Source organism: Gadus chalcogrammus, chromosome 18, assembly GCF_026213295.1.
Source record: "Gadus chalcogrammus isolate NIFS_2021 chromosome 18, NIFS_Gcha_1.0, whole genome shotgun sequence".
Taxonomy (NCBI): Eukaryota; Metazoa; Chordata; class Actinopteri; order Gadiformes; family Gadidae; genus Gadus; species Gadus chalcogrammus.
The window spans coordinates 22266540-22337481 of NC_079429.1; the positions used below are offsets into that span (position 1 = coordinate 22266540).

Below are 70942 nucleotides of genomic sequence, written 5' to 3' on the forward strand. Positions count from 1 at the left end.
TTCTCCAGAGTGTGATGTTGTCCAGGGAATGGCCGCAGCAGGTGGGTCATGAGTGGGAACGCCTCATCCCCCACAAACACGTGAGGAAGTGGCCCCCGCTGCTCTGCGCCGGAGATGACACGGGCGGGAGGGAGGTCAAGGGTGCCATCGCGAAGAGCTTCCCCAAACGCGGAGATACGGAGGGAGCCGCTGTCAGTCGTCCTGCCGTAGCCTCCAACATCCACAACCCGGAACAGGTAGTCGGCGTCCACTATGGCGAGGAGGACCAGGGAGAAGGTGCCCTTGTAATTGTGATACAAGGAGCCAGAGTTAACTGGAGCTTGTATCACAACATGCTTCCCATCAATCGCTCCGATGCAGTTGGGGAAGTTCCAGCGCCACTCAAACTGCTCGGCCATGGTGCTCCAGTCCGCCCTCGTGGGAACAGACATCTCCTCCTCCACCAAAGCAGTCCAGATGGCACTGGCTACCTCCCGCACTATCCTACACACTGACGAAGTGCCCACACGATAGCTGAAGCCAATCGTGTGAAAGGAATCGCCAGTGGCAAGATACCTAACAAAGAAAGCATTAAAGAAAATACTTCACATATACTTTAAAATATACAGGGCATGAGTCATGACAGCTTAGTTATATTTATTATTCATACATGGTTGCTTGCATACCATGTTCATAGAAAGGCTTTATGATGGAACACATTTATCTGAAACACTCTTCATTGATACATAAATAATCCCATGTGACATCCACAACTAATATGACTAGATTGTTTACAGATAGCTCTACCACATAACCTGAGATTTACCAGGAACACTCTGCACACTACTATGGCTATAGATGGGATGTCTTCCCTAATTAGGACATTTTATGCAAACAACACCGTGGATGGAAATGGGCACCTTTTCTATAGCCTAGCAGTATGTGCACACCAATGAGCTGTATGGAAACGCTAGTTATGTGATCATTAAAAAAAAAGTATCCTTACCGTAGGCAAATGGCGAGTCGCTCGGCAGGGCCAGTTGCAGAACGAAACCGTGTGTCTGCCACGGTAATGAGAGGACCGACCTTGCCAAGCAACTCGTCGAAGTGGTCCGGAGGCATACGAAAATATTGATGGAATAGGAGAGCATCCAGACGCAACACCTGCACAAGTGCGTGATACTCCCCTCTATGGTTGCGTGTCCGGAGAAAGGGGTGAACCCACCAACGCCGATGCACTTGCTTTCCACGTCGGTGGACCAAAGCACCAGCAACCTGAACTAACACCATCCTTGCTACAACGGGATCCATCTTGCAATGACAACACAGCAAGCAGGAAGAAGCGGGAAAAACCCGGCTTTGTTGTTGTTGTCAGCGGGAAGCGATTTGATTGGCTGACGGATGCCTCTGCAAAGACTACTCCCCCATCAGTCAGCCACGCCTTCCCACGTAATAATTAGTTAGAATAGAATAGAAAAATAGAAATAGAATAGAAAGCCTTTTATTGTCATTGCACGAGTCAAGTACAACAACATTTTTAGTAAGCTTTCCCAATTGGTGCATTCGAGAAAATAAATAAATATAAATAGAACAAGTACAACAGTATACCAAATAGAAATGTAAATAATGTATAAATAAATGCAGTGGGAGGTTGTGCACCCCACACCGTCCACAGAAACCACATGCGCATTCAGTGCAATTGAAATAGAACTATGCTTGCGGTCGGGGGTCAGTCAGTCGGGGGTCAGTGCATGTGTGTGTTCAGGGTGGACACAGCTTCTGGGAAGAAGCTGTCTCTGAACCGTGAAGACCTGGTTCTGATGGACCTATAGCGCCTGCCAGAGGGCATCAGGTCGAACAGGTGAAAGCCAGGGTGTGAGCTGTCCTTTTTGATTCTCTCCGCTCTGCTGAGGCAGCGGGATATGTATATGTCCTTCAGGGAGGGGAGGGGGCAGCCGGTGATCCTCTGTGCGGTGTTTATCACTCCCTGGAGTTTCTTCCGCTCTGCCTCAGTGCACTGTGAAAACCACACTGAGATACAGAACGTCAGAACACTCTCGATGGTGGAGTGGTAGAAGGTCACCAGTAGCTTCTCTCCCACGTTGTTCCTCCTGAGCTTCCTGCTGAGCCTTCTTGACGACCGCCGCCGTATTGGCAGTCCAGGAGGGGCCAGATTACCAGTTACTGAAAAAAATAAAATAAAAAATATTATTTTAAACTGCGTTATTCCAAACACATGACAGGGAGGGGAAAAGTGCAATTACTAAAAAGATAACGTAATAAAATGATAACCTGAATGTCTTCGAGGATTGAGTAGGCCTTTGGTGAATGCTTAAAATGACCAACAAGTTTCCACGCATTGGCGACAGCATCGATGATGCTTTGCTGGGCGAGAAGGCCTTTTGATGAACACTAGTTGCAATGTGTGTGCGAGGCAGCCCAGGCTTTGCACCCCCATGTCTGCAAATGTCTACAGTCAGAGATTGGGAGAGAGGATGATGAGAGAATATAATTTAAACTGGATATTAATGTTTTGTTTTAAATTGTTTGCTGTCTCAATAACAGCTTGCTGCTAGTGGCTACGCTGACGTGAGTTAGCTGATAAAGCTAGGCTAACTTCTAGCCTGTTAACATGGTATTCCGACAAACAGACACGTTATCTATACATAATTTCAAATAAATCCTGGGTACACGTAATTATATTTGGGAATAGGTAACATTTAATATACATCCAGTAGATCATGTCAAAATCATCAAATGGAAGTTTACCTCATGACAATTCATTAAAAGATGCTGCAAAAAATGATATTTTTTACATTGTTTCTCGTTATGTTCTCTGACTTTCTGCAACCAGCAAGAACTTTACTGACTGAATGTTTGACTGAGTTAAACATCAAAGTGGTCAATAACAAGATAGGCTTACCTTCTTCGTGTTGGCAGCGTTGTCCCTCATAACAACATGCACTTGGTCCTTGTTGATATCCCACTTGGCGAGCATCTCTTCTGTTGCTTTCTGGATACGCTCTGCAGTATGAGAGCCGCGCAACTCGCTTGCATGCAGCACCACGTTGCGCAAAGTAAAGCTGGAGTCTATCCAGTAGGCTGTTAGACTGAGGAGCGACATTGGTGCCACAGCTGAACTCCCCGGACGCCCATGGAAGATACGGAGGCTTCAAACCACCCTCCCTTGATGAAATCTGGAGACGTAGCTGGCGATGACCTCCTCCTTGTCTGGATGCTCATATTCTGAAGACGGTTCCCGCGGGATGTTTATCTTCAGAATCACTGCTCTGTAGGATGCTGGGTCGACAAAGACCTTCTCCATGAAGATGTCCATCAAATCATTCACATATTCTGTGCAATACACACAAAAGGGAATCACTAGTTACTAGATTATTCATTGATTAACTGTTCATGCATTGAAATTTTGCACTTTGAATATTTGGTATATTTTGAGGTATTTATGTGTATTTATTTGTTCATTTATTGTGTTGGAAGTACCCGAGTTGCAGTACTTTGTCTCATGTTCAATATAAATGTTCATTTTCTGAGTAAAAAATAAAGTTGACACTTACGGAATGTCGCCTCAGTCTTCACTGGTTTGGCTCTGCATACTCCCTTCCTGGCCTTAGAAAGGTCAGTCTGAACATTAGATCCCCTGATGACGTAGTGGCTTGTCCTCTATCAGAATTATCATTGTAATGCAGTGCAGCCAGGTAGAGTCTGACATTAAAAAGAAAAATCAAACATGAAAATAATTGCAAGAAATGGGCAAATGTTCACAACAAGTAATCGCAGCTTAATTTACCTGCACAACATTCCTAGAAATGGATAGACCACATTTTTAGGAGCGAACCGCAGGATCACGGCGTGGAATGCCTCCAAAGAGGACGTCTGGTGGTGGGGACTGAGCTTTGCTATATCCCTCAGGACTGTCTTCTTGGTCAGCGCCTTCTCCAGCTTGTAGAATGCAGGAGTTGCTGAAAGACAAAAATATCATGCATTATATCCTACTTATTGGTAATGACTGGACTTGCAGCTAATCAATATAGTCAAACCAATTGGATGTAGACATTTTGGGAAGAGGGGGTCATCATGAGTATGAATATCCTGAACATGGTTCAGGAGGGAGGTCCATTTTGCCACTCTCTCCGGCCCGGTTATTGACGATGCCGCCGTCCAATAGATGTGGTTTCTGATGGCTCGCATCCACGTCTTTACTTTCTGGCAGTCCTTGGTTTTGCTAATTTTATGTAGTTGCTTTGTAATTCCTACAAATCAGAATAAATATTTTTAGAATCGGAAGTGAACCCAATATGAATTACTACAAGATACTATCCTATCATTATGCACCGAAATATGTACTGAATACTTCTTGTATCTTGTTCTGAAGGCAAAAGGGGGTCCCTGCTATAAGTAGGTTTCTAATGTTTCGTTGGGTGAGTGTACCATTCTCCATGTGCCAGACGTCATAAAATTGAGTGTTGTCCCTCAGATATTTCTGGATTTGTGGATGATGGTCAGTGACGATGCTATCGATGGTTACACCACGTGCATCCAACAATGCCAGGCTCCTCTTCAGGCCTTCCTTCTCCATATGGGAGCTTCCTCTAACCTCATTGCTCTGTCAAAAAACAGAAGTACGGGTCCATATTTAAAATTTGTGACAATGCCAAAATTTAAAAACAAGAAACAGAACACTACACTTTATTCGTCACGCCTACCTGAACCAACTGGAGATTGACAATAGTTTTGGTGTTGATGTCCATCATGGTGTAGCTCCCAAATTGTGCACAGTGCCCTGTGAAAACATAGTCACAATATTTTATTTGTCTGGTATGCGTTTATGTATTCGTAGTCATTTACAATCAGACATATCCTACTCTTAGCATTTCCTCTTCCCACCTCCCTTGTCAAAGCATGTCTTCCGTCCATCTCCCCCATGATCACCAACATAATTAACTCCTCCCTCACTACTGGTACTGTACCCCCCACTCTCAAGCTGGCTGCCATCACTCCCATCCTGAAAAAACCTGGTGCTGACCCAACTGACCTTAACCATTACCGGCCCATCTCCAATCTCCCTTTCATCTCCAAAACACTTGAAAGGGTGGTTGCCGCACAACTACAGTCCCACCTCGACACTAACAATCTCCACGAACCGTTCCAATCTGGCTTCCGTCCAAAACACAGCACTGAAACAGCCCTAGTCAAAATCACCAACGACCTCCTCCTTGCAGCCGACTCTGGATTACTCACCATTCTCATCCTCCTCGATCTCAGCGCAGCATTCGACACCATCTCCCACCCTCTGCTCCTGGACCGCCTAGCTGGTATTGGGATCACTGGTGCTGCACTCTCCTGGTTTACATCCTACCTCACCGGCCGTCAACAATTTGTTCAACTAAGCAACCACAAGTCTGGGTGTTCAGGTGTCTCACTGGGTGTCCCCCAGGGGTCAGTCTTGGGTCCACTCCTCTTCACCACTTACCTCCTCCCGCTGGGCACACTCCTCCGTCACCATGGGGTCCATTTTCACTGCTACGCTGACGACACACAGGTCTACATCTCCACCAAACCCACCGCTGCCATCCCCCCCACTTCCCTCATCACGTGCCTGGAAGAGATCCGGAGCTGGTTGAGCAGGAACTTCCTGAAACTCAATGGAAACAAGACCGAGGCCCTGCTCATCGGATCCAAATCCACCCTCACTAAATCACAACACACCCCAGCTCCACTCATAATTATCGATGGATTCCCAGTACCCTTCTCCTCCAAAGTCAAGAGCCTCGGCGTCATCCTGGACAACACCCTCTCATTCGCACCCCATATTCACAACATCACCCGGACTGCATTCTTCCACCTCCGCAACATCGCCAGACTCCGCCCATCACTGACCCAATCCAGCACTGAAATCCTAGTTCACTCATTTGTCACATCACGCATAGACTACTGCAACGCCCTCCTCACCGGACTCCCCACCAAACTCATCAACAGACTGCAGATCATTCAGAACTCAGCCGCCCGGATCATCACCCGCACCAAATCATCTGACCACATCACCCCTGTCCTCATTCAACTTCACTGGCTCCCAGTACACTACCGCATCCAATACAAAACCCTACTCCTCACCTTCAAAGCTCTCCACAACCTAGCCCCCAGTTATCTCTGCGACCTCCTCCAAGAATACACTCCCTCCCGCTCCCTCCGCTCAACCTCTGCTGGACTACTATGTATCCCCACATCACAACTCACTTCAATGGGTGCCCGGTCATTCAGCTGTTCAGCACCCAGGCTCTGGAACTCCCTCCCCCCACACATAAAACAGTCAGACACCATTACAACCTTCAAGTCACAACTCAAAACTCACCTGTTCAAACTCGCACACAACGTCTAACTGATCACTGTTTTGATTGTTTTTTTTTTGTTTTGTTTTGTCTTGTTTTTGTTTTATTTATTTCTTATTGCTTATGTTTACTTATTTATTTATTTATTTATTTATTTTTTCCACAATGTCTTGTTTTTTTTTTTAAAAAATGTATGATGAATATATGCTCTGTAAGGTGACCTTGGGTGTTTTGAAAGGCGCCTCTAAATTAAATGTATTATTATTATTATTATTATTTAAAAATATATACCTGGAGAATCAGCCCTCATGTCGCCACCAAGTATTACTTTACTTTCTTCGCTGAGCTTCTGCAGCATCACATCTTGGGAATGGTTCCATTTATGGACAATAGCTGGCTCTATAAACATTCTGGCATGCCGACGAAAGGTATCATACAGAAAAATCTGCAGATGCATTGCCTTGAACACCTGATGAAAAAAAAAAAAAAAGACTTGATAATGTAAAACATATGCCATGTTCAACAATGGGGCAAATTATTATTTACTTATTCACTCATTTACCCTTTGAAGTTTGAAGAAAGAGGCTCCACTGATGTACACTGCTGCAAGTTCCCAGCTGGTGTGCTTTCCAGAAGAGGTTGGCGTTTTCCAAATTCGGGAATACTCGCAATACTCACACAGCGGTTTCACTGATATGAATGTCCCAAGCACTTTGTTTTTCACAGTGCAAACACGCTTGCACACAGGACACACCTCGAACAGCTCCATGAGACAGGTCTCGTATACTATGTACTTCCTTATATCGTGTTTGGATGTGGATTCAGCATCTCTGGGGGGGGGGGGGGGGGGGGGTGCAATACTTCATATAAAAAAATAACTATAAAACTGTGCATTACAAGGAACAAAACTAGAGTGCGTGTCAGTTCTAAAACTCTGTGTGGAAAGAAGAAGAAAGGAAGGCAATCAAACTCCTAACTAAACACGGACTCAGAGATGCCTGCTACACCTCTGAAATGCAAAACATTGTTCCTGTAGCTTCAAGTACTATCTAGATTCCTTTTTGGTCAAATACTTGTTTAACCCTGATACTCAAACCGAAAGTGCATCTCTAAAGAACTGAAACAACGTACTAACTGATACTGTGGACACAGAATCCTCCTCTACTACTTGCTCATTCATCTGACAAATAAGGCGTTGGGGAGGCTCCATGGAACTACGATCCCTGAGACCATAACAGCCAGGCTGTGTGCCAACCACCTGAGCCAAAGGGCCTGGAACTTCATTGTCTGGACAGTCAGTGTCTGGAATGGCTGTCTCAGGGGCGTTAGTGCCCGGGGAGTCAATGTCTGGAGGGTTACTGTCAGGAGAAGCAATGTCAGCAGCGTCAGTGTCCAAAGTGGTCTCGTCTGAACGAACAGCCTCCGGAGGAATCACGTCTGTGTCAGGGACTATGCCTTCAGAGCACTGTGGTGGGCCTTCCACACCATCGACAGCAGCATGGTGAACATCTTCTGCAGGTATTTGTTTACTGTCCTGACTGGAAGCGGCAACTGAGAAAGAGTCAGACTGGGCAACATCAGACTTCCGGTCAAGCGAGTCATCCTCCTCTTCTGAATGGACTTCCTCTTCTCCTGTCTGCATCAGCCAGCTGACTGTACGTACATCACTGTCTTCCATCACGTCAGGCACATCAGGACATGCATCACTACCGTGCGCAGCTGCGTCACATTCTGAGTGCTCTGACCCACGGTCCACGCCTCTCTCGCAGGGCAGGAAGCTGACAGGGAGTAGTAGATTCCGGTGAACGACTCTCTCTCTACCTGTCAGGCAATCCTTGACTCTGCAGACATTGATCTCCGGTCTGACTGAGATTACTTCATATGGGGTCGACTCCCACTTGTCTGCAACCTTGCGTTTTCCTGGCACACCTCTGTTGGCGATCTACACTCGGTCTCCAACGACGAGGGGTGATCCCTTGACCTTGCGGTTGTAAAGCTTGGCGTGGCGAGTTTGTTCTTTGAGACTGTTCCTCTGCACCATCTAAGCGGCTTCACCCAGATCCTTCTTCAGGTGGGACACAAAGTCTGAGTGGCTGACAACAGTCTCACTGGTGAGAGCATGCTGAAACATGACGTTGACAGGGAGACGAGGGATTCTCCCAAACACTAGGTAGAATGGTGCAAACCCTGTCGTCTCATGCGCCTTGCAGTTGTAGCAGAAGGTAAGTTGCTGAAGCATTTGTGGCCACTTTGCTTTGGACTGAAGGGGAAGACACCTAATCACATTTCCCAGGGTCCTGTTAAATCGCTCTGTGACAACATTTCCCATGGGGTGTTACGGAGTCGTATGGGACTTCTGCACCCCAGCCATCTCTAGAAGCTCCTTGATCAGTTTGCTCTAAAAATTGGCTCCCTGGTCCGAATGGATACGACGAGGAAAGCCATAAATGAAAAATAAGTCATTCCAGAGACGACGAGCGACCTGCTTGGCAGTCTGGTTCTTGCATGGGAAGGCGTGTGCCAACTTGGAGAAATGGTCAGTCACAACTAGAACATCCACAGATTTGTTCCCTCGCTCAGCAGTCCAAAAGTCTATGCAGACCAACGCCATAGGCTCAGAGGTGACAATGTTCTTGAGTGGAGCACGGCTGTGTGGCTCAGGTGTCTTCCCTACTATGCAGCGCTGGCAGGACTGAACATAGTTCACAACATCACGTTCCATGCCACTCCAGAAGAACCGTTGCCTCATCACAGACACGGTACGATGCTGGCCTTGGTGACCTGCTGAGTCATGGAGACCTTGGAGGACTTTCTGCTTCAACGAGTCAGGTACTATGAACTGGAAGATCTTCTTGTTCACCTGGGGATCTTTCCTTATCTTGTACAGTATGCCATTCTGTATGGTTAGTCTACTCCAATGCTTTAGCAGCTTTATAACGCTACGCGACTCAAGTAGGATGGGGAACTCTGACGCAACTCTCCTGGAGTTCAAGGCAATTCCTTTGGTGGAACTTGAAAGGGTGATAAAGGCATCAAAGCCAACAACTTGTATGTTGGATCCTCTCCCTTCCAGGGTTCTCAAGGAACTTCTTCCCACGGTGGGGCCTGCAATCCTCTCGCTTATGAATCTCTCGTTTTCAACAGGAATTGTTCCCTCCAATTTCAAGGCTGCGGTGTTAAAACCGCTACTCAAAAAGCCTGGCCTAGATCCTGAATTAGTCAGGAACTATCGGCCTATATCGAATCTGCCCTTCCTGTCCAAGGTACAGGAAAGGATTGTAGCAAAGCAAATCGTTGATTATCTGATGAGGAACAATCTCTTCGAACCTTTCCAGTCGGGGTTCAGGAATTTCCACTCAACTGAAACTGCTATTACAAGAGTTGTAAATGACATCCTTCTTGCTTTGGATAAAAATACAAGCTCAATGCTTGTGCGGTTGGACCTGAGCGCTGCGTTCGACACGATCGACCACAGCACTCTTCTTCACTGTCTTGAGCACTATGTTGGTTTCGGGGGTACGGCTCTTGGTTGGCTTGAATCTTACCTCACAGATAGAAAACAAATTTGTGCTTCATGAGGGTTCAGAATCAAAGCACTGTAAATTACGCTTTGGCGTACCACAAGGGTCGGTCCTTGGTCCATTACTTTTTGCAATATACATGCTTCCCCTGGGCGACGTTATCCGCAGCTTCGGAATTAGTTTCCATTGCTATGCGGATGACACCCAGTTCTACATTCCTGTAGATTCCGGGGACTCGGCCCAGATTCAAAGGGTTGAGTCCTGTCTGGCTGCTGTGAAGGGCTAGATGTCAAAAAACTTCCTACAGCTTAACACTGGGAAGACAGAGCTGATAATTATCGGCTCGAAGCGGGACCGGGAGAGTTTGAGGATGTCTCTCTGTGGTTGGATGGCCTCGCTATCCCACAGAGTGCGTCCGTCCAAAATCTTGGTGTCCTGTTTGACCCTCAACTATGCTTTGGCCAACATATAAGAAGTATAACTAGAATTGCCTTTTTCCATCTGACAAACATTGCAAGAATCAGAACAATGTTATCTGCAGCGGATGCAGAGACACTGATTCATGCATTTGTTTCGTGACTGGACTATTGCAATGCACTGTTCTCGGGATTACCGAACTCTACCACAAAAAGTCTACAACTTGTACACAATGCGACAGCTAGACTGCTGACCAGAACGAGAAGGTTTGATCATATCACACCTATTCTAGCCTCTCTGCACTGGCTACCAATAACTTTCAGATCAGACTTTAAGGTGCTACTGCTAACCTATAAAGCCTTGCATGGATTATCTCCATCCTACCTGAAGGACCTGATCATTCCTTATAGTCCTTCTCGGTCCCTCCGGGAGATGGCCTTCTTTCATTGCCGAAGGTTAAAAAGAAATCGGCTGGACAGAGCGTTTGCCTATCGAGCCCCCTTTCTATGGAATAGGCTGCCATCAGCGATCAGGGAAGCTGACTCTGTAGAGCTATTCAAAGGAAAGCTCAAAACGCACCTCTACAATCTTGCATTTGGAACATAGGAGTGTGAAAACGACAGATGCGAAGTGAAGACCACTGTTCGATTGTGCTTTTCTTATTACAATATACATTCCCACTATGTACTTTTCCGTTCTAATTCACTATTCTGTCTGTTCTAGCGTGTTGCGGGTACTGGACTGGATGCCTGGACTCTCCTCATGGATAACCGGCCAGAAGCCCATGTCACATACAATGTATTTAACTAAACTATAAATGTACACAGCCTACACTGAATAGGGCTGGCGTGACCTCAGCCCGTACAGCAGGTGCCAAAGCACAGGTCCCGCTAGTAGAAAGGATCCAAAGCAAACACGTTTTCTAAAGTGAATAATAATATTTATTGACTGGAAAGGGATAAGGGAAAGGGAGAACAAAACAGGAACAACAGTAAGACAAACAAGCACTAAACAATAACCCACTCAGCTTGATAATACAAACTAGTACCACACAAGCAAATGACTATCGCCAGGGAAAACTAACTTGCCGGGCAAGACCAGCAAGACAACATAATGAAGGCTAAAGAGCCTACAAACAATGGCATGAGAGCCTACAAACAATGGCATGAAAGCCTACAAATGTGACAGGTAGCCTACAAATGATGTCCACATCAATGGCGTAGCGCCCAAACACAATACAACCAGTATCAACCGTGGCTTAGAGCCAAGTGGTGTGGGAGAGCACAGGCTTTATCCACCCGCCCCTTTTGATTGTAATTGCCCTCAGCTGTTGTCACCACTGGGCCTGCAGGATACTCTACAGGGAGGGGCGGGGGTACCTGAGCAGAGGGGGGGAAAAGAAAAGGGATTAAATTCCTCATACAAAATAACTACCTATACCAACCTGATGTCAACATTGAACGGAACACGATAACAATGATGAGCCAACCCACCTACGTAACAGCCCATCACCATTTTAATATGATGTGCATGGATTTACCTGTGTGTCAATTGTGGCACCCATTGCACTCCTGACCATCCCTGGAAGAAGGGATCCCCTACTATGCGTTTCTTCTCAAGATTTTTTCCTTGCTGATTTCAAGGGAGTTTTTTCTTGCCCGTGTGGGGGCATGGGTAAAGGGGGGTGTCATAACTATGTTAAGCCCTTTGAGACTGTAATGGTGATTAATGGCTATACAAATAAAATTGTGGACAAAGTGTCAAGCTCAGCTGTACTGGAAAATGTCCATTACAGCTTAAAGCTCCCCTTTCGTAAGGATAATATATAAATAAATAAATAAAATAATGTGAATCTTCCCAACAACAAAGCTGTAGCCCAGCAAAGGGCACAGCACCTGTTAAAGAAGTTCAAAAAAGATCTAAAGTTCTTTAACGAATACAAAGAATTCATGAAGGATGTTGTAGCAAAAAGATAATCAGAAGTCATACCACAAGACCAGTTGGAACATAAAAGTGGAAAAGCATGGTTTATACCACATCACAGAGTCTACCACCCACGCAAAAGGACTTTGCGCGTGGTGTTTGATTGTGCATCCGTGTACGGTGGAACATCTCTAAACAAAGAGCTGCTGCAAGGCCCTGACTTAACAAATTCACTGGTAGACGTATTGCTTCGTTTACGCCAGGGCTCCATAGCTATTATGACTGACATTGAGGGAATGTTCCACCAGGTGAGAGTGGCAAAAGAGGATGTAAACTATCTGCGCTTTCTCTGGTGGCCAGATGGGGATGTTACACAAGAGCAGGCAGAGCACAGGATGACAGTGCACATCTTTGGAGCTGTCTCTTCCCCAAGTTGTGCCATATTTGCCCTGTTGAAGACAGCTGATGACAACCAAAATGATAATGCAGCTGAGATTGTAAACACCATCCGGCAGAACTTTTACGTTGACGACTGCTTAAAAGCTGTAAATACTGTGGAGCAAGCAACATATCTCTATGAGAACCTCACACACCTGTGCGCCAAAGGGGGATTTCGGCTCAACAAATGGGTGGGATTGGGATCAAAGCTGGGTTGGGATGACCAAATCCCGCAAGAAATGGCTCAAGCGTGGCAAAAGTGGCTAAGTAGCCTAACTTTATTGGATGCATTTAATATCACCAGAAGCTTTGCACCCAAAAATTTGGAGCTGCAGAGAGTTCTTCAAGGAAAGGGTTCAAATCCGGGATAGCTTTTAACAGTTATTTATTGATTGATTGATTGATTGATTGATTGATTGTCTTTGTTTCGAACATGCAAGCAATAAAAAAACATGATTATTAATCAATTAATGATTATCAATTGATTATTAATAGATGAAATAAAAAATAAGAGACAACAAAAAAAAACACAAAAGAAGTCAAATTAAAAAAAAAAAAATTCTACATGCTCGAAAGGGGGTAGGAGGAAGTAAAAAAACGTATCTAGTCCTACCCCTTAATAGATCAATTTAGCTTGGATAGATGTCACCAACATGTCAGTATAATACAAGCTATAATAATGCATACAAATATGAATACAGAATAATTGTGTGTATATATATATATATATATACGTATATATATATACGTATATTTATAAATAGTCAATATAATCACACACAAATATTGTAAACAATTATATATATAATTGTAAACAATTATATATATATATACTATAAACAATTTATATTACATTATAAATACCTATACATGTATATTATAAGTTACTATATATATAGATATTACAAATATAAATACCATGTATATTACAAAACTACAGTCTACATATGTCAATGTTACAGAGGCTTTTCTAAATTTCTGTACATTTGTAGATGATGTCTTTATATTTGTTTTTGAACTGTCTTATGCTTTGGCTTTTCTGTACTTCCACACTTAACTTATTCCACAATTTAACTCCGTAGATGCTGATACAAAAGCTCTTTTTCGTTGTGCGTGTGTGGTGGACCTTGAAGTTCAGCTGTCCCCTTAACTTATAACGTCCCTCCCTTTCAGAAAACATTGCCTGTATGTTTTTTGGTAGCATATCATTTCTGGCTTTGAAGATTGTTTGGGCAGTTTTGAATTCAACCAGATCAGCAAATTTGAGAGTTTTGGACTGTATGAATAGTTGATTAGTATGTTCATGATAAGTTACATTATGGATTATTCTAATGGCTCGCTTCTGAAGAATACACAACGGTTGTAAATAGCTTTTGTATGTGTTTCCCCAGATTTCTGAACAGTAACACAAATATGGTAATATTAATGAGTTATAAAGAATATGGAGTGATTTATTATTCAGGAAGTCCTTGGCTTTGCACAGGACTGAGATGTTTCTTGATAGTTTGGTTTGTATGTGTTTTATATGAGGTTTCCAGCAAATTTTGTCGTCAATGATTACCCCTAGAAATTTGTTTTCATATACCCTTTCTAAGTTTACACCCTCTATTTGTACCTCAATGTTTTCCGATTTTTTACAATTTCCAAATATCATAATTTTAGTTTTATTTAGGTTTAGAGATAACTTATTTCTGTCAAACCATTTTTTTTGTCTACTAATCTCTACGGTCAATGTGGACAGAAGTTGCTGCAAATTTTCCTTAGAAACCAGTATATTTGTGTCATCGGCAAAAAGTATGAATTTCAGAGATTTCGATACGTTGCAAATATCATTGATATACATGTTAAATAACATTGGTCCCAGCACTGACCCCTGCGGAACCCCACACACAATGTCCAAGCATTCTGACTTAAATCCATCCATCATCACAAATTGTTGCCTTCTCTCTAAATAGCTCCTCACCCAATTCAAAACTACCCCCCGGATCCCATATTGTTCTAGTTTTGTAATTAATATATTGTGATTTATAGTATCAAATGCTTTTTTTAAGTCTATAAATGTCCCGATCGCAAATTTCTTATTGTCCGTGGCGTTAGTGATTTCTTCTGTGAGTTCTGTTAAGGCTAGTGCTGTTGACCGGTTTGTTCTGAATCCATAATGACTGTCGGTGAGTAATTTGTATTTATCTATGGATTTGCATAATCTGTCATTAAAGAGTTTTTCAAGAATTTTAGAGAATTTTGGGAGCAGAGAGATTGGCCTATAATTTGTGAAGTGGTGTTTATTGCCAGTTTTGTACATCGGTATGACTTTGGCTGTTTTCATTTTATTAGGAAATTGTCCAGTTTGGAATGACAGGTTACAGATGTGTGCTAATGGTTTAGAGATACCCGTAATTACCCTTTTGACAGTTTTTATGTCAATGTCATCACAATCAATGGAGTTTTGTTTTTGCATTTAAATCATTTACTTTATTTGGTAAAGTATTTCGGTATGGTAAGTTATACTATGGAGCAAAAGGAGAGGAAGCGTGTTGAACACGTGTGAGAGATATAACTTTAGTATGACTCTCTGCGGGTGTGGGTGAAATCTCTGGCCTCTCCACTTCGAATCCCCCGCTTTACGTCACCCCGGGCGTGGCCGGGGTGACGTAATGGCTCCGCCCCCGTCTAAAGGTGAGCTAAAGTAGTTATTGCAGCGTGTTCGATCCTGCTTCCTAGTGGCTATGTGAGGGTAATGCAGCTTGTGTGTTTGAATCTGCTTCCTAGGGTCTATGTGGAGGCAGTTTATGTTCTTAAAATACGTAACAATCCCTCCTTGGTCATCTCAGATGACCATACAATAATATTTTAAATCATAACTCCATTTACCACACCGAAAACATAGTCAAAGTAGGATAAATCATCAACACCATCAACCGAGTGGGAAAACTCCATAATAGAGATAAAACCACCACGGATTACCATAATACTGAAACGGCATTCGCCCTGATGGGTCTCATAGGTAATAAAAGTCATATTAACAGTACAACAATGAACATATATCCTGGTTATCATACAATCATATGGTCAAACAGCACACAAACAAAAGTATCCATAGAAATCCTAAGCTAATACTTTTTGGTTATGTGCAACAAGGTCATAACATTTTCAACATGTGCAAAAGTAAAGTACAAAATTAGTAGTCATAATACAAATTCAAAAAATTCAAGATTATTGATAGGCTAGCATGGATTTGGGTGGTTCAGGTGATCTTCATGTATTGGTGCGCTGTTGCATATGAGTGGTTTTGGACATTGTTGTAATCGCAGCCATTGTTTCTTCTGTCGCCGTCGGGGCCTGTAATTCATGAACCCAAGACTCGTCCCTCCTTGTCAAGGGCTCAGCTCACAGAGAGGTTACTTTCACATCATGGGAGCCTCCTTCAGGCGTTCAATCGTCGTCGGGTCAGCAACAGAAAACCTGTAAACAACTGTCTCAAAGAAGATCAACAGTACCATTGTCAAGTTGTCCGTGGTTTTTGCTGTTTTGTACTTTTTCCCCAACTTGAAAAAGGAATTGACATCTATTGGAGGTTTTGGGAAAACTGGATTCTACTCAAAATGTAATGACTTGAGTCCCAGGCAGTAGCTACGTTTACACTTTTCTTTCCTTTTTATTTTAAGTTAAACAGTAGCTCGCTATTTTCTCTTGCCATTAACCTTTAGGTAAAAAACCTTTGAAGATAAACAGAAACATAGAAAACACACATGAATATCAGCAATCCACACAACAATAAACCGACACAAACATGTGCAAAATAATTGACTTTCTCAGATATAAATTCTTGTACAAAATATACTGGAATTTTAAACTTAAAAAGTACACAAACAACGCAGAAATAACATTTTCCAATTGTGGAACATTCAATAATAAAGTATTAAATGCATAAACCATCACTTATACAAAACGGCTACTGCAGCCTCACCATCACCTTATTTCTAACAAGTGACAACTTAGTTTACAGTTCACGGTATAGGCAGACAACATTAGCATCCCCACTTGCAACGAATGCTGCGGTTAGAAGCTATTAATAGCACAAACAACGTTACCGGAGCAGCGGCAGACTTTGATGGAAAAGACCGGAAGTAGACTACATTCTCTTACCGGCTGCCTCTCCAGATTTCAAAGATGTTCAGTATGTACAATACAAGAGTTTTTATTACACGCGTTTGCTGTGGTTTTCTAACAGTCCTCTTGTTCTCTCTCGTGCCTCCTTGAAGCTCAATTAAAACACCTGCTGCTCGTGTCTGCGTCGCGTGTATGACGTAGCTTATTTTTGCATCAACCATTAGTTGAGCTAGTGAGTCCTTCCGCTCCCAATTTAAAATTAAATCACTATTTTTTTGTCCGTTAATTTCTTATTTTTTCCAGTGTATTTTCTTAAACCCCAAAGTAAAATTAAAACCACAGTTTGACTCGACAACCATTATCAATGCAGCGATACAGAAATAACTGGTTGCACTCGCAACCAAGCAACACTACACAATAACAAACATAGCCTGGTATGGTTGTTTAGAAATTTGTTATTCAAGTGATAATTCAGAAGTTATCGGTTGAAACCAATGTTATTGTAAGTCAATTATATTGAACTATTTTCTAATTATCTTATAGTTTTATACGTGGTATGCTTTCAATATCCCCTGTGTATGTAACAGTCGAGTAACCTCCATTATCTTGGTGGCTCTGACACACACGAGAGGACATTCACACATGGTATATGTATCCACCATTTGTTTTCATTTTATATTTTTACTTATTTTTATCTTTATATACACATTCGTAAGAAAAGCAAAAACGAAGATGCATCATAACATGCATCAACAGACCTAAAAATAAGCATATTATTTAACAATCTGAGTCCTCAGATGGGATTACTCCCTGCGGAGCCCTTCATTTCTTAAAGGGTCCACAGATAGGTCCGTTGAGTGGCCAAGAGTTCTTACACATTCAGAAGTGTTGCTAAGGGGAGCTGCCTCACAACAAACCAAAAGCCTTTGTTAACCATATGGTCATCTAAGTCATCATTCCTTAAGATGTCATAAATATGGGGCTGGCCGTTCCTTATCACTTGCGTCTCTGCGCTTCCCTGGGGATCAAGGGTAACAGGCCCAAACCAACACAGGATAACAAAGGAACAGAGTGAGAACTGATTTCCACTAACCTTAAAGGATTACATTTTAAACGACCCTGCAGAATAACAGGGTGACAAGACCACATGGGAAAACACAAACATACAAAACTTAAATTTGAACATTAACAAAATATCTTAATATTAAAAATTTTCATTTCAATATTAGGCATCATACTTCCGTTGTTACCGGAACGTTGTCAGTCAGGGTCCAGTCGGGGACTGTCGGGGTTATGTTATGGCTGTGCAATTTGGTTGACCATTAAACACAATTAGGGTGAATTATGGATTACATTTTATTCTATTTATGTAATTTAATTGTAAATATTGCCAATTATTAACCTTAGATTACGTGAAGACTTTTATTGAAATGTTATTCTCATAATTTGTAAGGAAATATATATTTTATTCTTTCTTATTTTGGTACTCTGGACCTCGTCAGGTCTGTTGAACTATGCATTTCTACCGCTTGTCCTCAGGATCCTCTATTGGGGGGGACTCTTCCGCTCTCCTACGAGGCAGGTTATCCCAGAATTCTCCTAATAAGAATCCCCAGGCCTGGATAATCCCCGGACTTCTGTGGACGAGCGGATCTACTGTCCCTGTACTGTCGTACAGGGATCTGGTTTGATGTAAGACCCCTGGGTTGGTGTCTTTTTGTAGGACTTCTTTCGGTTCTGGAATCCGGCTTTCCTAATTGTTGAATACAAGATAATGCATGCATATTGGTGGTACGATATTATATCTATTGCAATCGCTCCAATGGAAGCAATAGTTGACCTTTGAACATCTCACGCAGTGTTATTCAGTTTATTCGTGTGTAGTAGCTGATTAGTGCAGAATCTTACCCATGTAGATTTAATGTTCGCAAAAAATGTATTGTAATTGTGGCTACAGCAGTTGAGCTAACTCCCTCCTTGGGCACCGTTTAAAACCATGTGCACCATCTATTAATTAGACATATTATTCTAGCAGTTCAACCCTGTGTCTATTTGAACCAGCCTGGTTCTCTACCTGTCTAGCTACACAAAACGCATGAAAATAGACAGAAGGGCTCAGCAACCTGGAAAAAATAATAATTACTGTCAGTGTTTGGCATTCGTTCCTGCTTATACTGCCATTTCCTGGAGAGAGAGAGAATTAAGATCAATGCACAGAAGTAAAACGATGAGTGTTGGGCAACTTGTAATGCTTGTGTTGCCACCTCCTGAAGAGAAAAGAGAATATTTGTAGTAATGTAAACAATTAAAATGATGAATGTCGGGCATCCATCACTGCTCGGGTTGCAAAGGCCTGACGAGAAAATTGAACAAATTTAGTACAAATGCAAAACATTTATAGATCGTTTAAACTATTAATGTTGGTGAATCAAAAAACATTGATTACAACCTACACAAATACTTGTGTGTGCGATATTAACAAGGGACTGGCTTTCCGTATTTCAGCACCCAGACACACAGACCCCCAAATATACAAACAAATATACTAAATTTACATCCTGGTTCCAACACATGACTAGGTGTTAGGGGTGGGAGGGGGCAAGGGGGAGAAAGAACAATAAGATAAGACTTCCATTTTACTGACAATAGGAAGGGGTTTAGCCACCTTCTTTAAGCAATATGAATAAGGGAGTGTGTGGTAGAGAGCGTTTGAAGGTACAGCCTAGGTGTGTTCATCTTTAAGTTGCAGGGCTGTGTGATCTGCAGGGAAATCAATAGGTCTTTGTCTATGAAGTTGATGTGGCATAGGGGGTGTATAGAAATGTATTAGATCCCTCTGATTCAGTATGAATGTTAAAGTCAAGAGGGGTTTTGAACGGCAGTTTAATGCGTTAACCTATTGTTGCAAGGCAAATTTGGTCTCGTTTGGTGGGGGCAGACGATTCTTGAGCTGGATGGGGGGAAAACAGTAGATCGGCTTCTTGGAAAGCAGGGGGTTGTCCAGTTGGGACTTATAATAGTTATATTCTTGTCAGTTGGAGATGTTGAGATGTAATTGCGAATAATCTCGTTAACGAGTAGGGGGCACTACCAAGAACTACAAATATAGCGGCGGGGCAAACTACATACGTATCAGCCGATCAAAGAAACTTCTCTGAGTTCTATCTGTCCGGCTGATATCTGGGGTACCTTATGGCATAAGGCTACCACTTAACCGCAATTTGCGCTCTCACTAAACTCTTTCTCCGCACTGTGTGTACATTTATATATACACAGATAGTCCTATGAGATCCTCGGATGTAAAGGGGAACTACAAACAGAAGTTATCGTTAGTTTTAAACAGCCACAGAGAGAGAGAGAGGTGTCGTGGGAGGGGTGGGGGGGTCTTTACGAGGAGGTTTTGCTGGAGGAAGAGTGTTTGTCGGGGGTTCACTAAGATAGATGAGAGGAGGAGGAAAAGAACTTCAATTCAACTTTCAAATAGAAAGGCGTGTGGCCTTCTTCTTTCAGCAATATGAACAAGGAAGTGATTGGAAGAGAGTGTTTGAAGGCATTCATGAAGGGGGTGCGCAAGGAGGGGAGGGGGGTGTTGGACGGGATCTGAAGTGGGAGATGATAGGGTTTCAAGGGGAGGGAGGTGTAAGAGGGGTAGATTACCAGGGGCGTGCGGAGGGAGAGGGGAGAGGGGAGAGGGGGGCGTTGGATTCACTACCAAGAACTTCAAAGATGGCGGCGGGGCAAACTACATACGTATCAGCCGACTACAGAAACTTCTCTGAGTTCTATCTGTCCGGCTGAAAACTGTGGTACCTTATGGCATAAGGCTACCACTTAACCGCAATTTGTGTTCTCAGTACACTCTGTCTCTGCGCTGTGTGTACATTTATATGTACACAGATAGCCCTATGAGATCCTTGGATGATAAGGGGAACTACAAATAGAAGTTATCGTTGTTAAAAATAGCGACAGAGAGAGAGAGATGTGTTGTGGGAGAGGCTGGGGGTTGGATTTACGAGGAGGGTTTGGCGTGAGGAAGATTGGTGGTGGGGGGTTCATTAAGACAGTGGAGGAGGAGAAGCGGAGAGAGACGGGGTTGGAGAGAGAGAGAGATGGAAGGCCAGTGAGGGGACGGGGTGTTAGACTGGGCCTGGAGGGGGGTGGTGGGGACTTTACGAGTGTAAAGGGTTAGGAGGGACTCGTAGATTAATAATTCATCGTCTTTAATAACAAAATACCAACAGACTTGAATGTAAAATGTAAGCATGCAGTCTTGGATGGTATTAGCGGATCATCAGATAGGATGGTATTTACTCTGAACGTCCGCTATGGAGCTACTGCTTAGGAACACAGACCGTGCCGGCCTCAGGAAAGTTCAGGAGAATGGGAGAAGTGAAAGATAATAAGGATAGTAGCGAGTAGCGACCGTAGCGATTTTTATTTTGCATAACCTAACCTACAACATCATATAACCTTACGATTGACTATTTGTTGCAGACACTTACCGGAATCACGTTTAGCATAATGCTAACGGACCTACCGTTAGCTCCAGCTAATTAAGCAGTTTGCTCGGGAAATAAAGAAATATTCTCCACTTATAGTCTTCCTCACCGTTTTACACAGTCCTAGTGTGCTTTCAATTGTTTTGGCTCATTCACACACACATTCATACACCGAAGGCAGCAGTTAGCAGGGTGCTAACTGTCCATGTGTGTGTAAATCATAGGTGTAAATCATATCATATCTGTGTTTGTCGCTGTTTCCATGTTCAGTACAATGTACAGTTTATCATATTTTAACTTTCTGCTGGTACAACCCGCCCACTCACGTTAATATTTGTGTGTGCATGTTTGTGTTTTAGTTACGGAAAAACAACGTCGACGCCAGTAAAACGTGGTTTCAAGAGGCCTCCTCCGCCACCATTGTCCACCATTGCCGAATCCTTTTCAGATCGGTAAGCCTTGTTTGTTAATGTTATCGTTTGCCCATCAACGTGGATCACACATGCGTTGTGTTTTGCGATGGCATGAACAAGTACATTGTTAAAAGTGATACGTTATTGGTGTGAAATCAAACCTAGAGCTGATGCTATAGTTTCCCTACCCCATCAGAACATGAGAAATGTAACTGATGTTTCCAGAAAACTATAAATCATCTCTACTCATGTGCTGTGTGGTAACAACAGCAACTTATCTAATGTTGTGAAAAATGCCCATTATTTATTTCATGTATACTGTATAGGATTTCTCTGTTCATGGAGTGGAGGGTTTGGACAGCTGCTCTGCTGAGACCTCACTTCTCACAATACAAGCAAGGTACAGTGGTACCTAGGTTTTACTTGTCAAATGTTTAAAAATAACATTTTTAAAGTGAAGAGGCCTTTTATTCAGTCATCCAAATGTATAATTATGTAATACTGACTTTCTTTCTGATTTCCTAAATGCAGTGTTTCATCAGCAGATGAAAGATTGGGTGACATCAATGAGGACGCATTTAATGATATAACAAACTCTATGTAAGTGTTTTCAAGGACATAAGATGAGACTTTTCATGATATTTTATGGGTTATTATTTCTGTAAATTCTGTGTATGTAACATAATGTAACTAGCTGGGGTTGTCTGTCATCAGCATTGACTACGATGAGGACGAATACGATCCTTCTTGGCATCCAGACATGGAGGCGCAATCAGAGTTGCTGTTGGAAGAGGACACTGTAGAGGAAGACTCAATGACAGCGACGACCCAGATTACGTGCCACTTTTTCGTGTGTGGTATGGTTATTACCAATCTTCATAACCAACCTGTTATGACATTTATTTTACCTGATTTTATATTTCGCTTTTGATTATCAGTATTATTAATAATTTGAAACATTATAGAAATATTCTTTAATTTTTACAGCAAAGGCAGATCTCTGAATACTGGGTTCATCCTTGAAGAATGTCCATCAGTCACCATGGAAGACACTGTGCATGACGCGGGAGACGACACAGATCAAGATGATCATGAAGAAGATCTCTCTGTGCTGGAGCAAGAGCAAGTGACACAACATCTTCCCCAAAAAAATCAAAGAAGGCAACCATATAGATCAGAGATAACTGTTAAGGTGGAAGATGATATAATTGGCAAACCGGCTTCTATTGCTTACCATGACTGTCTGAGGCAGCTTTGTGAGTTTGTTGCTTTGCCAATAGATTCTTGTAAAGGGAAGGACCCCATCACACAAAAACAATGTCAGGCAAAAGGACTATTGAGATTAACATCAAGTCAAGGGTCACAGCTGCCGTCATTGAATGGGTAAGTCATGTTTTGGTAACACATGTAATTTAGTTTTTAATACAAAATATTATCATTGTTTTATATGACTTCACTTATTACATTTTTTCCATGTGTTTTCTCCTGCCCCTTTTTCAGCTGTGTCCTCAAGGTCATATCGTGTGGCGGTGGTCTTCCCAAACAACTTTAAAATTTGGCAGTCAGTTAGGAGACTTTCTAATGGCCACCAACATTTTGCTCACAGGCAACAACTACACAAAGGTGAAAATGCTTTTCAACTTCATGAATATGGGGATGTTCAATGAGAGATACTTTGCTGACATCCAAGACAACTACTGTGTGGACACTATAAAGGCGTTCTGGAATGCCTTTATAGCGTCCACACAGTAGTTGTTGAATCGGTTAGTTTCACCGACACACACACACACAGACATACATAAACACACCCATATTCAACTAAGAACATAAACAATTATGCAAGACACATCCACATTTTTCATGCTTGTTCTGGCACCACAAACTTATTTATCATCATATTCGGTTTTGTAGTCTGTATTTTAAGGAGATGGAAGGATGGACAGTCCAGGATTCTGCGCGCAGTACTGTACGTACACTGCCATGGACAATGCCACAAGCCAAATAATCAACGTGGTGAATGTGGACAAGCGTGAGAATTCGCGGAAATCGACAAACATGGAGAAGGTGGCCTTTATAGAGACATTAGACACGCTGAAGCAAGATCAATGAGTTCTGCACTGATGCACACAGCCAAATATCAGCCCTATTCAGTAAGTGTTTCTGTAGATACATCTAATTGGGGTTGGAAAAACAATGTATGATTTTTAGAATTATTGGAAGAAAAACAATAACAACAAAACAGTTGGCAATTACACTGAGATATTATACTGTGTATTTTTGTAATCATTATTTTCCAGACAAAAACAAAGGGCTGTACAAGGACAGTGGCGTCAAGCACACGCTGGACATGTGGCACGGAGCCAAGAATCTTGGCAAAAAAATCCATGCTGTAAATTACTGCTATGTCAAGATGGATTACTGTATTTGTTTTAGAAATGTCATATTTGTTAGTTATCATTCTGAAGCAGAATCATTCTCTTTTTTTCAATTTCTAGGCCAGCCTCCAAAAAGGCTGTTCACTGTTACTTGTCCGGAAGAAGGATATCTGCAACCACTTTTGGTACTGCTGCAAGGCAGCAAATACAGTGGAGGATTTCTGGGTATGTTTTTCACTGTAATTTCTATAAGTAAGTGTATTGTCAATGTATTCAAATTATACATTATAACAATTTTCTTTTTACATATTCATTTTAATTGCCTATTCAGGACATGTGGACAGGATTGCTACACCATGTCACCGGAGAACACCAGTGGGGACTTGGCGGCTGTTACCATGGCCCATTGGAGGAAAATAGCAACAAGGAGCTTATTCCAAAGGGAAGCACTGCACACCGCAAAATCACAGAACTGATCATGGATGAGAGGTGGTCAAAGACGATTCCAAAGTACTTGACCTTTAGGTAATGAGTCAGCCTTCAATATAATAAGCTTTTGTTCAGATGTGTTGTACTAGTAACATTTATTATTGTACAGTACATACATAATGGCCTTCTACAGAATGACAAGAAATGCAGCTCTTGTGTACTTTGAGATAATAGATTGAAACTACATTACTATTTAGTAATAATTGTTTTTGCTGAAGTTATGTAACCAATCATATCTTTAATTTTTCCTCCCTCTCTGATGCCAGATCCACTGGTGCCCTGGAGTGTTTCCATGCACACGTTCTGATGTACGCATCAAAACGAAACGCCTTCATACCACCTGTGTATGCGGCCCGAACACTTTTAGCTGCCCTTGACTACAATGAACACTGCAGCCGACCCTACTATGTGAAGGCAGATGGCAAATACAGGTATGTTGATGTTTAAAACACAAAAAATCATAATTCTGACTCCCCCATGAACAGATAATCAGTAGGTTTGGTGTGTAATTGGGTGCTGGTCCAAAAAATCATAGCAAAGCAAAAACCTTTACAGCAGTTACTTATAAGTGTGGCATTTGCAATAAATAAGATTGCACAGCTGTGCAATTGTATTTGTGGAAGGTATAACCCCTAGTAGTGAGTGTTGTCTGATTTTTTAGAGGATGTTGAGGGTACAACGACAATGAGGTCAAGTCTGAAGTCTGTTTGAACATTTATTATTTGAGGAATTCAAAATACACCCTTTATATACTATATTGTTCCTTGATAGTCTATATATCTTTTGTTTATTCTCCTTATAAAGTGAAACACATCTGTTAGATAACACCTGTTAGATTGTCCATAAACGCATAATCGGTAGAAGATAAAGTTAAATCTTTTTATCTGGCTAGTAATACCTAACTTTGCAATTTTGTCCAATGTTACATTTTGATTTTTATTACTCTCTGTCAAGGTGAACCACTCCCGCAAAAGTAGAAGACAACCTGCACCAACCAGGGCTTGTCCTGGCATCAAACCTGCCGTCTTGTCTGAAAGGACAACCAGAGAACTCCGGATCTAAAGCAATATTTTCAAAATGTAGCCTTATGTAATTGGTTTCCATAATGTAAGATATGTGTTTTTGGGATCACTGAATTCCCTCAGTAACATTTTAAAACATCCAAACTTTTTTTCATAAAATCAAATTGATTCTGAAGTTCATACAGAATATGTGGAGAAATTTAACTAAGAGGTATTCTGTAAGCATTCAGTTGAAATTCAAAGAATACACTTCCTGTGCTGGCATCAAGGGAAAATATTATAATATTAAGATTTTCTGCACATCAGATGTAATGGTGGGAACGAAGCGCAGGAGCAGCAATAAGTTGTGTGTGATTTTCTGCATAGTGTAACCAAAGCATAAGAAAAACATATGATGTAAGTAAAGGAAATGGCAGTTCGACATTTTTAAACTGTATTGACTTAAATTGACTATAATTGGAATTTCACAGATGTAAATCAACACAACAGAGTAAATAAATATGTATTTTTAATTTAGAAATATGGGTCACTAACTATGACCAAAATATACAGTAATAAGACAGTACTATGTACATAATTCACAGGGCAGGGTATACTGGGCTGGAGTCTATTCCTCATCTATACCATTTCGGCTAGGGATAAAACCTTTGTAGATCCCATTGGGGTCTGGGTATTTTTCACGTATTCTCCAAACACAGCAACTTGGTATGACAACTCTGTGGCCTTGTCCAAGTTGACCATATTGCCAAATGATATACTGTCTATATGCAGAAAAGCGGAACTGCCTGTGGCTTTCCCCCGGTGTTTGTGCATCTTCTAATGCTCGGGAGTCATTCCAGATGCGTCTAGCCATGCGGAGGACCCCCGCCTGCAAGATGAAGGCATCCATGTGAGGCAGGACAGAGATGCAATTTTCCAGCGTTTGTCGGCAGCACACCTTCTCAATGTCTCTAATCATCTGCCTGCATCTGCCACAGACACACCACTCTGGTTGCCCGGGTGTTCAAATAATTTGGGAATCATCCTGAACCTGTGAGTGTGCCATCAGGTCAAACAGCATGCTTGGGTCCCTTTCCAGGCAGGTCAGAAGCAGCTCATGAGACTGTGTGATGTCTAGAGCTTGAATTCTAGCCTGAAATAGTAGATATTTTCATGTCAATGGATGTTGCAGAGGTCATGATTTTTAAAACCAAATAGAAATATTGGCTGCTGGACATCTAATCCAAAGACAATAATAATAAGAAAATACTAATATGGTGCTGCTCAGCGGCAATCCTCTCCTGCTGAAATTGCTGAACTCTGAGTAAATCATCATGAGTAAGAACAGCAGGTCCACGTCCCCGGCGACCTCTTGCTCTTCTTCTTGCTCTGTTAGGAACATCTCTGCTGGTTCCTGGTCTCTCATCATCACAGTCCTCTCCACCCTGTGTCACACCACGGCCCCTCCTGCTTCTGCCTCGGCTGCCTCTAGAAGGGCCTGTTCTTTTTCTGGCTGGTGCAGGAGTACCTCCTCTGCTTGTTTCCTCTGCCTCCACAACTTGTTGGCCTGATGTATTTGTTTTTTTTTTGTGTTGTGGAAAACCACGGCCCCTGCCTTTCATTCCCCTGCCATGGTTTCCTCTGCCTCCACTTTCAGTCCTTGCTTTCTTCCTCCTACTTGAGGTGTCTTTGCCTGGAGAATCGTCATTATCATCGTCATCATCATCAATATCATCATATTCCTCTGTGAAAACTTCAAGGCTGTAGTCAGGATCTACCACCAACATGTAAAAACAAAGACAGAACATGTTTTACTTTATAAGAATATCAGGGTGAAGAGAGACACAGGAACACTTTCTGAAAATACATGTTTTGCATATTTATTTATTTTTTTACTATAAATCATATCTCTGTGAAATGATTGTAGTGAGATTCGTGAGATCAGACAACATAAGCTGTATCAAGTTTGAAGCATTGAGTTTAATTCAAATCAATGGTTTCTCGCGAGCAGGGGTGGGTAGTAACGCGTTACAAGTAACGCAAATGAGTAAAAAAGTACTTTTTTCGGACAAGTACTTTTCACGTTCCTTTTTTAAGTCTGTAATTTTACTCTTACTCGAGTAAATATTTGATTTAGAATTCTACTCTTTACTCAATTACATTTTCCATCGTGCCTTCATTAAAATGAGTATTTTGATAAACATATTATCTTCGTTGACTGTAATACAAGCGTACACGTTAGCGATGCCCCCTCCCTAGATTGCAATATTGCAACCCGGTATCACGCGATTGCGTGCTCATGCGCACAAACGTTAATCTATTGAAGCGTGTTCCAGAGTACGATAGTCCGACTTTTTGCGTGCTACACAGAACGAAATGTAAACCAATGCTTTCTGAATGGGAGTGTTGTCAGACAATCAACGTGCTACACAAAACGGTACGAGAGAAAGAGAAAGAGAGAGAGGCAGGGACAGAGAGAGAGAGAGCGAGAGAGAGGCTTCAGAAAGGGTGTGCGCAGATAGTACAGTGCACCCTAGTTATGTTTATGCCAAAACCACAAATGCTATATGTATATATATATATATTGCCTAATTATATATATTGGCTATATATATGTATAGGCTGTATATATAATTAGGCTATATATTATTTAGCGTGTAATGAGACAATCAATAGCCAAATTGTCGAAGATGCCCGAGAATCTCCGGGGATATCAGGGATATCAGAAAGACGTCATCTCAAGCGGGAGAGAACGTTTGCGGTGCTGGTTTGTGTCACGTAAGTACAGTGCCGTGTTCCAATACCCGTACTGTCCGTACTTACTAGCCAAAATTTGAGTACGCAGTATGTTCCAATTCAGATCCGGCGAAAAGAAGTATACTTCAAGGACCCGGATGCCGTATTCAAAACGGGCTAATCGTGAAGTGTGGATCGAAGGACACTCCCCGTACTCAACGGCAGCCAGTGGTGGACTGGGACAATAATTCAGGCCGGGAATTTGATGCCATTCCAGGCCACCCTTCTCATGCAGACCACCATACCTCTAGTTGTGTATTCTAACACTATTTGATAGTTAAAAGAGATTTAGGAGTGACCGATGAGTTATCTATTTGAATATATGATTTTCATTGAAAACCCTGTTTTCAAATGTTATAGCAATGGATGAATACTCAAAAAATATAGAGGACAGCAGCCATAGGATACACAAATGTACAAAGCAAGACACACAAAACAATGGGCCTATATTTGTAAAAAGAGAGACAAATACTAGCTTGGATGTTCAATAATTAACTTTACTTTCAAGCATCAAACATATAAAACATTTATCAAAACTGGAATATAATAATTTCTTTAAATTTAACAAGCAACAATGTAAGAACAACAAAGAAGAACTTAGAATACAATATTCACTCATTAGTGTCAATAAAGTAGATCACTAAGAGTAACCAGTCAGCGATTATCCCTAGTAAACCAGTAGGCGGCGCAGTAGCTCACTGCTCTCTGCCATCTTTTCAATAATGTCATCTTTGTCAAGGGCCATTAGAATCTCCTTCTCTGTTGCCATCAGCATGAATGCTTCTAAGTTCTCTTGATTGAGAGAGGTTCTCAGGCGATTCTTCACAAGTTTCAGAGTAGAGAAGGTCCTCTCACAGGCCACCTGTGAGACTGATAGTGTGAGGATGAACTTGTAGCCCAAACCAATGATATGATATGCATCTGTGAGCAGATTGTACTGTGACAGGAGTAAATAGCAGCATACCAGGCAGTTTTTACAGGTTGAACAACTTGTGCTCACAAACTCCACACTTTCATCAAGATCCTCTCCAGAGTCATCACTGGTGGTGGCAGCCCTGGTGTTGTACTCCTCTTGTAGTGATTGTTTGAGTCTTTCCCAGTGTTGTGCAAGGCTGGTCAGTTCAGCCTGCAATGCTTCAACAGTGGCACGGTCATCAAATTTCAACAAGCATTTGCTGAGCTCCTTCATGGCTGTGTTTGGAAGGCCCTTTTCTCTGATTTCAGGAAAGCGTTTAGGATCCATGCAGGAGACATCTGCACAGAGCACTGTATTTGCTGCATAACGATGGTGGATACTTTCCACAACAGTGTCCAGTATCACATTGTGGATTTTGATTTCATAATTTTTGTCAGCATTAGCAATGAGGTCATCTTCTGCCAAATCACCTGGCCTTCTCTTCTTTTTTTTTTGTTCTCTTCTCTGGCAGAGCAGTTTGAGCTTCAGCATCACGGTTCTGCTGTTCTTCCAGAATGCCATTGGCCCACTCAACAAAGTTGTCTGCTGCCTTCTTCACACTCTGAAAGTCTCTTGCATACTTTCTCAGATTATCCTCTGTTCCAGTCACAAGGTGTTGTGCTGTCACAAAATCTATCCCACTTGTTTGCAAATATTTCGAGAGAGGGGATGTGTTCTCAAAGATCCTGAGATAAATCTCAGCTGTGAGAATCGTCTCATACCTTAGCAGAGCATCTTTGTACCCTTGGGCCTTGCTTCGGGTAGAAGGTTTTATGGTCATGTCCTTTTCAATTTTCTCCATAGTGATGATGACATCTGTGTAGAGTGCCTGGTTGGGCTTTGCAAAGCCTCCGAAGACTTTCTTCAATGCTTCATCTTTAGCCCACCAGCGTGTTTCACCAATGACACCTAGCCGCCTGCGTCTCTTGTCCTCAGTGGTTTCCTCCCATAGGTGCATGCGCTTATAGGAGTCTCGAATTAACACTGCAATGTCGTTCAGGAGACAGAAAAGGGATTCGCTTGCAACAACAACCCGAGTGGTGTCACTCAGCACAAGATTTAGGATGTGTGAGTAACACCAAATGTGGACTTGGTTGGGAGATACTTCTGTAATCAATGCAGAGAAGCCTCTGTATTTTCCCTGCATATTAGCTGCTCCATCTGTTGCATTGCCAATGCAATGTTTGATGTCTATGTCCATCGTTGCGAGTGTCTCTTTTACAAGGTCCACAAAGTACTGTCCAGTTGATGACTCACAGTCAATGACAGCAATGAGTCTCTCATGGACAACAGTAGTGACATATCGCAGAACTACTGCACATTGGTCTTTGGATGTCAAATCCTGTGTTGTGTCCAGTTGTACAGAGAACATCCCTGCCCTTTTCACTTCAACAGCAATTGTCTGCTGAATCAATGACCTGATGACTTCAATAACTTTATTTACTGTCGTTTTGGACATCATTGTTACCAATGACCCTCTTCCTTTACTTCCCATCTGTTTTTTACTCTTCTCAATACAATCCTTAACGTGCTCTTGTAGGCAGACATCATATTTGCTCAGCAACAAAATTAGTTCAAGAAAGTAGCCATGGTTGCTGGCGATGTTTTCCAATGTATACGCAGCTTCTTGGCTGTGTAGCTAAGCCCGCATTTACCGATAACTTTTACTACATTTATGACAAGTTCCATGACCTGCCTCCTCTTTCTGATCTGCTCTCTTTGAATATACATTTGTTTGTCACTCAAAAGGCTACAAATGTCTGCCCTGCTGGCTCTGAGAAAAAAGGCTTCTGCACTCTCTCTGTGAGTCTTGCTTCTCTCATGCTCCTGTACCCTCTGATGGGCATGTTTCCAATCATGCATCCCTCCTTTGGCAAATGTACTTTCACTGGCAGAGGGTTTTGCAAATGCTAGACATACTGAACAGAACAAGGAGTGAGTTCCTTCATTGTATGTCAGCCATTTTCTGTTGGTGCCATCTTTGGAATTGAATACATTAGGGATGATTCTTTGAGTGGTTTGTTTTGGGTGGTTCTTAAAAAATAAGTCATAGTCCTTGGGCTGAGGGCGGGCAAAATAATCAAATTAATGTTCTGTTTTCTCCCTTTCATTTTCTCCTGTGCTGGACTCTGAACCTGTCTCTCTCTCCCTCTTCCTCAACTTCAACGTCTGGTTGCTCTGCAGAATGAGATTGACAAGTATAGCCTGATTATAAACTTGTATTACATATTATGCAGTCATCAATTGTATTCTTCCTGATTACACTCTTACTGATAGTTTCATTAATAAATCACCTATTAATCTAAAAGCATACTCTGTGTGCTCTTAAGTGGTACCTGGGAGGTCCTGCTCTGTTTCTGACTGTGTACCAACACTCTCCAGTTCTGCAGGAGCACTTGGGGTACCAGTGCTGCTGCTGGTTCCTTCTCCACCTTTGCAAGGAAAAACCCAAGAGCAGGCCATGTTTTAAGTTTATTGCACTGCTGTTTACATTCAAACAATGTGTATTGCACACACAAACCAGAAAGACAGGTGTCTGTGAACACAGCCTATAAAGTTTATAGTCATACCATATAGAGCCTGTATATATTATTATGATAGTCAAACTATCATTTATGGTGCAGAATTACAATAAAGAAAACTGCCACAAAGCTGCAGCCTAATAGATTAAGAGTAAACAAAAAAGCTAGCTGTATTTAATAATGCTTTATTATTTCAGCATGTATAAACTATCCTGTAGTGGCTCAAACATTATGCAACACATTTTTCATTCATGTCTAGGTATTCTGGATTGATTGTCGGGCCGTGTGCCTGTGTCAGTGTGTGTATGTGTTTGTGTGTGGAGGGGGCTGTGTTGTAAACTCTGAAACCACCATAAGAAATAGTAGGATCTCTTCTTTCTTCTAGAAAAAAAGTTTGATTCTACCCTTTTCCGTTCCTTAGTAATTGGCATTAGCGCGTCTTTCGCTTCGCCATTTAATTCCTATTATCGCATCTCTTCTTCGTGTAATAAAAACTGATAGCTCATCCTCAAAAAGCACTATAGCTGTCCCAAACGATTATTTTTCTAACGACTAATCTAGCGATTATTTTTTCAATTAGTCGACTAATCGAACGACTTTTTTTTTTTTTTTTAACATGACAAGTATAAAAGACAAGTATAAAATCCGAACCCGACAAAGTCTATTCATATTTCATAATATTGTAATGACCACGGAAGAGGCAGTGAATGAAGTGATTAGACAGCTTAGATACCTAATAAACCGTTGGAACACGCAAGACCGGTCACCATAGCAACGCTGGTAAACAAACCCTCGGAGCTCGGCTTTTGGCCGAGTTTTATACCATATAAAGGAATGAAGACATTTAATGGTCCAAATATTATTAATAAATATTCGAATATATTCGAATATTAATATTAATAAACATACAAACTTTTATCTTTAGTATACTACTGCGACTGCTTGATAAACGAACATTCCAGGTCGGGGAAGGGGGAAAATCAACAGAACTTGCGGTGGTTTGCGGCCATCCTGAACCAGAGCTCCCGGGTGTTTTCTTTTTAAATGCTTGTGCATTGCCGTAGTGCTGCTGTGGTACGCTAATGTAAATTTGCATAGTCTGCAAATAACCACCTTGTTGGGAGCGTTGAGAGTGAAAAAATCCCACACTTTTGAACACCTCAGTCGTGTTTTTTTTGCTGTTGAAGCCTCTGTGCTCCCGCTACTACTGCTTGCCGCCGCCATTATTATGATTAAACGATTGGCGACTAACGTTCTGGTGCATATTTACCGCCACGACTGGACTGGGGGGGGGGGGGGTGGGTACGCGACTAGTCGACGCAGATTATTCATGTCGACAAATTTTTGAAGTCGACTACGTCGACTAATCGTCCCATCACTCACGGGGTGAGTTCGGCATCAAACTTTTATTTACAACTAGCATGATGCTGCTATTGACGTCTTAGATGTCAATAGCGGTGAACGAGTTGATGGACTTAACCCTTCGTGAACGATAAACGCAATGAAAGCTGTATAGTTTTTGACTGACCTTCCCTTCTGGTGAACATGTCACTTATTTTGCAACATTTTGCTCCGTCTGTGGCGAGGGCTTTACGTTTTCTGTCCCTCTCTCTCTCTGCTCCACCTTTCCTCTTTTTCTGACTCTCCATTTCTCTCGACTACTGGAATGAAGACAGCGGAGCTAATTGGTTGTTGTGTTACGCCGACAGGTCGCCGAGCGGCGTTATTACGTAACTAGATGGATCGATTTGATTGGCCCGGGCGTCAGTCACTCAGTCCGGTGACTGTTCAAGTCAGGCCAGGAGGACCATCAGGCCACCGGGAAACGTCCCGGTGTAAGTTCCATATTGGCTCGGCTACCAGATCGGCTCGGGGTCCGTTGTCTGCTGATTACGTCACACAATACGCTATCTACAGCAATAAGGTCTTTTATGGCTTAAATTAAAGAGCCTGTAATGATCTTTCATTTTGAACATAGACCATTCCCAACCTATCTGTATGGATAGTTTTCTTCTAAAAACAAAACATCCCTCGGAATCATCTTGGCTGTTAAGATAAGCCGTCCGTGTTGCCAGATTGGGCACATTTTCAGCCTGATTTGGCTACTTTGAATCACGTTAGGCTGGAAAAACGGGATATATGCCCAATCTGGCAACACAAACCGAAACTAGACAGACCTACTCGCTCACACATGTGCTCGCTGTGGTTGCTATGACGACAGCCAGAGCTACAGCACAAAACAGCCAATCACAACTGTCCCTTAGCAGCCAATCACAATGTAGCCTACGCCCATTCAAGCGTACAGCCAATGATATTGTGTAACGTAATCAGCAGACGACGGACCCCGAGCCGATCTGGTAGCCGAGCCAATATGGTACTTACACCGGTGCTCCCGACGGCCAATCCGCCACTGACGGCAGCCATCTTAGCTACGTAGCGAAAGAGGCGGAGCCAGGCTGAGCCAAAGTCGGCGCATTTCCCACATAGTCTGCATTAATAGAGTCATTTTGTAGTTTTTATAGTTTTTATAGCTGCTAGGCGTAAAGAGTTCACCGTTCAAAGCGGGATGTTTATTGCGGGGGAGGAGCCACGGCGGCAGACGTGATCGTAATTTCCGGTTAGTGCACCACGGAGTACTCGACTTGGAACAGCACTCACATCTGAAAAATGAACGTAGTAGACAGGGCGGATAGTATACTTCCTTTAAGTATACTCATGGAAGTACGGGTATGGTCTCACGAAAATACGTGACACTGTCACGTTATTTAATCTATTGAAACGTGATCAGGGACACGTAGGCCTATTTTCTAAATTTTGTATTTCAATTGGAAGTAGGCTATTTGTTGTGTCACTAAGCATGACTTCCAAACGAAGGTTCTCCCTAATGTCCCTTATGGAGCTCCGTACAGATCATTCATTGTTGAAAATTGTCTGTGATAACTAACAAATGACAGCTTTTGGCCACCCGTTTCTACTTAAAATTGTCTGTGATAACTAACAATACGACAGCTTTTGGCCACCCGTTTCTACTTTCACCTTTGATACTGAGAAATTGTGACAATACACGGATATATTAAATGCAGGTGCGCTGCTCTGTAGGCAAACCGCGAAGGAAAAAAGGGTAGCTGCTTCATCTGTTCTTTTTAGAATTGTATGTCTTGATGTTTATTTTATCTAGCCATCTATTCTCTTGTTTTTGGCTATGTGAATGAACGTCCGCGTCGATGCCTCGATCACAAGTCCAGTGTCGCGAGCGGACGTTGCCATGACATCTAGAAATCATACCGTATTTAATGGGTTGTAGTGAGTGTAACATAATTCACCTACAGTATTTTGTTATGTGTTGTTCTTTCAATTGTGTTAGGCATGTCGTTTACTATCTTGGTGGTTCAGGGATCGCTGTCCCTTTTAAGGATTACGAGCGTCTCATGACGTCAGAGCCCATGCGGGATTTGTTTACCTTCAGCACGTTTTGATTTCCTGTTTCTCTCTTACTAAATAAACGAGTCACACAACTGTGTGCTCAATGTGCGAAATTGTATCTCTCACTTATGGCAATTTCCACAGGGTTATCATTAATATTGATGTGTAGGGGTTGTTTATAATTCGTGAATAATATTGTTTAGACCACGGTCTGGGGGAATACTCTGATTCTGATTGGCTGCAGTGCGTGCATTAACTCCTGATATAGCCCTACAGACACCTGCTAAGTAGTTCCAGTCAGTGTTTAGATTCTCTGCACGAGCCCGAGCCCGACGCGGGCCAGGTCGGGCCGATATTTCCCACCACTATACTCGGGCCGGGCCTTTGATGAGCGTTTTTATTTTTATTTTACCATTGGTTTATTGGCCTAATCTGAGGAGAAATCTATGCCATAAACAGAAATATTATAGGCCTTTATTACACGGGTCTTCTCAATGCCGTGGAACGCTCCGTTCATGGGTAGTAGTCCGGTGACTTGTCTATCCCAGCGTCTTCCGTTGCTAAGCGACGTCACCGTCTTTGCGGACAAATTATTTCTCTGCTGATCAACACTACGAATGGCCAATATACTTGTATCCCCCCCCCCCCTTAAATAAATACTATGGCAGAATTATTATTATTATTAGGGGTCCAAGCCAACAGGTTGGAACCCTATTGTTTTTGTAAGGATTTTTTTTTTTTTTATACTTACCTCCCTAAAAGTGCGACCACGCCCATTTGCGCAAATGGGCGTGGCCTATGCCAAAATATGCAGCAGACTCCAGTGAATCTGGGCGTATAACGTTTTGGACTGTGGGAGGTTCGGTGTGGGAGTTATAGCCCCAAACGCGTATTCCTTGGTATAGCGCCACCTAGGGACCGGCAGGTCTGGATTTTGTCGTCTTCTTAGTCCGAACAGATCTGGATCTAGTCATGCAATTGGCGTGTCGGCACCATTTACGGTTTGGGCTGTGGTCGCACTTTTAGGGAGGTAAGTAGAAAAATAAAAAAAATCCTTACAAAAACAATAGGGTTCCAACCTGTTGGCTTGGACCCCTAATAATAATAATAATTCTGCCATAGTATTTATTTAAGGGGGGGGGGATACAAGTCTTTTGGCCATTCGTAGTGTTGATCAGCAGAGAAATAATTTGTCCGCAAAGACGGTGACGTCGAATTATATTGCACATCCCAGGGGTACATGTCTTGAAGTGAACCGAAATTGTGCAATGAAATACCTCATTGGATTTGTTTTATTTTATAAACTTGAGTAGCATGAGTTTAAGTTAGCCCAATGTATAACACGTCTGTTAGCTTAGCCTATAGCGCTGTCTGATATAACTAAAGCAGAGTCCTGTATCACATCAAGCTATTCTCTGCAATTGATCAGATCCTCTGTATATATTATTTATTTTTATTTGTGTTGTTGTGCTGTCTTGTTCTGTCTGCCCATGACACTGTGAAGCGACCTTGAGTATGAGAAAGATATATTATTATTAGATCTAAATGTAGTCTAGTCTTGTCGGGCTATCTCAGCTTTAAGTGTGCTTGTAACAGGGTTTAATGAAATTATTAATGTGATGGATATCCTGGATGCCACATATGTGTGCATACCAGTGGCGGCTGGTGGTTTTTAAAGTGAGGGAGGAAGGACTGCGCGCTTGGTTGCCATTGGCCTGCTTGCACTGTTGGTGTATGGTGGCATAAGAATGTGAGACTCAAGTTGTTTCAAGGTGTTTTGGTGAACTACAAAATAGCAGGGAGGGAGTTATGTGAATACAATTTATACAAAGCCACCAGTGGCATCACTGTAATTTGAGAAGGAAAGGATGCAAAGCATATTAGTCAAATCAGGCCTACTATTGATTTGTAAAAGTAAATAAAAAAATCTGGGCCTATCATTGGGCCTAGATCGACGGGTGTCAAGATCACGTTGGTGCTCACCAACGTGATCTTGACACTTGTGGCGTTTGGTTGCCCTATCAAGATTTTCCACATCAGTGAAACCATGAACAGCCCACGTTGGAGATTTGCTATTATTCATAAGCAAACAGGGCCAGCAATAAAGTCGATTGCTTGTAATGCTACCAGTAAGCCATGCGTACCTAGCAAACCATGTAGCACTCACAACAATGACGTTGCCATTACTTCTGGTCACCTTGATTTTGGGAAGTGGTCTACCTCTTTCTTTGGTCGCTAACTTAGCACTGTAACTCAATGAATGGAATGCTTTTTTTAATAAGACGTTAACAATGTCCTCCGTTTCCAATGTTTCCATTGTACATTTAGGATCTCGCTATCGCAGATTTCACTTGCTCTGCGTCTCTTACTGAGCACCGCGGCAATGCAGACCGGGTTTGTTATCGACAGCGTTGCCAGATTGGGCAGATTTCCCGCCGAATGATAATTTTTCCAGCCTAACATGGTTAAAAGTAGCCCAATTGGGTGGGAATCTGACCAATCTGGCAACGCTGCTCAACATCCAGGGATCCTGCTTATTGGTTCATAAGGCAGACGGATAGATTTTTGCGCGAATCAGACCCCTTAAGGTCCCACCCACTCAGAGGAGGACTTTCCTCCTCTCTCCCATTGAAACCCATGTTATCCACCGGCCGCCAGTACTTTCGGGGAAATGAATGGGAATCAACGGAGGGCGACGGAGGACCTTCCTCCCTGAAGTAATTGTCAATAAGCGATAGGGGGTGCTAATGTCCCTTTACCCAGGGAAACGAACATTATATATTCAAATGCAATAAAGTAGTCATATTTAAGGGCATTAATTCATTACAATAGTCTGGGCATCTACATTTTTTATTCTCAACAATGTTAGGGAGGATCTTCCTCCCTCTCCTCAATGGAGAAGCCTCCACTGGTGCATACAACAAATATTACATTATATGTGTCCTATGTGTCCTAATGGTCGTTTTTTTGCTTGTGCTTTAATTACAGAGGAAGCACCCAGGGAAAATGCAACACTACCGAGTGTGCATGTCAAAATCCAAGAACCAAGACCCCGAAATACTGGGAATGCAGTGCAGGCCAAACTTCCTGCAAGGATGGTAGTTTCCCAGATAAATGTGGACAAACTCATTGTTAACCTTATCTGTGATGCAATGCTCTCCTTCTCCCTTGTTGAGTCTCCATCCTTCAAAGAACTCATTACAACACTGAGCCCTACATCTTCAGTGATGACAAGGAAATCTCTGAGGGGAAGAATCAATGTGGCGTGTGAGGCCATGAAAACTAAGTTAAAGCAGGCACTGAGCTGCATTGATTACGTGGCCACCACAACAGATTGCTGGACAGCCCATCATCGCAGCTTCCTCGGCGTCACCTGCCATTGGATTGATGAGGTCAGCCTCCAGAGGTGTTCCGCTGCCCTTGCATGTCGACCCCTAAAAGGGTCACACACATTTGATGTCCTCGCGTCCACACTCGATGATGTGCATAGAGAGTACCACATCCAGAACAAAGTAGTTAAAACAACTACAGACAGTGGATCTAACTTTTTGAAGGCCTTTAGGGTGTTTGGTGAGCACTCCCCTGAGCTTGAGGACAACGACGGGACAGATGATGAGGATGATTCTCAAGATGTTGACTTTCACAACATTGCTAGTATACTAGATGAAGATACCCAAGACGTTCTGCTACCACCACACCAAAAATGTGCATGCCATTTGCTTAATCTGATACAGGGCTCTAAAGTGCGACCAATTTGGTCGCACATGCGACCTAATTTCTCAATGGTGCGACTAAAAAAAATCTGAGGTCGCACCGGTGCAACCAGCCGTTCAAAAAGAAAAAAACTCTGCGACTCTGAAAGGCACATATCATGGTCCAAACCAATCAGAGATAATGAAGAGCGGGACCCCCCTCTGATTGCGACCTAATTTCTCAATGGTGCGACTAAAAAAAATCTGAGGTCGCACCGGTGCAACCAGCCGTTCAAAAAGAAAAAAACTCTGCGACTCTGAAAGGCACATATCATGGTCCAAACCAATCAGAGATAATGAAGAGCGGGACCCCCCTCTGATTGGCCGTGGTCCAGATATTCCTGTTTATTCTACTTCATTTAAGAATGCTCGTCAGAATTTTGCGATTTTCACTGGCTACAATATTGCATCTGTCAGTTGTCAAATTTGCTGAACAAAATGTTAAACTTCAATAATTGTTCAGTCAACTTATATCGTGCATTTATTTAAGCTCTCAACAGCATAACCATACAGCTTCGCCACATCGGCGGGAAAACACGGCACACGCAAAGTAGGCTACATCCATGGAATCAGCCGTTCAAAACCAGTCTGCATGAATCGTATGACAACTGGATGGCAGGGGATGCGGACAAGGTATACACCGCAGGGGAGAACATGAGAGCCCCAGCTCGCCGCATAGTAGCCTGGGTGCTTTAAGCATGGAATAAGCTGGATACGGAGTTGGTGAAAAACTATGTGTGTGTGTGTGTGTTTGTGTGTCACTCTGTTCGAGCCTGCATGAGAGTTCAATGTTGTCATTAGCTGTTACGTCTTTCTGACCCATCGCAGTTTAAGGCCGACCTGGGCTGTTCCACTTCGGGAGGGGGCGCTCAGTTACTCCCCTCTAGACAAAACGGAATTGGTTGCGACGTTGACCCGGCGCCGCCCGAAACGTTAACGGGCCACCGGGAATTCTCCCAACTCTCCCGATTACCACTCTGCGTGTTCGTGCGTGCGTGCGTGCGTGCGTGCCTGTGTGTGTGTGCAGGCGTTATTCAATTGCCTGGTAAACATATAGGCCTACGGTAATATTCATACTGGTTTAAATAATGCATTTGATAGTAGGCTATTTCCCATCGTTGCCAAAGATCAAGAAGGCCAAACTACATGAGTTGGCCATCAGAGGGGCATGTGACTGCAATTGAGGATAGTCCATAAGACCTGGAGCCATGAGATGTTCAGTTTGAAGTTTCAGTTTAAAACACTTGCACTTTTAATTTAGATTTTCTTTTTATTTCATTTATCTTCAGATGTTTTAAGTTTAAATTGCAGCTCAGTGAAGCACTTACAGCACCAAAATGTTTCAGTGAAATTACCTTTCTTGTGCAAATATTCAAATAAAGAACATTAGGTTGACCATATTCTTAGTTCATCATTTACAAGTCAATATTGCCTACATGGACAGCTATTTAAAAAACGTGAACCTGTAAAACTGCAGTGTTGAATGCGATATGGTCGACAATTTGGGTGCACCTAACTTTTGTGCTGGTGCACCTAAGAAAAAAAATTAGGCGCACCAGTGCAACCAGTAAAAAATGTTAGTTTAGAGCCCTGTGATAGCAACTGCAGTCATGTGCGTAGGAGCGGAAAACGAAGCATTCAAACGTGTGTACCGTTCGACATTCGCCAAATGTTCCGCTCTGTGGAATAAAGTTGGCCGTTCTAGCCAGGCAGCAGAATTTGTTGAACAAGAGTGACCTCCAACTCATCAGGCCCATTCCCACACGTTGGAATTCCACGTTCCTGGCTGTTCAGAGGTTACACCGTATATTCAAAGAAAAAGGAGAGGACGCCTTGAGGAATGAGTTTAGTCATTGACAACAGGTTCTGTTTACCTTTCAGTGGCGCCTGCAACTAGCTTGTATTGCGTCCCGACGGCCGCGTGGCCGCTAGTCTCGGTCTGGAACTTCCCAAGAACGTCAGGATCACCAAATTGCAGAGAGTTCTTCAAGGAAAGGGTTCAAATCCGGGATAGCTTTTAATAGTTACTTATTTGGTAAAGTATTTCGGTATGGTAAGTTATACTATGGAGCAAAAGGAGAGGAAGCGTGTTGAACACGTGTGAGCGATATAACTTTAGCTACTTCGAGCCACGGGCAAAGGCCCATGACTCTCTGCGGGTGGGGGTGAAATCTCTGGCCTCTCCATTTCGAATCCACCGCTTAGAGGACGTCAAGTGGGCGTGGCCTATGCAGTGGGCGTGGCCGGGGTGACGTAATGGCTCCGCCCCTGTCTAAAGGTGAGCTAAAGTAGTTATTGCAGCTTAAGTGTTCGATCCTGCTTCCTAGTGGCTATGTGAGGGTAATGCAGCTTGTGTGTTTGAATCTGCTTCCTAGGGTCTATTTGGAGGCAGCTTATGTTCTTAAAATACGTAACAGAGCAATAGCAGAAGCACAGTTGCATCATTTCTGTGATGCCAGTGAAATGGGGCATGGCTCAGCATCTTACCTCTGGCTGATGAACACCAGAAGACAGGTGAGCATTGCTTTTGTCAAGGGAAAGGCCAGAGTAGCGCCACTTAAGCAAACAACCATACCCAGGCTGGAACTTGGAGCTGCAGTCTTAGCTGTGCACATCAACAAGATGCTACAAACAGAGCTAGAAATCAACATGGAAGAGCCTGTTTTCTGGTCTGACAGCATGACAGTTCTTCAGTACATTGCCAGTAACACCAAACGATTCAAAACATATGTGGCAAATCGTGTCTCCATCATTCGAGAGCTGTCAGAAGGGGCACAATGGCGGCACATAAGTTCCAAGCTAAATCCAGCAGATGCCGCATCACGGGGCTTGAAGGCTGATGTATTCCTCCAGTCTAAGTTGTGGATCAATGGCCCATGCTTCCTCTCCAAACCTCAATCACCATGGCCAGGAACAATACAAATGGATGGAGTTCTTGACGACGACCCTGAGGTCAACACCAAGATTTCTGCCAATGCCGTAGTGCTGAAAGACAGTGAATGTCCCAGAAGTAAGCTTCTGAGCTATTTTTCCAAGTGGACAGACCTTACGAGAGCTGTAGCATGGATACTGAAGATAAAAGAGCTACTTCTTCCGCTGAGAGGACAAAGAATGAACACAACCCAAGGTCAAGCTAAACAGGAGCGCAAACTGAAGCAGCAAGTAAAACCAAACATTCCCAAACTGTCAGTGAGCGATTTGGAGAAAGCGGAAAAAGCCATTGTCTGTTTTGTGCAGAGGCAGTCTTATCCAGAAGAAATCGAAGCCTTAACTAAAGGCACTTTGAAGAAAGCAAGCCATCTGTACAAGCTGGACCCTGCAATGGTGGATGGAGTCCTGAGAGTTGGTGGTAGGTTGAGCAGGTCGGCTCTCCCTGAAGAAACGAAACATCCAATGATTCTTCCAAAAAGCAGCCAAATCTCTACGCTAATTCTGCGTCACATCCATCATAAAGTTGGTCATGGGGGTAGAAATCACATGCTATCAACTCTCCGGCGCCACTTCTGGATACCACATGCCAACTCTGCCGCCAGAACAGTCATTGGAGATTGTATGACCTGCAAAAGACAACGACAGCAACCTGGTGAGCAAAAGATGTCAGACCATCCTGCGGACAGAATTATTGCAGATCTGCCTCCATTCAAAGACGTTGGGATAGATTACTTCGGCCCAATGGAGGTGAAAAGAGGACGAAACGATGTGAAGCGATATGGCGTCATATTCACCTGCTTAACATCACGTGCAGTCCATCTAGAAGTGGCCCATACACTCGACACAGATTCGTGCATAAACGCCATCAGGAAATTTGTCTGCCGCAGAGGTCAAGTAAGAGAAATACGGTCTGATAAGGGCACCAACTTTGTCAGTTCTGACCGGGAGTTAAAGAGTGCCGTCAGAGACTTAAACCAAAACAAGCTGCACCATTCTCTCTCACAGGATGGAATAAAGTGGATCTTTAACCCGCCGTATACAGTAGAGCTCATCAGGGAGGAGTCTGGGAGCGGCTGATACAGCAAGTTAAAAGGGTGCTTTAAACAGTGGTAAGGCAGCAAGTGCTGGACGACGAGGCCCTACATACTGCATTGTGTGAAGTGGAGGCTGTGTTAAATGACCGTCCAATCACCCCATCTAGTGGTGACCTAAATTACCTGGAGGCCCTAACCCCAAACCACCTCTTGCAGCTCAAAGCAAAGCCACTTCTACCACCTGGCTTGTTTACCAAAAACGATCAATATGCTCGCAGGCGTTGGAGGCAGGTCCAGTACATTGCTGACCTGTTCTGGAAGAGGTGGGTGAAAGAATACCTCCCACTAATGCAAGCACGTCAAAAATGGAACAGAGCAAAAAAAAAGCTTTGCTGTTGGAGTTGTGCTTGTCATGGATGAATCAGCACCCAGAAATTTGTGGCCATTGGGGCGAATTATAGAAACCATGGCCGACTCCAAGGGATTCGTTCGTCATGTCCGGCTGAAGACTCAAACCGTGGAGCTGGAACGACCCATCACCAAGCTGTGCCTTCTTTTGGAGGGGGCTACAGCTTAAACATCGATACTTAAACTGATACACTGAAGGCTGGCACACTACATTTCTCATAACGCATATATTCCCTTGCATTACACCTTTTCCCCTTTTTTGAAGTTTGACCCCTTGCATACACAAACTTCCCTTTTTTCGTCTTTTTGAAGATCAAATACCTTATTTTGCCTTTTTTAATGGCTTATGGACTGATAAAGAGACACTTTAAAAAGAAAATGTTTGAAAAAAAAAAAATGCATGAAGTAACTGATGTCAGTAGATTCTTGTGTTATGGCTATATATTTTTCCCTTTTTGGTTTTTGTAATTAGTTGCTTAGCAATAATTAGGGGCCGGAATGTTACAGCCATCCTTTACCTTAAGTTAAATACGTGTGTATTAATGTTTATTGCTAATGTTAAATGTTAATTGAGTGATTAGATGGCAGGGGGCGTGGTTTGTGCCACCTGTAAATGCACTCGAGAATGGCAGCCCCTGGTGCAGACACTGTGGAAATATATTATTTTGACCACTCTAATCTAAGTGTTTTCAAGTACCTTAAGCTTTTCGTTAAGTTAAGAGTTTATTTGATATTTTGAAACCCTTTTTACTCATTTTTGGAATAAATACTTCTTGGATGGAAGAAAACTACGTTTTGGAGTGCGTTTCTCAAACACCACAGTTGATGCCCCGGAGGCATCAAGCGACTCATAAATAGTAAATCATGCGCATAAATACAAAATGTAGGAATAAAATGGAGCACACTGCAATCTCAGAAGAATTCATGGGTGAAAAATGCAGGAACCCCTTTAATGTAATAAATGCACATATTAATAAATACATAAACATGGTAAAAGCATGCAAGAAATATTAAAAACACACAAGATAAAAATAAGTGCTGGCAGATAATGTGCAAAATAGATAAAACTGAATAAATAAATAAATAAAATGGTACATAAAATAAAGATAAATAAGACATAGTAAAACCATTCACACATTCATGCTATCCTTTCACATAAAAATTAAGCCTACAACGGAATAAATGGAAGGGTAAAAGAGGTGGAAGGCCTCAATAAATCATGTTGTCAAAGGAAGCACACAGTAAGGATAAAAACGTTGACGCGACGCCATGCAGGAAATCCCCAAGGAGGAGTCCCAGGACGTCCCAGCGCCCCCAGCAGCGTCCCAGCGCGGCCCCTACTCCCTGATGTTCAGGCCGAAGGGGGGAAGGGTCTTAAAGGTTGGGTATGGGATTTGCGAAATGCCAGCAGATTTTGAAAATACACAACTCAAATGGTCCTACCCCCTCTCCTTCAACGCTGACTCTGACTCCACCCATTCCAAGTTCATGGACGCGCAATCATGCACGAGCGAACACAGATGCGCGAGAGCGAGTCATTTGCTAGTTAGCTAGCTCCAGTAGCTACCGCAGGATAACAACAAACAGAAGCTTTCTCTGGGTCACGAGGTTTGAGTACGTGCACGAAGGGGTCGCGCGCGGGTTGCGGGGGGGGGGAGTGCAGTACGACCGTTTGATTGACATACTTACTGTCCAATGCAACTCGGTGGCTCTGGAAATCATTGGCTGGAGTTATTCGAGCCCTGCCCATTCCACAGATGATTGACTTGTTTAATTTTCATGTTAGTACTTCTAACTCAGTGGCTGTAAGTGGTTTATGATAAGGATTTCAAGTAATTTTGCAAAAATGGCCAAAAAAGCAAATTCCATACCCAACCTTTAAGCTTTGCTATCCATCTATGCTCCGCCGCCTTCCTCTGTCTATCCGACCAGCACGCCTTCATCTCCAGCCCAGTGATGAATAATGAGGTAATGGGGTGTGTTTGGAAGTGTTGGACGATTTGAGTGTTGAGTGAGCCTATGTGTATAGTATATAAATGCTGTTTAAGTCTGGTGAGTATAGTGTGCTTTGTTTCGCTGACAAAAATGATGTACATTCGGAGCATGTGATGACGTAGATGATGTTTTTGTCCAGTATAGTGAGTTTTTGCGGAATAGTTTCGGAGGTGGAGGCGTGCTGGTTCCTCATGACCGCCAGCTGCTGAAAGTGGCTTTGGTGTGGAGAGGGGGCTCCTCTGATATCTGTGGGGAAGTGGGCCGCACCAGGACATCCTGGTGGTCCTGGTTTTTCCTGTAGGCTGATATTATTTTATGATTCTGGAGTGTGGGATTGTTGAGTTGTGCGCGTGTGAATGCGTGTTTCAGTTGGAGTTTGTATGATGTTTTGTGTCAATGTGCTGATGAGGAGTATGATGCGTGTGTGTGGCTGCCGCCCCTGAACATCTCCGCCCCTGATGTCAGGGTACCCCTCGAGGAACCTGTTGGGGAAGACCACCTGACTCAGGGATCCAGGCCCTCCTAGTGGGGGCCCCCCCTCAGCCGGCCTGTGGACGGGGGCGGACGCTAAGTCGGCCCCTCCAGTGTGGGAGGGGAGCCCGTTAAGGTGAGGCGTAGAGGAGGGAAAGCTGTGGAAAAATGACTAGAGTGAGACGGGGTGGGTGGTGAGTGGTGAGGAGGAGGAGACGCGCAGAGGGACGGTTGGTTATGGTTAGGCCAGGGGGAGGCGGGTTAAGGTTAGGCCAGGGGGAGGCGGGGTTAAGGTTAGGGCAGGGGGAGGCGGGGTTAAGGTTAGGGTATGGGGAGGCGGGGGACGAAGACCCAGACGGGGGGAGGCCCCCGAGGAGGCCCGCCGCCCGAGCTCCGACAACGTGCCAGACAAGATGGAGCGCAGGTACCCCTGGTGTACCCCCTGCCCCTCAGGACCCTAAAGAGGGTCCCGGTCGGCCTGCGCATGTCCGTCTCCACCGTGCAAAGTCTGTGAAACCGGATGATTTGTGATTTAATAATACCCGCGAATGTGTGAAAGCTACTTTTACGGAGGAGTGCGTGTGTGTCAGTGGGTTTGAAATAAACTTTTGTGTGAAAGACTGTGTGTGGTGCGTTTGTGTCTGGGAAAAAAAACTGTTGTGTCTAGAAAATATATGTGTTGTGCATGTTGTGTATATTTAACCTAAATAGTAGGGTGATGTGTATTGAATATTTGTATGAATTGTATAAAGTGATATAAGCTACGTGGCCAGACCCCGAAGATGTCGTCCAGTTCACCTGTGGCAGCAATGGGCAAGACTGCAGGGCAGAATATTGGAACCCAGCCATGTAGATGTTCTCACAGCTGGGCGCGTACTTCTTGCCAATTGCTGTCCTTTGCGTCTGTAGGTAATGCTTGTTGTTGAAAACTAAGTCATTCCTGCGCAGGTTGATGGTAAGTAGTTCCAACAGGTGACTGTGGGGCCTGTCGGGGTCTGGGTACTGGAGGAGTGTAGAGGGGACAGCCCGCAGGCCAGAATCTAGGTCGATGTCGATCCTATGTTTTACCAAGAGTATAATGAATGAATCTATATCAATTGTAAATAAAAACGCTTGTGTGGAAACTGGTGTTGTTGCGTTGTTTAGAAAAGATACTTGAGTCAGGAGCGCTTTTGACTCACTTTATTTGGCCTAGTTTCGGTATGGTAATTATGAAGCAAAAGGAGGGGAATCGTATATTCACGCGCGGAGCGACGCTTAACAGAGCATCTGCGGTTGCCCTGCCTCTAGAGAATCTCTCCCCTCATCGGGGTCCTGCTCCGTTTAGATATGGAGTAGGCGTGACCTATATGACGTAGTACGTGCTCTGACTGGCTATGGTTTTGAGAGCCTGCCTTCGGCTTCCTCATATGTGTGATGATGCTTCCATCTTGTGGCCATGAGCAGTTATTATAGCTTATATGTTTGGTCCTGCTCCACTTGTGGTTACGTGCAGTTATTGCAGCTTATATGTTTGGTCCTGCTCTCTTGTGGCTATTGTCGTGGATTTTAACCGAGATATAAAACACTTCGACTAATTTAAGAGAGAGTAAAATAAATCGAGGGGTCCGGAGCAAGTATTGACAAAAGTCTTTATCGTTAAAAAAAGCAACAACGATAACAGCCGAATGATTTGCAAAGCACTGGCGAATTAACAGATTCCAGCCTCTTCTTATTCACACACAGCAGCACAGTACTCAGCAGTTTCTTGTTTTAGGTGTCCACCCATAATCAATCACAAACTCTAACCATATGGTCACCGAGATAGTTTAGGACCCCAGGAGTGGAGTCAGCATGCATTGTGTCCGTAGCTTCCTGCTCCTGGGGGGTTGGGCCCCAACCCCTGCTCTGACCCCAGACTCCCAAGCACCGTGTCCAGCCCTGGATCAGAATCCAGAGACGCTTTAAATGTTTTCTACTTTAGATATACAGGCCTAATAATAATCATGGTTTACCATAGAATATAATCATTAATTTCTACCACACTATGTGCGGATATTACAGTTCTCGTGCTTATTTTCGTCCCAATTCCCTCCTTGGTCATCTCAGATGACCAATCTCTAAGCAATAAGCACGACATCCCACACCGAAAACATAAAGTCAAAATAGAAAAAATAATCAACACCACAAACCGATTAATAAATGGAAAAAACTCTTAAGGAAAACTAAAAAAACACATCACGCTCCCCTATTTATGAAATGGCATTCACCTTGGTGGGTCTCATAGGTTATACCGCCACCGTCAACAATACAACAGTAGACATATAACCAACGTGTCATACAATCATAGAGTCAATAAGGCACACAGACAAATTCATTCATAAAAATCCTAACTAATACTTCTAGGTATATATGACACAAAGTTATACATTTTCAGCATGCATTGAAAGCGAAAAGTACAAAAAATAAGTGACATAAGAATACAATTAAAAAATTAAAATGTTGCAGACTTGCATGGAGTTTAATGGCTCAGGTGATCTTTGTGTATTGGTGCGCTGCATGTATGTGGGGGGTTTTGGACATTGTTGTAGTCGCAGCTCCCGTTTCCTTTGTTGTCATCAGGACCTGTAAAAAAAAAACCAATGTTCGTCCCTTTCTGTCAAGGGCGTGGCTCAAATGGAGAGGTTACTAGCATATCATTTGAGCCTCCTCCGGGCATCCAATCATCAACTCGGCCGTATCAGTAGCAAGAAACATGTAGCCAACTGGCTCAAATAAATTGGACAGTCCCATTATCAGTGCAGTGATACAGAAACTACTTGTTACACTCGCAACCAAACAATACTATACAATAACAAAAATAACCCAAATTGGTTGTTTAAAGGCACCCAGTGCAACTTTATGTAAACATTCAATGAAAAATAAACATTCAATTTCTAGTCTTTTTTACACGTAGTAAGTTTCAATAACTCCATACCATTACATATTGACATTCAAGGAGCAAAGATGAGACGTCGCTGTGTGGTGAGAACTGATAGAAAATCGTAAACAACAACAATCGCCGGTGGGGAGAAGCCATTTTTCCATTGACTGGAAGCCTGCTTTATTTATTGTAGGTTACAAAAAATAAAGAAAATGGCGGCATTGTTGTTATCGATTTTCTATCAGTTCTCACCACACAACGACGTCTCATCTTTGCTGCTTGAATGTCGGTATGTAATGGTATGGAGTTAATGAAACTTACGTGTAAAAAAGACTAGAAATTGAATGTTTATTTTTAAGCCTCGAAAGTTGCACTGGGTGCCTTTAATAATTTTTCATTGAAGTAAACCAGGAATATTGATTCCTGAGCTAATTTCAAACCTTGGTAAGACATTTCTAGTCGAGATGTTTGAATACAGTATCCACCTTGATTTAATTTCGCACTACTTAAATAATAATAATAATAAATAATAATAATAATTTTATTTAAAGGGCGCCTTTCAAGACACTCAAGGTCACCTTACAGAGCATAAAGTTATAAGACAGAGGTTAAACATGAAGAATTAATAACACTCAAAAGACGACTAAAGTGAAGGGGGGGACCTCACTAACCACCACCAATATGTAGCACCCACTTGGGTGATGCACGGCGACCAATCGACGCCCGAACGCTCACTACACACCAGCTTGAGGTGGAGAGTTAGGGATGAGGTGGAGAGTGAGGGAAAAGAACATTTAAACTATCGACAAATTCCCAGTAACAATCCGTCCAAGAAACATAGAGGACAGTGTGGGGAGACAGGACGGAGAGACTGTCAGGCGCTTGTTCACGGAGAATCATGCGGCCCGCATTATATAAGAAAGTTTCAAAGCTAAGACAAGAGGGAACGAGGGGGAAAAAAATTGTCAATACCCCAAACTATGCTCCTGTAAGGGGGGCACAGTGTAGGGATTAGCAAAAAAAAACACCTCAACACATAAGCATCACATCAAAACATCACAAACGCATATGGGAGGGGGGAAGGGGCAGGGGAGGGGGGAGGGAGTCCAGTAGGCGGTGAGTCCAGGGGGGGTGTGTGTGTACTCAGTCTTGTGTGTCTTGTGTAACCCTAACTAGACTTTCCCTAGACTATGGAACGCCCTCCCTGACCACCTGAGGGCTCCACAGACTACAGCTCTTTTTAAACGGAACCTCAAAACCCATCTCTTTAAAAGAGCATTTAGCTAAACTTTCTTTGAGGTTCCCCCTTTTAATAGGTTTTTTTTCTCTGAAGCACTTTGAGATTCTCGAATATAAAGTGCATTATAAATAAAATGTATTATTATTATTATTATTACTTCCCTCCTTGGCATGGCATTTGCCATGCGCATTAAAGAATAAGCGAACCTAACAATGCCGTTGGTGCAACCAACGTTGAAGTCCCTAAACTTAAAGGGGTAGTTCGGAATTTTGGACATAGGGCCTGATTCCCAAGTGAGCATTGGTATTCTTTATCACTGGAGACAGTTTAACACATTTCATTCAGTACTTCTAGTTGCAGAGTTCGCTCGTGCTAGGCTAGCGCACGGCAACGGGCAATGCTAGCCTGCTATTAAAAATAGTCTTACCCACTCCACAGTACACCCGAGGTAAATCAATTATAACAGACTATAGATTTAAATGTCTGTGTTGATAGAATAATGTTAGAAATAAAACTAACCTTGCATCGCATGAATCATTGAGGGACTACTTTCTCAGCAGCAGCGGAATTTTACTTTGCGCCGGTTAGTTTTGTAACCAAATCACGACAGAAGAGCGTAAACAGAGAAGCGTGGGACAGAAGCGCAATTGAACGACTAGGCAACATGGTGGTTTAGTGTGCTTTTAGAAATTGTACAAATAAACGCTACAGATGGGCACCACAAAGTTTCCACCAATTTCCAGTGCGAGATCCAGAAAGGACTCAAAACACCGGCGGAAACTGCGCGCAATTGGAAGATTTGTAGTGATCATTTCAGACCGGACGACTTTGAGAAACCAAGCAATCTCAAGACCAAGGCATCGCTGAAATCGAATGCGGTGCCATCCGTCTTTTCAGATGCACCAACAGCCACTGATGAAGAGGAAATAACTTTTTGTAGGCTACTCTAGCTAATAAATCTTGCCCATTTCATAATGTTAGCCTACTGATAGATTCATGATGACAATGTTAGTGGACATTAGTTACAGTTCAATGCATTTTGGCGAGTCAGTGACAACGTTAGCTAATGGTATAGCTACACACTTGGTACCTGAGTGGCTAATTGCTAACTTTAGGTATTTGCTGATAGAAAAGTAATGTCAGCTCGTAAAGTGTACATGCAAAACTTCCCTGGCAGACAGGACAAAAGTCTGTGTGTGTGTGTGTGTGTGTGTGTGTGTGTGTGTGTGTGTGTGTGTGTGTGTGTGTCAGGGCCTGTGTGAGTGTCAGAGGGAGAGGGGGAGAGAGAGAATCTTTCAAACATAGGATATTTTCCATAACAAGAGCATGAGTTTATGCCAACGTTTTATGCTATAACTTTGGGGCTAAAAGTATTGCATTGGTGTTACGCCCCCTGGTGGTGACTCATTTGAAGGGCGCAACATAAGGCAACAGACTTAGGGTGAGGGTGCAGTGGCACAAAACCGGGAAACCAGGTATCACACAATAATATTTATTTACAAAAGAAAACAAGCAACCCAGGGGTCAAGGAGGACTAACAGTGGCACCAAAGGAAACAAAAAGGAAATAATAACCCACCCCCCCCCTTGACAGGTGCTAACCATCCAAAAATACAGTGGGTGGTGCACACTCTAATCTATGGTTGTAACAGGTAAACCTACGTGATGCAAGATGTAGACCCCAGGGTATCCTCCTGTCCTCACTTGCTCCCCAAAAACGGCCACCCTGAACTGAACACAAAGGGGACTATATATTAGGTGAGGGGAAGCTTGATTGCTGATCAGGAACAGGTGGGGCGATTGATGAACTCAGGGGTAGATCTGCGAAAAGTGACAGGAGGGAGACAAAAACACCACAAAACAGAACCAAACAAACAAGACATGCCTGCAAACATACAGCATACATAACCCCCAAATGTAACAATTGGCAACAGAAGAGGCAACAGAAGAGGCTTCTGTGCATGGCCTACAGGCAACAATCATGGATGCAGCCGTCGTTTAGCAACTTTGAAGTGTAGTGGTTTATGAATTGGTCCAACAGTCTCTCAAACCTCGTAGGCCTACTGTACAGCTGTACTTGAATTTGATCGTCTTTACAGATTCAGATTCAGAAGACTTTATTTGCCATGACATGTAAACATGTTTGGAATTTGTTTTGGTACAGTTTACAACAGGAAAGACAAGACAGGACAAGACAGTGCAAAACCAACATAAATAGTGCAAAATGAGTGAGTAAATAAATAATATAATAAATATAGAGTGCCAAAGTGCAGAGAGCTCACGTGATTGGGTACAACAGACCATTAGATCACTGAGTGGGGAGACTGGTCAGGGGGGGGGGGGGGGGGGGCAGTGCATTTAGGAGTGGGATGGCCGTGGGGAAGAAGCTGTGCGAATGTCTAGTTTTTAGAGTCTTTAGTGACCGCAACCTCCTGCCTGAAGGGAGCGGAGCGAAGAGACCATGGCCTTGGTGTGCTGGGTCCACCATTATCTTCCTGGCCCTCCGAGCGTATCACCCGCTGCAGCTTGGCCTTGTCCTTGGCCGCTGCAGCGGGGAACCAGGTGATGATGGCGGAGGTGACGATGGACTCGATGATGGCCGTATAGAAATTCACCAGCATGGATGATGGCAGCTTGAATTTCCTGAGCTGCCTCAGGAAAAACAGCCGTTTCTGGGCTTTTTTCGTGAGGGCATCGATGTTTGGCCCCCACTTCAGGTCCCGAAAGAGCGTCACCCAGAGGAATCTGCAAGACTCCACGGTGGCGACTGGAGTGCCCCCCAGTATGATTGGAGGGGTGGGGGTCGGGTTTCTCCTGAAGTCCACTATCAACTCCACTGATTTAAGCGCATTTAGCTCTAAGTTGTTATTGTTGCTCCAAGAAACCACCAAGTCGATCTGGCTCCTGTAGGCAGCTTCATCCCCCCTGGAGATAAGCCCTACCAGTGTGGTGTCGTCCGCGAATTTAAGGAGCTTCACCGACTGGTGGCTGGAGGTGCAACAGTTGGTGTACAGGGAAAACAGAAGGGGAGACAGGACGCAGCCCTGCGGGGAACCGGTGCTGATCGACCTCGGCTCAGAGGTGTACTTCCCGAACTTCACCCGCTGAGTCCTGTTGGACAAGAAATGTGTAATCCACCTGCAGGTGTAGTCAGGCACCTGCAGCACAGAGAGCCCTCTCTCCAGAATAGGTGGCAAGATGGTGTTGTACGCCAAGCTGAAGTCCAGGAACAAGATTCTGGCGTAGTGTCCAGATGTTCCAGGATGTAGTGTAGAGCCATGTTGACCGCGTCTTCCACGGACCTGTTGGCCCTATACGCAAACTGCAGGGGGTCTAGGAGAGGGCCTGTGATGGACTTCAGGTGGGCAAGGACGAGGCGTTCAAAGACCTTCATGACCACAGAGGTCAGGGCAACGGGTCTGTAATCATTTAGGCCTGTGATCCTCGGCTTTTTGGGGATGGGAATGATGATGGAGGCCTTGAAGCAGGCCGTTACCTGACAGTGCTCCAGGGAGGAGTTGAAGATGTCACTGAACACCGGGGCCAGCTGGTCAGCACAAAACTTCAGGATGGAGGGTGAGACAGCGTCCGGTCCGGCCGCCTTCCGGGGGTTCTGCCTCTTGATCAGGCGATTCACCTCCCTTACAGATACAGAGAGGTGTGGGCGGGTAGAAGGGGTAGGGCACGGGGTGGAGAGGGGGGGGGGAGGGGGAAAGGATGGGGAAAGGGAAAGGGAGAGGGAGCGAGGGGGGGCAGGAGCAGAGGGGGCAGACTGTTGCTCGAATCGGCAGTAAAACGTATTCAGCTCGTTAGCAGTGATGGGCAGTAACGCGTTAGAAGTAAGGCGTTACTGTAATCCAATGTAATTTCAAATAACGAGTAAAGTAAGGGATTACAATTGCAAAAATAGTAATTTGATTACTTTTACTTTCCTGCAAGCAGCCTGCGTTACTGCGTTACTCAACCGTGATTTATTTTTGCCATAGACAGTAAAATAATTTGGGATTTTGTCGTATTTGCTTTGTGAGACTGTCTCGTGACAATGACGTAGCCTATAGCGGCGCGACGACTAGAAGTAAACAACAGACACGTGTGTGCAAGACTCTTTCTTGTGTTAGGCGCACATGGCTAATTTGCATACGCGCACAGGATTCGCTGGCTCCGCAAGACAAATAATGTAACATATTTAATACTCTCTATCTGTCTATCTATCTATCTATCTATCTATCTATCTGTCTGTCTGTCTGTCTGTCTGTCTGTCTGTCTGTCTGTCTGTCTGTCTGTCTGTCTGTCTGTCTGTCTGTCTGTCTGTCTGTCTGTCTGTCTGTCTGTCTGTCTATCTATCAACGCATGGGTCTAGTTTTCATGTGATGTATTTTTCTATTTTGTGTGTGTCCAGTCAGACTTGTTGTCTCCCTTGTTATGTGTGTCTTGTAGGCTATACTGTGTGAGCCGAATCACCATCCTAAATGAATTCCCGACGTGTACTTTGGTATTTATAAAGACTTGACTAGGCTATTTATCTATCTAGGCTATTAGTCAACAGTTATTCGCCAAAGGCGAAGTGAATAGTGGGGAATAGCCAACGAGACTTAAGGTTTATTTGTTGTTATCAGCTGACATTTTGCGATGAAAACAATATCGAGTTTGAGATGTCAATCATGGGATATTACCCAATATCCCGAGATAGCGAACCAATCAAATTGCGCCATCTTAGTAGGTTCACGTGTAGCATATAACTATATATAATATCTATGTATTTATCTATGAAACACATCCTTCCACACGCACACAGTTCAAACACATACTCTTATTTTACATTAGAACAGCCTAAATGTGGCATGCAACAGCATTTTCTGTTTTGGTAAACGCATTACTCCTCTCTGCACTGCAACGGTTAAAATATGTAAATGTTAACAGAGACTTTGGTTTTAATTATTTTATGGTTGTATTTTATTTACATCTATTCGAATGAAGGTGTGTATACACACCAAAACGATTTTCTTTAAATGAGCATGTTGCATTTAATTTATTTTTTTGTTTGCAATGTGCATAGTTAAAAAGATTGAGACTAATAAAAACAAGTTTTAAAAAAGCCTATTCAGGTTGTGTATAGTACGATAGTACGCTAGTGAGAGGAGACAGAGAGGTCATGTTTCCCGAAGCTCCGCTGGGCATTGGAAAGAACTACTTAATTCATCGTTCATTTCTACTTTATCTTATTTTATTTACCTAACAGTATATAGTTTGTTTCCGTCGTCCTCAATCGCTCGATTCAACAATACATTTTGGCACTTTTTACTCCCGGATCAGACCGCAGAAAAAGCCTTGGACTTTCCTATCGACAACATGCCTCTGTATTCGGATATCTCAGGCACGGAGATTGGGAAATGCACAGACTGCACCAAAATGCAACAGAGGGTGGCTTTAATTGAAACGAGACTAGCAGCAGTAGAAAAATGCAAAGGACTATCACAGGATACAGTGCCGATGGGTGAGTTTGCTGAGCTCACTCAGATACAGCAAGATGATCAAAGCTACACTGTATCCTTCCCGAAGCTGGACAAGAGAGAGACAGTTCCAGCTGCGTCTCACTGGAACAGAGTCGGCGCTAAGCCAAAGCAACATACCAAAGTGAATCAACAAGTTCACTCAACACCAAATGCTAAGCTACCCAAAGCTAAAGTTATCAGCCCGATTAGCCCGTCACTCAAATCAACCCTGCCACTGAAGAACCGGTTCCTGCCACTTCAAGAGTCCACAAACGCGCCTGCCACCGATGCACCCCTGAGCCCCGAGATGCGTCCGGACGGACAGTGTGGACAGAGACGGAACAACCAGTCGCCACGGAGGCGGGCTGCGCATGTGTCTGCCACCGTCCAACAAGGGCCCATCTCAGAGAAAGCAGATGAACCAGACACTCTGATTATAGGAGACTCAACTATCAAGGATATAACCGGTAAGAAGATCAAAACATGCATCTTCCCATATGGAAAGGTTAGTAATATCAACCATAAACTAGCCAAAATCATATTGGAAAACCCCAAAATCTCACAGATTATTGTGCATGCAGGATTTAATGATATTCAAAGAGAACAGTCAGAACTTCTGAAGAGGGATTACACTGATCTATTGGATACACTGGACAAAATACACATCAAGTCTTCCATCAGTGGACCCATACCAACAGTTGACAGGGGAATAAACAGATTCAGTCGTCTACTTGCACTGAATACATGGCTTTCCAGAGTCTGCAATGAAAGAGGAAGGGACTTTATTGACAATTTCAACTTATTCTGGGGGCGCAAATATCTTTTCAGAGCAGATGGCCTACACCCAAACAGGTTAGGCTCAAAACTGTTGAGGGACAATCTTCTCTTCTCGCTTTACGCACAGGCCACAATCTTGCCATGGTCTGACGCACAGGCCACAATCAGAGCACAGGTTGAGAAGAAGCGAGACTACAGCCTCCCCCACACAACTACTCTGCCACTATCTGACACACAGATAGCAGACAGCCCACAGACCTTGAAGAGAGACAACAGCCCGCCCAACGTCATCAACAATGTGCCCTCCCCCATCGCTGATGCTGGCTTGGCGAGGAACGGCCACCCCCCTCCTCTGCACTCCCCCATCGACGATGACCTCCAGCCTCATCTCTCCCATAGCCACAACAACAACTCCAGCTGGGATAGAGTCTCCGATGTCTCCCTTTGCGATTTTCCAGCCGAATTTAAGAAACTGGAATATGCTGGCATCAAACTTGCATCTGTGTCAATGATAGCATCGCCACGTCATGGCCGCAGGCTGCTATCACCCAGGAGGATGGCGCCCCACCCCCACCACCGTACTGATAGTAGTCCTGAGTATTACTGAGACAAAAAAGGGTTCAGCCGTAGACACAGTATAAAGGAAGTTTCTCATAATCTGCTGAACCCAAGGTTGCCTACGTCAAAGCAGGGCAACTTTCACATTCATGCTGTAACCACTAAGAGAGTAAACAAAGGGAAACTTAGACACACTGCTAACCTCACAAATCTCATATCTATTGCCTCCAAACCAAAAACAACCTTAAAGCCTATCAACAGCACCATCAGGATGGCTCTACTTAATGTGAGGTCTCTTAATAACAAATCATTTTTAGTTAATGATTTTATTAACACTTCCAAACTGGATTTTATGTTTTTAACTGAAACATGGCTGGAACAAAATAACAGTGCAACCGTTCTGATAGAGACAGCTCCTCCCGACTATAACTTTTTTGATGCATGTAGATCTGGAAAAAGAGGTGGAGGGGTTGCTGCTATATTTAAAAATGTATTTCAGGGGAAACAGATGTTATTTGGTGATTTTCCATCGTTCGAATACCTTAGTGCTGTATTGAAATGCTCCCCCAGAGTTCTCCTATTAATTATTTACAGGCCACCCACATATTCTGCAAATTTTTTCGATGAATTCACAGAATTATTGTCTAGCATCTCCACAGAATTTGACTGTCTAGTTATAACTGGTGACTTCAATTTTCATACTGATGATTTGAATGACAAGTGTGCAAAAAAACTTTTTACCATTTTGGACACATTTGAACTGTCTCAACATGTGAAAGAGGCTACTCATTGTAAGGGGCACACTCTAGACCTGGTTATCACAAAGGGCCTCAATGTTTCTGATCTCTCTGTGACTGATCCTTCCTTGTCTGACCACTTTTGTGTTTTCTTTAACATATCTTTTATTCCCGACATACAGAAAAAATCAAACACTGTCAAAAAACGGTATATCAATGAAGATTCTAATGTACTTTTTAAAAAGGCCATCTCCTTGCTACCACCTCTAAACCCATGTTCTGCTGATGATCTTGTAGAAAACTTTAATTTGAAAATTTTGAAAGTCATAGATGTCATTGCACCTTATAAGGTTAAAACGATTTCTGGAAAGCAAAAGGCACCCTGGAGAAAAGCTGCTTCTGTAACAGCACAGAAAAAGGAATGCAGGAAGGTTGAACGCATCTGGCGTAAAACAAAACTTCATATTCACCATGATATCTATAAAGAGAGCCTCCGTGCCTACAATTTAGACTTAAAAAATGCTAGAGAAACATTTTTCTCCAATATCATTAAAACCAACACTAATAATGCAAAAACCCTATTTGCAACTGTTGACAGACTGACCAACCCCCCAATAGAAATTCCACCTGATCTCCATTCCACGCAGAAATGCAATGAGTTTGCAGCTTTTTATATTGATAAAATTGAAGGTATCAGACGAGCCATCAATATCTCCACGTCAAACAAAAATGTTGGACTACCTACTGGCAAAACCTCAATACTAATGCTACTTGACCTCAGTGCTGCATTCGACACTGTAGACCATACATTACTTCTGGAAAGGTTAGAAAACTGGGTGGGGCTTTCAGGCACTGTCTTAAATTGGTTCAGGTCCTACCTACAAAATAGGAACTACTTTGTTTCCATTGGCGACTTTGTATCAGAATCAACCAATGTGACATGTGGAGTCCCACAAGGTTCGATCTTAGGACCCTCTTTATTCAACATCTACATGCTCCCACTAGGGCAAATCATGCAAAATAACAATATTGACCATCATTGCTATGCTGATGACACGCAAATCTATGTATCGCTATCACCAAATGACTATCGGCCCATAGATCTGCTGTGCCAGTGCATTGAGCAAGTGAAGGAATGGATGTGCCGAAATTTCCTTCAACTAAATGAGGACAAAACAGAGATAATTGTATTTGGTTCTAAAACGGAAAGGCTTAAAGTAACCCAACACCTTCACTCTCTGTCCCTGAAAACCTCAATCAAAGCCAGAAATCTAGGGGTTATCATGGATTCAGATTTACATTTTGACAGTCACATCAAATCAGTTACAAAATCGGCATATTATCACCTTAAAAATATAGCAAGACTTAGAGGGCTCATGTCCACCGAAGACTTACAAAAACTTGTACATGCCTTTATCACTAGTAAGCTTGATTACTGCAATGGTCTCCTCACAGGTCTCCCAAAACAAACTCTGAGGAAGCTTCAGCTTGTTCAGAATGCTGCTGCTAGAGTTCTAACAAAGACCAAAAAATTTGATCATATTACACCAATTCTGAAATCGTTACATTGGCTTCCTGTAGGTCAGAGAATTGATTTTAAAATCATGTTGCTAACCTATAAATCCCTACATGGTTTAGGCCCAAAATACTTAACTGATATGCTTCCACTACATCAGCCTTCTAGACCACTAAGATCCTCTGAGACCAATCTGTTAATTATCCCCAGAGTAAACACAAAACATGGGAAAGCAGGATTTAGTTACTATGCAACAAATAGCTGGAATAAACTCCCAGAGGATTTAAGACTTGCCCCAACTCTGAGCACCTTTAAAACAAGACTGAAGACTTTTATGTTTGCTATAGCTTTCTGCTAAAATCTTAAATACATTGCACTTTCTAAAAAGCTTTTTTAACTTTGCCTTTATTTTCTATTTTAATACTAAAATGCCTTTTTCTATTCTACCCATTTCTTTGCATATGTTTTTCTTTTACTTATCTATTATTTTATTTTATTGTATGACAATGTTTATATGTGAAGCACTTTGAGTCTGCCTTGTGTATGAAAAGTGCTATATAAATAAAGTTGCCTTGCCTTGCCTTGCCTATAGCTACTGTGTTTTTGAAAAGTAACTAAGTAAAGTAATTAGTAAAGTAACTAATTACTTTTGAAAATAAGTAATCAGTAAAGTAACAGGATTACTTTCTTGGATAAGTAATCAGTAATCAGTAACTAATTACTTTTTCCAAGTAACTTGACCAACACTGCTCGTTAGCAAGGAGAATGTTATCCGTGGTCCGAGGGGGTTTTGGTTTGTAGTTGGTAATTTGTTTTAGACCCTTCCAGACAGAGGCGGCGTTACCATCTGAGAATTGATATTGCAGTTTCTCAGAGTAGTGATGTTTTGCCCTCCTGAAAGCTGCCTCAAACTTATACCTGGCGTCTCTAAACCTGCTCTTATCTCCCCTCCGCCAGGCATCCTCCTTCTCCAACCTCAGTCTTCTGAGTTGGGCAGTGAACCAGGGTTTGTCATTATTATAACTAACCCTGGTTCGAGTTGGAACACACGCTTCCTCACAGTAGCTGACGAATGACGTCACAGTATCGGTGTACGCATCGAAGTTGTTACCAGCCTCAGCCCCCGCCCACTCCACATAGCCCATATCGCAGCCAGCTCGCTCTAACCATGCGCTGGTTCTTTCCTTAGCCTCGCTATTCCATATACTGTACGTCTTAACTACAGGTTTTGACATTTTTAGCCTCTGCCTGTAGGATGGGATCAGGTGGACCATGTCAGATTTACCCAACGCAGCACGGGAAACCGCGTGGTATGCGTTCCTGATGGTACAATAGCAGTGGTCAAGCGTCCTCTCCCCCCGAGTGGGGCATTTGACCTGCTGCCGATATTTAGGTAGAGCCCGGCTCAGATTGGCTTTGTTAAAGTCCCCTAACACGATCACAGCACTGTCCGGGTATATACGTTCAACATCCATTATATACTCGGCTAGTGCACTCTGTGCCTCATCGACAGCCGCGTCGGGTGGAATATAAACACAAGCAAGAATAAAGGAGCTGAACTCACGGGGTGAGTAAAACGGGCGACAGTTAATGATAATGAATTCTAAAGCATTTGAACAGTATTGTTTTATAACTGACACGTCAGTGCACCAGGACTCGTTCACGAAAAAACATACCCCTCCACAGCAGACCTTTCCGGACGAAAGTGTGTCCCTGACGGCTCGGTGCAGCTGAAAACCCTCCAGCTGTACTGCTGCGTCTGGGACGTCCTCGGAAAGCCAGGTCTCTGTGATGGCGTAAACTGCTGCAGAATGGTAGTCCTTATTTTTCGCTACCAAGCACCGGAGTTCGTCCATTTTATTTCATAGTGAGTTTACGTTTGTCAGAAATATTCCTGGGAGTGGAGTACGAGAGCCGCGTTTACGCAGTCTGGCGAGAGCGCCAGCTCTCTTCCCCCGCTGGCGTCTAGCCCACCTCACAGCCTGGGTGAAGACCGCGGTTCCTCTGACCAGGATATCAAGTACATCCGTAGATCGGGTGAGGAAAATAGGGAAAATGTCCAAGGGGGTGTCCCTAAGACATATGAGATCTTCTCTTGCATAAGAGATACATCAGAACACAAATCCAGACATGAAAACACACTAAACAACACTCCACAACACCACAGCAGCCATGGGCGGCGCCATCTTGGACCATGAGCTGTAGCTGTACAGGAAAAAAAAGGGGTCGTCCTTTACAATCCATGATAGTTGTTTATTTGTCTTTATGTTTTAATACATTCAATTTTTATATCTTATTGTTGTTGTTATCTGAAAAGAAAACACAGGAGATGTGTACTGTACCACAGTCCACCCCTAAAAAGGACTCCGCCGGACCAGGATCATCCAAGGACTCAACTGAGTGTTCTGGTGCACTGAAGATGTTCATCTCCACTCCAGAACAGGCTTCGCCACGCCCACAGAAACTGCGTTCTTCATCTGGTTTCTATTTTGCCTTCAGTCCTCTCAGAAATTGGAGGTCAATTGAGGTAATTTTGTGATTTATATGATTGTTTCATTCTTATTGTGATCTGTGACAACTGTATTTTCATTGCATTCATGTTTTTTGTATAGGTGACCCACAGTGCAGCATCAGGCCAGCCGAAGGAAATCCAAATGCCATCAGCACTAGTAAGAGATTGAACTCAAATAAATACTGGTAGCTGTTTGACATTTATGACTTCATACACTGCTGACAATGATTATACGCTCTTATATAAGGACAATGCAGTGTAAAAATGTAACAATTACTTGTCTGATTCATGTTTACAGTTACATTTAACCCGGTCTCTCTGCTCTTAGGCTCACCGGCAATAGACATCTGTTGTCCACTACACAATTGAAACAGTAGATATATTTGCATATTCATTTGAATTTTGTAGTTTCTAAATGAGGAAAAAACAGTAGCTGAAGATGACAACCCACTGGATCAGAGTATGAGCTCAATTGAGGCCTCTCCAAGTCATCCAGTTGACAGGAACTTTGTTCCACTATTCAGCACATCAAGCTCCTCCAGCTCTGACATACCTGACATACTCTCGGCTGCAGGAACCAAGAACTGGTCAGAAAAAAAAAGGATAGTCAACGAGTCCAAGCTAATGCAGCTCTTCACAACATGCCACCAGTGTGGAGTTTTAATTGAAGAGGAAGACAAGAAAGTGACCACTAGTTGGACCCGCATACACATCAAGTGGAGCTGTATGAAAGGACACTCAGGTGAATGGGAGTCATGTTCTAAACGGCGTGGAATGCCCGAAAACAACCTGTTGGTTGTCTCATCCATCCTGTTCACAGGTTCAACTTTCACAGAAATCTTTGATTGGGCTGAACTACTGAATCTCCAAATTCCAAAGAAGACTACATTTTACTCCCTGCAATCCACCTACCTCATACCTGTAATTGAGTATGCATACCGTGACCATCACGAAGATATAATGAGCAATCTACAACTACAGACAGTTGGTGGAGGGATTTCAATCTGCGGTGATGGTCGTTCTGATTCACCTGGATTTAGTGCCAAGTACACTACACACAGTTTCATGAGTAATGAAACACAGGAAATCATCATGGTGGATTTAGTTCAGGTAAATAGACAGAAATGTTTATAATGCTTGTCTACTCTCATTGCAGTTGTACGTTATTTTTTTTGGGGGGGGGGCAATTGAGTGATTGGTGGAAGGTGAAGGAGTCACTCATAACATACACTGATTGTCATTACAAAGGTTACAGAGGCGCCTAGTTCACCAGCCATGGAGACCCTGGGGTTTCGAAGGGGTCTGGACCGTTTGCTTCAGGCAGGAGTTAGAGTGGATGTCATCACTACAGACCGCTCTCCTTCTATCAGGAAGCTTATGAGAGAGACCTATTCTGACATCCAGCATCAGTTTGACCCTTGGCATGTTGCAAAAGGTAAGCTTTTTACTAAATGCAATCAGTCTCTGTTGAAACCTCCCCCATCCCCTCTTTTCTCTCATCCCTACCCTCATTGTCCTTTTATTTCATAGGACTGACGAAAAAGTTGACTGCGGCTGCAAACAACAAAAAAAACAACGATCTGCAGCCTTGGCTAAAGGCTATTACTAATCACCTGTGGTGGTCTTGCCAGTCATGCGGGGGTCATGCAGAGGCAAGTTAATTCAATGTTTTTTCTTGTTTTCTGTACTGATTTTTTCTTATTTTCTGGACTTCGGGTTTTTGGTATAATGTTTGTGTGTCCCTGAAAAACTGTGGTTTGGCAGGAGTTGAAACGCCGCTGGACGTCCGTTCTCCATCACATTTGTGGCATACATCGCTGGGAGGAAGACGGACAGGAGAGGACTTGCTACCACCGGGACCTCACTGAAGAGCAGCAGAGAAGGAAGAAATGGCTGCAAACCGACTCTACTGCATTCAAGACACTGTCAGACCACGTACTGAACAAGAACCTGTTGAAAGACCTCAACCACATGACTCTCTTCCAACATACAGGTATGTCTGCTGCTACCAATTAGTTGAGCATTTACACAACTTGAATTCTTGAATAAAATATTTTTTTGTAATGCTGCACTTAAAACTTAAAAAACTTGGGATTGTTGCCATGGCGGCGGCACGACTGGTTCGCTGCGACCCCCCGAGAGCAAAAATACGGTGTTATTTATGTGTATTTAAATCGTAATCTATGTGTCTTCAACTATGTCAAACGAATAAACTATAAACTATTACTATTATAACTATTTATACGTTTAACTATGCGTCTTAAACGTATAAATCGTACTCTTCTACTGGAACTCAAACGCAGTCCGGCAGTTGTACCATCGGGGGACCTTCTAAACGAACTACAGGCTCTTGGCTTGCTATGTAAACCCCCAAGCCCCAGCTGAGGAGGCGCCGAAAGCGATGTGAGAGACGCTGTAAGAGGGGCAAGAGAGCCGGCGTCCGTGCTAGGCTAAGAGCTAACGCTAGCCGGCCGGCTCTCCCGTCTATCCTGCTCTCCAACGTCCGCTCCCTGGAGAATAAACTGGACTACATCCGACTACAGCGGACTACTCAACGGGAGACTAGGGACTGCTGTGTCTGTGTTTTTACAGAGACATGGCTCAACGATCGAGTCCCGGATGCGGCCATTCAGCTAGACGGACTAACCTCGGATCGAGCCGACAGGGACTCATCACTGTGCGGCAAGACCCGAGGTGGCGGACTGTGTGTTTTCATCAACACTGACTGGTGCAACAACTCTGCCCTAGTCTCAAAGTACTGTTCATCGCTGGTGGAATACGTGGTTGTGGGATGTAGACCCTTTTATTTGCCATGAGAGATCTCCAAAACACTCACCCAGAAGGACTGCTCATTGTCGCTGGAGATTTCAACCATGCAAATCTCAAAACTGTGCTTCCTAAATTTCATCAACATGTGGATTTTGCGACGAGAGGGGCGAGCATGCTGGATCTTGTTAACACCAACGTAACCGGTGCGTACCGGGCTGAGCCACGCCCCCACCTCGGATACTCGGATCACATCTCCGTCAAGCTGATCCCAGCATACAGACCGCTCGTCAGACGCTCCAGACCAGCCAAGAAACAGGTGAAAACCTGGCCAGCAGGAGCCATCTCTGCCCTCCAGGACTGTTTTGAGTGCACCGACTGGCATATGTTTAGGGAAGCAGCAACTATCGACGGCTTCATTGACCTGGAGGAGTACACAGCATCAGTTACTGGTTACATCAGTAAGTGCCATTGGCGGCTCGCCTATACACTAATCCGGCGAAACAGGAAGTAAAGTAGCGCCGCCATTGCTGAGTTGCTGGAATCACGTGACTGGCCGTGTTTTGCTAAGGAAGTAGGTGTTGGTCCCCGTAGGCGGTTGTTGCTGATGCGATAAGTTTCTCCTTTTTCTTTCGGGTTTTTTAGTGCATAAGCTGTCCAATTATGCCGGGAAGAACATGTTGTGTGGTCGGCTGTTTTAACAACAGTGTGAAAATACAGGCTTGGCTTAAAGCCGCTTGTGAAATTCACAAACCTTTGCTCCACGTTGACTGCCCATGTATACGGCCTTATGGATTGCATCGAATTCCTGGTCGAGCGGAGGACCAAGATGTGCGTCAAAAGTGGATGAAATACATTAACCGAGATGGCTTCCAGCCAAACAAGAACACTTGGGTAAGTTTGGCTCTGACTGTCCAATCTGTTAATGCCACAGGTTGCATGCAGTGGGTGTAACATACAGTGAAACAGCGCTAGCTAAGTTTGCTAGCAATATCGATAGCCACAGGCGAAAACAAAGCAGAAGCTTTTTAACGTCAATGTTTGACGTTAAATAAGAGAAAGTGCAGAGTGCTATAGTATTTAAAGTGCTGTCTTGTTCACACTTATTTGAGAAGTACTTTTACAACCAATGTATTGCTCATTATGTATTTATCTTCATCACTCTAAGGTTTGTGGGATACATTTTCCTGACGGACGACCCACAAGAGAAAACCCCTATCCTGTGTTGATCATGGGTTATGAATGTCATGTAAGTAGGTCTCTTGGATAGCCATATTATTGCATTGCATTTCGTTGATTTAAATATGCTTGATTGTCATGTTTAACTAATGCACATCTCTCTTCTTTTTATCCCTTTAGGTAACACCAGCTAGACCTCCCCCCAAAAGAAGATGTCTTCAGCCATTGCACCTGAACTCAACTACTGAACCTGAAGCTATTGAAACAGATGTGGATGTTGGGAATTTGGAGAATATGCCTCTGCAGAATTGTGATGTCGGAACCCAGTGGCCAGATCTATGTGATCACAACTACAGTTTCAGCAGCGGTAACAATCGGCTGAAGGACTGTGGCACTCAAACGGATCCAACACCGTCAGTATCAGCACATGATTTAAACAAGAAAGACTTTATATTTTATACAGGTTTATGTGCTGACAGTTTCTGGCAACTTTTGCTAGCCTTGTTGACTTTTTGCTCACAACCACTTAATACCAAATTGGCCGTCCATCAACAGCTTTTGCTTGTTTTAATGAGACTCCGTTTGAGTTTATTGTTTACTGACTTGGGTAAACGATTTGGGGTGAGTAGAAGCACGGCATCTGAAATATTTACATTTTGGAGACCAATCCTTGCCAGCTTTATGAGGAAAAAGGTGATTGCTTGGTTGCCCAGGGATACGCTGAACAGAATCAGGCCCAAGTCATTTCACCAAAATTATCCTAAAGCTACATGCATCATTGACTGTACTGAGGTCTTCGTACAAAGGCCACGGAATTTAAGAAAAAGATCACAAACTTATAGTAATTACAAACATCATAACACATATAAACTCCTATACTGTATTGCCCCCAATGGCTATGTCATGTTTGTATCAAAACTTTTTGGTGGAAGGGCCAGTGATAATTTCATAACAAAGAACAGTGGTTTTGTTCATCACCTGATCCCTGGTGATGAGATTTTAGCAGATCGCGGATTCACCATCATGGATATATTGCCTCCAGGAGTGAGTCTAGCTCTTCCTGCATTCACACGTGGACGTAAGGAGCTGTCTGAACATGAGGTGACATCCACGCGACGCCTCGCGAATGTCAGAATTCACATTGAGCGAGCAATTCGAAGGCTGAAAAATTTTAAGATTTTGTGTAATGTTATGTGTGGTAGGGTGCAAAGTGTTGATGAGATTGTAAGTATTTGTGCAGGGTTATGTAATTTGCAACCTCAGTTAATCCGTAACAGTACTGAATGAAGAAGAAACACCTGAACTGTGTACAGTATACCAAATATCAATTTGTATTTCAACAGAAAAATCAACAGAGCAAACAACAGTTTCAGACAACAATGTAATTAGTTAAAATGTACAGGTTTAAACTGTGAACAAATGTCAAACTCTTTATGTGTATTACCGGTAAGTTGTCATGTGAAAGCACATTAAAGAGCACATTATAGAGCACATATGTATATGTATATATATGTGTATGTGTGTATATGTGTGTGCATGTGTATATGTATATATATATGTTTACATTTATTTATTTATATTTATATTTATCCTCTCTAGTTCTCTACATTTATCTTTTATTTTACTTGAATCCTGTTTTACTTCTATTATTATCTCTACTTTCTATATTAGCTAAGGGTTTATTGTTTACTGTTTTTGTTTACTTTTTATAGTTACCGTAGTTAGTTAAGTTCATTGTTTATCTTATATTATTATAATTATTGTTTACTGTTTATTTTACTTTTTATAGTTATCTAAGAGTGTATTGTTTATCTTATATTGTATATAATTTAATATTGTGTTGTGTTTCTTTCTGTAAACTACTGGACAATCAATTTCCTTGAGGGAGTCATCCCAAAAGGATCGATAAAGCCTAATCTAATCTCTAAAGTGTAATAGCTACTTGAGCCCACAAACTTTCATGACCCCGTGTGCAATTCTTGTTGCTACTGCTGGTAGCAGATGCTGAAAGTACACCCTCTTCAGGTGGCAGATTTTGTTCATTGTCCACTCTTCGTTGTAGGGTACATCCACGATCACATTTTCATTTGGGGTCCACACCATAAATTTACAATTCCTTTTTTTTGCACAGTGCATTGCCACCTGGACCTGATAGTAGTACCCTAACCCAGATGCTGTTTCCCTCAGAATGTACTTTCCATCACTCAATCTAACATCGTATTTGTTGGAATCTATCATTTTTAGTAGACTGCCACCATGTGCTTCAAGCTTCTTTGCTGTGGGACACTTAATCTCTAGAATAGTATCTCTGTCTGTATCTGTGATTATGCCATCGAGACTGGCACCAAGCCAATTTTCTTGATCATGCACAACCAGGCCTGTAGTCTCCACTGTAAACCCTGTTGTCTGCTCGAAACATTGTCTAGCCAAAGGCTCAGCTTGTTGACCGTACCTAGTAGCCTCATTTCCAGAAAACCTTGTGTTCAGTTTTCTTTCAACCCAGTTTGTTGGGTCTGCCTTTTTTGGTACCTCAGATGCCTCACTACTGGTGATTCTTACTTGTCTTTGGTCCAGCCACAGCTGACTATTCTGGCCCTTGGTCTCCGTTTCTAATCTCTGCCTGTCCTGTTCCCCACATTTTATATAAGTTTCAAATATTGTGTTGCAAAGGGTGCATTTTTGTTCTCCACACATTGTATGCTCAATAGGTGGACCTATTGCAGTGTGTGCAGTCTGTGGCTGAGCAGTAAACACATGATTCAAAATGGTTCCAGGAATCATACATAACCCAACCATGTCTGGTGCTGACAAATGTGCAATAACCTGTTCATCTGTCTCAAATGCAGTAGAAATTACACTCATACATTTTCTGGGACCTGTTTGCATATTTTCCACAGTCTCTGGAACTACATTGTCACAGGTAGACCGGTTCCAGGCACATGCTGTGTCTGTGCAGGCCAGGCCTGTGAATCCTCTTGCTGTTGCATCTTTAATTTTGTACAGTAGTCCTGCTGTATGGCTACAACACTTCCCTCGGCCGGCCACGCAGTCACACACACATTCAAGAATTTTGCCATCTTCTCTCTGTATGGTTACTGATACCTTATGGTACGAGTTCACTGCCTGTGAAAACCTCACGACACATTTTAACATGATGAGCTGATCTGCGATGACGTGTAGTATCTGGCCAATCCATCCGGAGCTCAAATAATTCTGACCTTCAATCAGTGCCCTGAAGTTTGAGTTCTGCAGCTCATCGCATGCCAGACGATTAATGAAATAATCCTGAATACCTGTAAGAACGTGTATTTTATTCCTACAACTGCTACAACTGGTCATGGTTAGCTATTTGCAACTTGTGAAGCTTGTGAACATATTAGCAAACACAGTTAATAATGGCAGCTGGGTTTTATTGTTGTCATCAATCAATACACATCTTAATACATTACGTTGTCAATAAATTACCTTCATCGGTAAGTTTTGGCCAGTGCCTGACATCATCTACCCAATTGTTCATGTTGTTTCCACCTGTCACTACGAAAATTACACGAGCAGGATGCTTTTCACTGAAAAACCGTTAGAGGGCAGCGGCAAGTAACATTCCAGCAACGCAGCAATGGCGACAGGCAAAGATGGCGGCCCCCGTAGATTTCGCGGCGGATTAGTGTATAGAGGGCGCTGGGGCGCCGCCCTCCCGCCGACCGGCCATCTTTTCTTTTTTAAATATATTTATATATTTTTTCTCATTTTGAGAATTTATCTATTGTAATTGCATTCGAGTAATGCATTTACTTTAGAATATCTTTAGAATCCCCCATGATTAAATCTTCATTCACTGACATGTTCAACGTTAATTTTGGTGAAGCAGATGTCTTCCGTGGGGCGCTTTTCGCTCAGCCCCACATGCCTGAATTATTAGCCAATGGTTCCCCCGTTGCTAGGCAGAAAAGTACATAATTTCGCCAATCAGCGTCGTCGAATTGTGTGGCTTTGGGGCGCTCAAGATATAGCCCCAAGCGCAGTGCACCGTCCACTGCTCGTAACCGCGCATTTGCCATTACCTCAGCGATCAGCAAGATGGCGACTTTGAGTACTGCTTCCACTGTTTCCCTGTGAGTTCAGCTAGTAAAAGAACTCTGAGCAGAAAAGCCAGAAGTGAACGTAACCCAACAAGCAAGAGAAAAAGGATAGAGCCTACAAGAGAAGTTTTTCCAGAGTTTGGTTCAGGCTTGGCTAACTAGCTCTGGGTATGCCAATGCAATTTTTTGCTTTCCTTGTATACTTTTTAAAACAAGTGCGTGTGATAGTTCGTGGACACAGACCTGACTTAAGAGGAATGACACATTCTGTCAGAACGGATCAAATAAACACAAGCGAGCAAGAGTGCATATGAACAACTGTGTGAAGCTAGCCATGCTAGAGGTAAGCAACTTCTATTTATTCCACTAGCCTATATGTATTTCCCTTGAGATGGACACTGGTTGCAGACCCTCACAACCTCCCCCCACCCCAGAAGGACTGCTCATTGTCGCTGGAGATTTCAACCATGCAAATCTCAAAACTGTGCTTCCTAAATTTCATCAACATGTGGATTTTGCGACGAGAGGGGCGAGCATGCTGGATCTTGTTAACACCAACGTAACCGGTGCGTACCGGGCTGAGCCACGCCCCCACCTCGGATACTCGGATCACATCTCCGTCAAGCTGATCCCAGCATACAGACCGCTCGTCAGACGCTCCAGACCAGCCAAGAAACAAGTGAAAACCTGGCCAGCAGGAGCCATCTCTGCCCTCCAGGACTGTTTTGAGTGCACCGACTGGCATATGTTTAGGGAAGCAGCAACTATCGACGGCTTCATTGACCTGGAGGAGTACACAGCATCAGTTACTGGTTACATCAGTAAGTGCCAGTGGCGGCTCGCCTATAGAGGGCGCTGGGGCGCCGCCCTCCCGCCGACCGGCCGAAGCTAGCCATGCTAGAGGTAAGCAACTTCTATTTATTCCACTAGCCTATATGTATTTCCCTTGAGATGGACACTGGTTGCAGACCCTCACAACCTCCCCCCACCCCGTACTGTATATAGTTCTCTGCAAACCTATGGTGGGACCAGGCCTTCATTGTGCATATTGTATATAGTCCTCTGCAAACCTATTCAGTGTACATACTGTCTATAGTTCTCTGCAAACATGGTGGCATCAGGCCTTCAGTGTGCATATTGTAGATAGTCCTCTGTAAACCTATTCAGTGTACATACTGTATATATAGTTCTCGGCAAACCTATGGTTGCTTCAGGCCTTCAGTGTTCATATTGTATATAGTCCTCTGCAAACCTTTGGTGGCATCAGGCCTTCAGTGTGCATATTGTACTGTATGTAGTCCTCTGCAAACCTATGTTGGTATCATGCCTTAAGTGTGTCTTCAACAACCACACACAAAAGTTTGCACATTTACATGAATTTTGTGG

General features: G+C 43.2%; 4 protein-coding genes and 2 long non-coding RNA genes across 10 annotated transcripts; 3 read left to right on the plus strand and 3 right to left on the minus strand.

Moving 5' to 3' along the window:
* Positions 1 to 2063: 2063 nt before the first annotated feature.
* On the minus strand, positions 2064 to 3362 carry LOC130371609 (uncharacterized). Its single transcript, XR_008893210.1, has 3 exons — positions 2903 to 3362; positions 2272 to 2449; positions 2064 to 2163 (listed from the first exon to the last, which is right to left on the minus strand). It is a non-coding gene; the product is annotated as an uncharacterized LOC130371609 (long non-coding RNA).
* Positions 3363 to 3373: 11 nt separating this feature from the next.
* On the minus strand, positions 3374 to 7072 carry LOC130371608 (uncharacterized). 2 transcript variants are annotated; one of them, XM_056577438.1, is made up of 4 exons: positions 6618 to 7072; positions 4704 to 4780; positions 4429 to 4603; positions 3374 to 4250 (listed from the first exon to the last, which is right to left on the minus strand). In XM_056577438.1, the coding sequence occupies exons 1-4, from the start codon at positions 6841 to 6843 to the stop codon at positions 3994 to 3996; spliced, it is 735 nt and encodes a 244-aa protein (XP_056433413.1). In that variant the 5' UTR covers positions 6844 to 7072; the 3' UTR covers positions 3374 to 3993. The 2 variants fall into 2 exon arrangements, 1 of the variants encoding a protein (XP_056433413.1); XR_008893209.1 differs by lacking the exon at positions 6618 to 7072 and having other exon boundaries at positions 3374 to 3702; positions 3788 to 4250; positions 4429 to 4789.
* Positions 7073 to 23963: 16891 nt separating this feature from the next.
* Positions 23964 to 24939, plus strand: LOC130370861 (uncharacterized). Its single transcript, XR_008893117.1, has 3 exons — positions 23964 to 24247; positions 24354 to 24547; positions 24778 to 24939. It is a non-coding gene; the product is annotated as an uncharacterized LOC130370861 (long non-coding RNA).
* Positions 24940 to 28368: 3429 nt separating this feature from the next.
* Positions 28369 to 34155, minus strand: LOC130370855 (zinc finger MYM-type protein 6-like). 2 transcript variants are annotated; one of them, XM_056576363.1, is made up of 3 exons: positions 33314 to 34155; positions 31600 to 31695; positions 28369 to 31441 (listed from the first exon to the last, which is right to left on the minus strand). In XM_056576363.1, exon 3 carries the CDS (start codon positions 30756 to 30758, stop codon positions 29691 to 29693), a length of 1068 nt encoding a protein of 355 aa, XP_056432338.1. In that variant the 5' UTR covers positions 30759 to 31441; positions 31600 to 31695; positions 33314 to 34155; the 3' UTR covers positions 28369 to 29690. The 2 variants fall into 2 exon arrangements, with proteins under 2 accessions (XP_056432338.1, XP_056432339.1); XM_056576364.1 differs by lacking the exon at positions 33314 to 34155 and having other exon boundaries at positions 31600 to 32547.
* Positions 34156 to 34241: 86 nt separating this feature from the next.
* Positions 34242 to 43972, plus strand: LOC130371471 (uncharacterized). Of its 2 annotated transcripts, none has more exons than XM_056577257.1 (2): positions 34242 to 34512; positions 38197 to 43972. In XM_056577257.1, exon 2 carries the CDS (start codon positions 41304 to 41306, stop codon positions 42966 to 42968), a length of 1665 nt encoding a protein of 554 aa, XP_056433232.1. In that variant the 5' UTR covers positions 34242 to 34512; positions 38197 to 41303; the 3' UTR covers positions 42969 to 43972. The 2 variants fall into 2 exon arrangements, with proteins under 2 accessions (XP_056433232.1, XP_056433231.1); XM_056577256.1 differs by having other exon boundaries at positions 34242 to 34402.
* Positions 43973 to 59810: 15838 nt separating this feature from the next.
* LOC130371308 (uncharacterized) lies at positions 59811 to 69178 on the plus strand. 2 transcript variants are annotated; one of them, XM_056577043.1, is made up of 11 exons: positions 59811 to 60587; positions 60707 to 60802; positions 60907 to 61057; positions 61338 to 61547; positions 61633 to 61689; positions 61861 to 62642; positions 62781 to 62967; positions 63063 to 63184; positions 63297 to 63525; positions 64125 to 65547; positions 65658 to 69178. In XM_056577043.1, the coding sequence occupies exons 6-10, from the start codon at positions 61995 to 61997 to the stop codon at positions 64346 to 64348; spliced, it is 1410 nt and encodes a 469-aa protein (XP_056433018.1). In that variant the 5' UTR covers positions 59811 to 60587; positions 60707 to 60802; positions 60907 to 61057; positions 61338 to 61547; positions 61633 to 61689; positions 61861 to 61994; the 3' UTR covers positions 64349 to 65547; positions 65658 to 69178. The 2 variants fall into 2 exon arrangements, with proteins under 2 accessions (XP_056433018.1, XP_056433016.1); XM_056577041.1 differs by lacking the exons at positions 59811 to 60587; positions 60707 to 60802; positions 60907 to 61057; ... (4 more) ...; positions 63063 to 63184; positions 63297 to 63525 and having other exon boundaries at positions 64367 to 65192; positions 65467 to 65547.
* Positions 69179 to 70942: the final 1764 nt, after the last annotated feature.

Coding starts and splice junctions, on each gene's coding strand:
- LOC130371608 (XM_056577438.1), bottom strand. CDS start 6,843: ATGGCATATGTTTTACATTATCAAGTCTTTTTTTTTTTTTTTCATCAG. Junction 4,781..6,617: donor CATGAGGGCTGATTCTCCAG/GTATATATTTTT, acceptor ATGTTTTCACAG/GGCACTGTGCACAATTTGGG. Junction 4,604..4,703: donor TCAATCTCCAGTTGGTTCAG/GTAGGCGTGACG, acceptor GTTTTTTGACAG/AGCAATGAGGTTAGAGGAAG.
- LOC130370855 (XM_056576363.1), bottom strand. CDS start 30,758: ATGGGAAGTAAAGGAAGAGGGTCATTGGTAACAATGATGTCCAAAACG.
- LOC130371471 (XM_056577257.1), top strand. CDS start 41,304: ATGCAGCTTGTGTGTTTGAATCTGCTTCCTAGGGTCTATTTGGAGGCA.
- LOC130371308 (XM_056577041.1), top strand. CDS start 64,962: ATGCCGGGAAGAACATGTTGTGTGGTCGGCTGTTTTAACAACAGTGTG. Junction 65,193..65,466: donor AGCCAAACAAGAACACTTGG/GTAAGTTTGGCT, acceptor CATCACTCTAAG/GTTTGTGGGATACATTTTCC. Junction 65,548..65,657: donor TCATGGGTTATGAATGTCAT/GTAAGTAGGTCT, acceptor TTATCCCTTTAG/GTAACACCAGCTAGACCTCC.